Source organism: Spinacia oleracea, chromosome 4, assembly GCF_020520425.1.
Source record: "Spinacia oleracea cultivar Varoflay chromosome 4, BTI_SOV_V1, whole genome shotgun sequence".
NCBI classification, from domain to species: Eukaryota; Viridiplantae; Streptophyta; class Magnoliopsida; order Caryophyllales; family Amaranthaceae; genus Spinacia; species Spinacia oleracea.
Window position 1 is genome coordinate 56,148,025 of NC_079490.1, and position 72,089 is coordinate 56,220,113.

General features: G+C 36.9%; 2 protein-coding genes and 1 long non-coding RNA gene across 6 annotated transcripts; 1 reads left to right on the plus strand and 2 right to left on the minus strand.

Annotated features, from left to right (window-relative positions):
- Window positions 1–1,486: 1,486 nt before the first annotated feature.
- LOC130471592 (uncharacterized) lies at window positions 1,487–2,348 on the minus strand. The gene is made up of 3 exons (XR_008932098.1): window positions 2,018–2,348; window positions 1,792–1,843; window positions 1,487–1,590 (listed from the first exon to the last, which is right to left on the minus strand). It is a non-coding gene; the product is annotated as an uncharacterized lncRNA (long non-coding RNA).
- Window positions 2,349–13,909: 11,561 nt separating this feature from the next.
- LOC110793263 (uncharacterized) lies at window positions 13,910–41,660 on the minus strand. Of its 4 annotated transcripts, none has more exons than XM_021998122.2 (23): window positions 41,303–41,660; window positions 40,396–40,696; window positions 40,048–40,248; window positions 38,256–38,510; window positions 28,176–28,300; window positions 28,048–28,092; window positions 27,486–27,567; window positions 27,333–27,401; window positions 27,062–27,232; window positions 26,888–26,953; window positions 24,632–24,700; window positions 24,321–24,464; window positions 24,164–24,237; window positions 22,510–22,582; window positions 22,337–22,410; window positions 19,102–19,193; window positions 18,921–18,994; window positions 18,295–18,414; window positions 17,906–17,942; window positions 17,771–17,817; window positions 15,370–15,431; window positions 15,227–15,278; window positions 13,910–14,316 (listed from the first exon to the last, which is right to left on the minus strand). In XM_021998122.2, the coding sequence occupies exons 3-23, from the start codon at window positions 40,210–40,212 to the stop codon at window positions 14,263–14,265; spliced, it is 1,950 nt and encodes a 649-aa protein (XP_021853814.1). In that variant the 5' UTR covers window positions 40,213–40,248; window positions 40,396–40,696; window positions 41,303–41,660; the 3' UTR covers window positions 13,910–14,262. The 4 variants fall into 4 exon arrangements, with proteins under 4 accessions (XP_021853814.1, XP_056682857.1, XP_021853812.1 ...); XM_056826879.1 differs by having other exon boundaries at window positions 40,048–40,243; window positions 41,303–41,606; XM_021998120.2 differs by having other exon boundaries at window positions 22,337–22,582.
- A 14,407-nt stretch (window positions 41,661–56,067) lies between these two features.
- LOC110781735 (peptidyl-prolyl cis-trans isomerase FKBP62-like) lies at window positions 56,068–57,980 on the plus strand. The gene is made up of 3 exons (XM_056826941.1): window positions 56,068–56,572; window positions 57,329–57,455; window positions 57,595–57,980. The coding sequence occupies exons 1-3, from the start codon at window positions 56,330–56,332 to the stop codon at window positions 57,768–57,770; spliced, it is 546 nt and encodes a 181-aa protein (XP_056682919.1). The 5' UTR covers window positions 56,068–56,329; the 3' UTR covers window positions 57,771–57,980.
- The last annotated feature ends 14,109 nt before the right edge of the window (window positions 57,981–72,089 follow it).

Here is a 72,089-nt window from a genome sequence, read left to right on the forward strand (position 1 = left end):
TTTTGATCGATCCCTTCGGCAGCGATCTGAACCATTCTCCTGCAACTCCTGTTAGCGTGGTTGGGAAGTATTTGCACCAACAGGCCTCGGAGTAGGGACTTAGAACCATATGTTGTTCATAGGAGATGACGTGGTCCCTCGGATCCGTGATCCCGCTGTATGTCAAGTGTGCTGGCAGCCTCACTTTGGGGATTGTTTCCATGACAATGTCATCCGAGAATGGGGAAGATGCTAGAGTCATGATCCTCTTTCCTAGCCTCGCCCTGATACCTTCGCTCCTCGAGTTTCCTCCAAGGGGTTGCTCGGGGGCGTGTAGGGGGCTAGGAGTTCGGTCACTTCTCCTTCTCCTTCTCGACTGGCCACTGCCTTCGGGTTGTCTAATGGACCCACAGGGGCTACCCAGCCTATCATGAACCGAAGGTCGCAGTCTGCTATGGACCGAGCTTCGGATCCGAGTGCAATCACTTGCCCCGCTTTGAAGAACTTGCGGTGTTGGAGACGGTGTTTCAAACCATTCTGGCTGCTGTGCAGCTCTCTGTTGCGTGTCCCACGTGCTCTCTCTCCATCTTGTCATCAGGTGCGTTCCCGACATTGCGGGGAGATCTTGCTCGGGCCTCGCAGTGTCTTCGCCGGTCGAGGGCATGTTCAGCAAGATCTGCCGCCTGGCTCTCCTCGCTTCTCGTCGCGCTGCTGCCTGGGCTTGTTCTTTCTCGTTGAAGAGGAAGTTCTGCATGATGGTCATGGCCGCAGCGAGCTCTTCTCGAGAAGGGAGTGGTCTACTAGTTGTGGCGGTGGCCCTTGTTGGTTGCGACCTCGCCCCTGACTCTCTCGGCGCCTCCGCGTCAGATTCTGAATCTGTATGCACAAGGACGTCGTCATGATTGTCGTCGAGATTTTCCATTTTTTGGGATAAAAAAACGGAGAGTTTTTTCAAAGCTTTCAAGTGTTCTTCCCCACAGACGGCGCCAAATTGTTCCGGTGTTGAAGTGGATGGAACAATGGGCTTCGAATGAAGGCCCTTTGTGTGTTGAAGATCTTGCTAGCTTGAATGTGTCGTGTCCGAATTCACCTGCACAATAGACAAGTTACTAACCTCGGGGGTGTTTCCGAGGAAAGCCCCTCCGATGCCTAAGTAAGAACGATGCTCGGATTCTAGAGAGAAGGTCTCTAGAAGAGTAGTCTTAAGGCGATAAATTGGACGTACCTTGGTATTTGAGCCCTGACGGCCTATTTATAGTGTTTGTGTAATAAATGACCACATAGGTCATTTATTGTTTGGTGGGCCTTGGCCCTTGCTGGCTAGTCAGCCTTTGGAGTGTTTGTGGGTTTGATGTTGCTGTATTGAGCCATTGGGCTTTGGACTTAGTGGCCCAATTGATATTCAATTGGGAGCCCAAACAATATATATATATATATATATATATATATATATATATATATATATATATATATATATATATATATATAATATCATACAATATGGACAGGTAAATTTCACAATTCCAGCCAGTTGCCATCGACTTATTGTCACCCCATTGAAATCTCCCAGTAATTGATAAATGTATTTGTTGATCAGCTACTTACCATTACCTGTCAAGTTCACATCAGATTCGAAATTAAAATGTATGTTGACATAAGAGTGATATGATAAAAAGGGAGAAACAGCGCAAACAGGGGGAAAAAAATCATCCTTCTATACAAACAAACATAAATTTCGTAAAATTTAGACTGAATTTGAAAAAGAAGCAAAAACCAACTACATAGGAGAGGAATCTAGATGAATTTCCTTACCCAGAAGCTCGAGAAATATATCTTGTTACCGGTGCGATGGCTAAGGCTAGATCTGGAGGTTTAGTTTGATAAAATTAAAAACCAGTCAACAAAAGTACAATTAAATTCACAAAATCCTAGACGCGACAGAGAAGTATAACAGGCTTTGTTTAGGACAACCAAAATCCCACCCGAAATAGAGAAAGCATAGAATAATTGAATAAAAGTTAGGTTTTAAATTACAAACCTAGAAGTGATAAGGGGAGAGCAGAGCGCGGCAGCGGTGGGGAAAGGAGGAAGAGCATAGCGCAGCGGCGGCGCGGCAGAGGTGGGCGGCACGACAGAGAAGGGTGAGTGTGTGTGCTGTGATTTTCTTCAACGCCGCCCTCTAGCAGAGAAACAAATGTGAGGCAAGGAGCGAAGGAGGAGCGGGAAAATGAAAAAAAAAATCGCCCTTGTATTTTTAGATAACTTTGTGCTGCTGGTTTCTAAAATGAGCCCGCACTTGAGTTTAGAGCCCGCAATTGAACTCAAGTGCTGCCAATTTTCTAAAATGAGCCCGCATTTGTGAAAATGTATTTTTTTTTTAGTGCTCTCAAGTGCTGCCAATTTACTAAATGAGCCGCACTTGATGGGAAGCACATGATGATTTTTCCTCTAGTGATACTATCAATTTTTTAAGAATTTGCGTCGTATGATGAATACAAATATGCACAACAAAAGTTAACTATTGATTTAATTTATTTAACAAGGTCGTCTCAAACATTTTATAGGCCATTCGTTTAGTACGAAACCTATACTTAATCTTAAATATCAAAAATAACTTTTTCCACATTCTCATTATCGTAAAATTTTTATACGGAGCACGAATAATAATTTATTGGCTCATATTATTGAAGTCTTAAGAGCATGTTGATTGAAATTTTGACTAATATATCGTAATCAACTATGTCCTAAGTCATAAAATCTAGATGATTAAGTTTCCTTATTATTAATATGTTTGCAATAACAAAATATTTTGTATATATAAATGTAAATGATTGTAATATCACTTTAAACTTTCGTGCAAATTAAAATTTTTATATGTAAATGGTGCATCACACTTGATGAAGGGGCGAGTTTGGATTTTAGATTGGTCTGACGATAAAGTTAAACATAGATGATTTACTAATGCTGACTAACAAAAAGTGATTTTTGGTGGATGGGTATAAGGATAACATGCACCCACCTTGGTGATGGGGCGAGTTTGAATTGATCGGAGTTGAGAACATTCACCCAATCCTAATTATGTATGTCACTTTTAAATATTTTTCAATATTATAGCTAATACAATCAATTTTGGTACTTCGTAATAAACGTATGTCAATATATTTAAAATTTAGTTGAAAGGAAAAATAGATTATTTATTGAATATAGGGAAGTTAGATTGTTAGTTGGGCAAGTTTTTTGGGAGATCTACATGTGCATCCGCCCCAAGTGGGCGGCCATAGAGGAGATATTCGGTGATGGGGGTTAAAAAATGTATTTGTCGTGGGTGAAGGGGCGATGGTGGATTTTAGATTGGACCCGTCGGGGTCGCTAATCCTTCATCTGATTGATTGTGAATATATAAAAAAATTCTATTAACTTACCTATTATAATGCTTTGTTTATTTAGTCAATAACTCTAATCAGACAAAAGAATTTTCAGAGGCTCTACAAGAGTTTGAAATTTTAAAATTCAAAACTCTCTTACCAGCAAAAAAAAGTCGAGTCTAGGGAAATGGAGGTGATGAAGCGGGGATGAATTTTATTTTGTACATCTCGAGACAAGGGGTTGTGAGGGGTGGGTATCGTTCCTACCGTACGTGGATGAAGGGGATGAAGATGAGAATAGTAGGCGGGTGTGGGTGTGCAGGCCCTGCCCTGCCCTGCCTCAAATTCATCTCTAGATCAATAAAGTAAATTGTCTAGATAAGTGATAAGTGATCGGGCAATGAGGTTGACGGGGCGAATGTGCGCGTATTAAGTGGGTATTACTATCAAAGTGAAGGGCGGATGAAATAACTTTATGCTTGACACAAGTGGTGAATGAGAATGAAACATAATTTTATCTATGTACCTTATTTGTTTTAATTGTTTTAATATGTAAGATACCGAATGAGCAATAACAAATTCATTTGTCATTAATTATTTTTTATTTGGAGAAGATCTATAATTAAACTCTATTTTGATGATCGATAATTTTCAAGATTTCATACAAATTTACATTTAGATTATAAATCGTGCATCGCACGGGTACTATACTAGTAATACATCTAATTTACCCTATGACCCACCATCCTATTAAAAAAATAATTTCATAAACTCACCCCACCTCCCACCCCCCCCCCCCCCCCAAAATGACATGGTCCCCACTTGATTAATTATTAAAATATATATCCAACCCCACTTGCTTTTATTATTTTATTTTATTCAATTCTTCTTCTTAATACCCGTGCCCGGCCAAGTGTATCTCTTAAATAAATACGGAAGGAGTATTAAAATAGAATGTATATAGAAACGGATTGGAATATATATATATATATATATATATATATATATATATATAGAAACGGATTGGAATTTCAAATAAAACTTTTACTTAATGTTGTATTACCAACTTGTCTATTTTGTATATATTATATATAGTTATATAATGTTATTGTTATATAGATTCTATATTATAATTTTTTTATACCAATTTTAAATTTTAGAAAAAAAAATATTTAATATTAAACGGGGAGAGATGACCAAGTGGACGAAAGCGTCAGATTGCTAATCCGTTGTACGAGTTATTCGTACGTACCGAGGGTTCGAATCCCTCTCTTTCTGTTTCCATTGATAACTGAATCTTACTATTTTATTTCAATTTAATAAATCTTTTTTATTTTAAAAATGGAACTAAATAGAATTACAAATCTAGAATATCATTCGAATAAGTATGAATTAGAAAATTCATTTCGTATATATAATTCGAAAAAAATAGATGAAAAATAAAGAACCCTTTTTTATTCTTCGTGTCTAGGATTACATCATGGATCATTAGATAGGAATATGAAAATGAAGAGAGAAACTAAGAATATTAGTACTGTGTAAACAAAGAGTTTGAGAGTAAGCATTACACAATCTCCAAGATCAATTTTTTAAAAGAGAATAGATGCTCTATTTTTATACCACATATCCTATAAGTTTGAATTAAATTTGACGTCTAAACCCGAAATATTTTTTAACAAATCGAAAAGATTTTTTTAAGAAAAATAAATAAAAAATGAAGTTATATATTATTATCTTATCCATTATTTTTTTACTTATCAATAATTTTTTAATACCCACTTGTTGATATTATGGAGGATCAAAATAAGGTTTTTCGTTTACGAAAAATACTTATAATTGGAAAACGAGGTGTGTCTATTCAAATCTTTTAATGTATCAATAAAAGGTTCTTACGGCAAGACTTATCTGATTTTATCAATTATTTAGAATATTCAAATCATTTTTCTACAAGGACAAGATGAAAGATCTCATCGAAAACTTACAGCAGCTTGCCAAGCAAAAGCTAATAGAAAAAAGAATAAAGGTATGACTGGCATAAAATCTACTATTGGACTCAAAAAAGCGTAGGCTTCAGGTAATTTGCCGAATAAAAAACTACTCGAATAAAGGGCAGAATTAAGACAGATCAAACTAAAGATATTAAGCATAACAAACATTTTTCTATTGCATTTTGATTGAGTTATTGATATAAAGAAAAAATGAAGGAAAACTCCTTCTTTTTTTTAACTTACTCACTCAATCAAAAAACTTTCTACTCCCCATTGAGAATAGAAGAAATTCTACTTTCTTACAATATCTTAATGGAATTCTATGTAATGGTCAATAAATTCATTTTAATTCTATAACTACTCGTGTCAAAATATTAACAACAAAATCAAATTTATTTTTTAGCTATTTAGACTGGAATTGACGAACAATCAATAACAATATTAGTGTTTATTAGTGTACAATAGAAATCTAAGTGGGGTGTGGCTAAGAGGTAAGGCGTCGGGTTTTCATCCCGCTATTCGGAGGTTCGAATCCTTTCGTCCCAGAGCATATGTAATTTAGTAATTTAAGATTTCAATTTTCTGTTTCTGGAGATTTCGCCAAGATGAGTTTCTAGATTACATTAATTTGAATTCCAAAAAAGGTGCCTTTAATCATAGAAGAAGATACATTCCTTATATATGCATATATAATATAGAAGTAAAATAGTTATTTTTTTACTCTTCATTTATTAAATTAAAAGTTGAGCTCAAAAATAAACAGGGATTTGTATTTCTTAGGGATGCCGCCTTTATTGCAAAAAACTGAACATTACTAAAAATATCTTATAATAACTTAAGCTATATTCGATATCCATGTATTGACTGTCCTGACTGAACTAATGACTATTCATAATTACATAATTGAATCAACCGCATACCGGTTCCAAATTTGAGGAATGTTATGGTGAAACTTCGTTTGAAACGGTGTGATAGAAAGCAACGTGCGACTTGAAGGACATGATCCGTTGTGGATTCTTATATCCATCATTCTCTAATAAAGGATGCTCTTGACTCGACATCCTTTGTTCTGTTCCACTCGAACCCTCATTGTATTTTTTGTTGGAGTGTAATAGAAATAGTACATGATGGAGCTCGAGGAATTAAAGTATTGAGCTATTTCTCAAGGGAAAAGAGAAGGGTCTAGGGTTAGTGTCAATCAATAAGTTGGAACAACTTCGTAAGTATATCTTTGACAGAGAAATCGAAAGGATCAAAATCAAATAAGTTTCAAACCCCAAAGGAAAATCCTTTGTTGGAATTGATAAACACTTTTCGATAAAACAATAATTATATATATCGTTGGGAATCCAACGTCGGTATGATTCTATTCTTTGATAGAACGAAAAAACAATAAGGCATGTTGCTGCTATTTTTGAAAGTATAAAAAATCAACGAAGTAATGTCTAAGTCCAATGATCCAAAAAAAAAGATAAAGATTTCCGGAACAAGAAAATACCCTTTTAATGGTTAATTGTCGTAACAATTGGATTTGGGTCAGAATCCCGAATTCAAATCGATTCTAAACGAGACAAAAGGGTATTTGAGACTGCTCAATCAAAAATGCAAAAGGATTTTCTTTTGAGCTAGTTGAAAGCTATTCAACTTGAATTATGAGTATACAAATGATTAAATTTTAGGAAATAAAGAAATGAAAAGGACTTCATTCTTAGTCTAATTCATTTGATGATTTGTGGACTTAATTGATTAGGCATTAGAGTTTATATATAGGCCTAACTTTGAATCATTTTTCTCGAGCCGTACGAGGAGAAAACCTCCTAAACGTTTCCAGGGGGTTATTGTTGATCTAATCTATCCCAATGAGCCGTCTATAGAATCGTTGCAATTGATGTTCGGTCCCGAAGAGAGGGAAGAGATTTGCAGAAAGTGGGTTTTTATGATCCGGTAAAATGTCAAACTTATTTAAATGTTTCTGCTATTCTAGATTTTCTTGAAAAGGGTGCTCAACCTACATAAACTGTCTATGATATTTTAAAGAGGGCAGAGGTTTTTAAAGAATTTCCACTTAATCAAACGAAGTTCAATTAAAGAAATGAAAAACAAAAATAATGAGGTTGTAGTTTGGTAGAACTTTTTTCTTCCTTTTCTATTTCTTTATGATTTTTATGTAGTGCCAATCCAACACAAACTTTTCTTATATATTTTACTTTTTGAACTTCGGTTTCAAAATATATTGTATATATCGTATTTCTATATTATAATAGAATTATTCGAATAATTCTATGTAAATAAAATCTCTATCATATATTTAATAATTTAAATATTAAATAAAGAAAATAAAAAATGTTTGTATTTTTCTTTAATATTCATATTGGCAAGAGTATATTGAATAAATATAATTCAATTTTGAAGTCAAAATAAAATAAATTAAATGGTTTATTTCGGTTTTCTGCCCAATAGCTATATTAAATCTAAATTGTATTTATATGATTTATAATGAGATCATTAAAAAAGAATATTGCAAAAAATACCTCGAAATTATTTAAATGAAGTTCCCCGTAATTTATTCTCCGGGAGTATTAAAGTCAAAATTAGTCTGATAAAGTACGATAAATAAATAAAAATCAACAAATCCATTCAAAAAAAATTCCCAAGTTTTATATTATCTTACGACGTGACAATCAAATTTCGATCCTTCTAGATTATCAGATTTTTTAGAGCAAAACCCCTATTCGTGTTTGATTTCAGATTTGAATTCAATTATATTATCGATTAAATAAAGAATAAGTCTATTATTTATTTTAAGTTCTAAAATTAGCAATTCTAGTAGTCGACTCGGTTCTTTCAAACTGTTTCTCATTATTAAGAAAAGGTAACAAAGATAAAATACGAGCTTGTTCTATAGCACTAGTAATTAATCGTTGTTGTTTCAAGATCAATCTATTCACTCGCCTAGATAAAAAAAAAATCCTTGTTCACTAATAAACCGACTAATTAAACTCATGTTTCTATAATCAATTCGATGCCGCGATTGGATCGGGGGCAAACGCCTACGAAAAGAGCGCTTGGATTTAATAAAGGGTCGCTTGGATTTATCCATAGTTGTTTAGTTTATTCCTTATACCAAAAATCCTATTTCTTAATTCTTAATTCTAAATTCTAATTTTTTTTTTAGGTCCATCCAAAATAGGATTTTCTTTGTTTATTTCTATTATATATATATATATATATATATATATATATATATATATATATATATATATATATATATATATATATATATATATATATAATAATTATGAAATATATAATTAATATAGATATAGAAATACATTTTCTATAAAAAAAAATAGTAAATAATATAATTGTATTGTTTTGTCTCCTTTCTTGAAAGGATTATAAACAGACGCCCGGTTCGATCTATTTCTTTATCTCTCCATGAATTGTATGCTTGTAACAATAGGGACATAATTTTTGCAATTCCAACCGACTAGGCGTATTGTGGTGATTATTTTGAGTAATATATCTAGAAACGCCCCTTGGTCCCTTATTAACACTCTTTCAAACACAACCAGTACATTCCAAAATAACTTTTACTCGGACATCTTTACCCTTAGCCATGAACCCCCTATAGATATTTGATTCAAGTAACTTTTCTATTTATTTCCTTTCTTCAAGAAAAATAGAAAAGTTGCTAACTAGAAATACAATTCGAAAGATTTTGTTGAAAACAAATCAAAAGAGTTATATATATATATATATATATATATATATATATATATATATATATATATATATATATATATATATATATATATATATATATATATATATATATATATATATACATATTAAGTAAAAAAATACCACGCAATCAAATTAAAAAGGTTTCGAACTATACCCGATTTTTTTATTCTAAAATAAAAAGATCGTTGATTCTAGCTCTAACCTTCGTTAACCCCTTCCCGTATCAATAACTAGAACGAAAAAAGGGGAAATTCAACGCATCTAGGAAAAAACAATTGATTTCTATTAATAGACCAGCTAAAGACCCAAATTATAAAGTGCTTAGTACCGGTGCCACAGAAAGATATGTTTTTAAATCTCACATTGAAATCCTCCTATTGGATTTCTTTAATTTTTTTTTTTTTTTAAAAAGTAATACGTATTTAATCTATAATCCGATGTATATATGATAGTTAAAGACTACTTGTCTTTGTACATATAATATTTAAGCTAAGTCAAATAAAAATTTACAATAATTAATACTTTATAGTAGATAAGAATTTTTTTTAAGAAAAAGAATAGCATGCTCCTTTCTACTGAACTAAACATTCCCAAAATTATTTTTTTAGTTTACAACGGATTTTCGTATACATAAATATCCAAACCCTTTCTTTTATACCTTATATGAGAAGAGATCGAAAAGAAGAGGAAATGGTCGGGCAAATAAAACTTTGTATTTCTATGGGAAATAAGAAATGTGTGGAAAACAAGACAAGGATTCTTTACAATTACATTATTGTAACGAATTGAATTGAAAGGGATGTAGCGCAGCTTGGTAGCGCGTTTGTTTTGAGTACAAAATGTCACTGGTTCAAATCCTGCCATCCCTACCTAATTACTTTTACTCTGAGAAGTAAGGAGGAATTTATTGAAATTTTGATAAAATTTGGACATACGTACTTTTTTGGGCGGAAAAATACCCTCCTCGTGACGTGGCAAGGTGGACCATTCAAAGGGTCATATGGCGGCCATCAAAACATCATTGAAAGAAAAGCGGAAATCAAGGGAAGGTTAAAATCATTAAATGCAAAGCTGAAATCAAGGGAAGGTTACAATCATTGAAGGATATGGGGGTTACATGCTTTAACTCATTGGTTTGATGACGGTTTTTATGATTCAAATCAATGAGTCGTGTATAAATAGGAGTGGTAGGCTCATTTTATGTATTCCATTCACACTTCATAATAATATTCTACTCTTGCTCTCTCAAACCTATTATTGTAATCTAAACATGATCATACACTACCTTATTGCTTAATAATATATATAATACCCCTCTCCCCTTCCCGTAAGAGTTTTCCATCTTTGTTCTCATCATCTTTAGGTGGCGGTAATACTTTAATATTTTTTTTATTTAATCAAGAAAATAGTTATATAAAAGCAAGGAATTATTAGGGTGTTATAATTGGGGAATCATTCCACAATTAACTCCACAAGGGACACCACAGTTAAATGAAGTTTCTGAACGGAGGAATTGAACTCTATTGGATATGGTTCTCTCAATGATGAGTCTTACTTATCTCCCCAATTACTTTTGGGGATTTTCACTTGAAACTGATGCATTCCCACTAACAAGGCTACGTCCAAACCAGCAGATAGGACAAAATATGAGATATGGACATAAAAAGTTCCAAAATTTCCATTTTTGGGGATATGGGGTCGTGAGGTTTATGTAAAACCTTTACTATCAGATAAAATTTTACTCAAATCCGATAATTGTCTTTTTATAGGTTATCCTAAAGAGACAACGACGTACTAGTTTTTACAATTGTAGCGAAAAAACAAAGTGTTTGTTGCTCGTGATTGTGTCTTTTTGGAAAATGAATTTGTTTCCAAAAAGACAAGTAGGAGTAATGTATACTAAAGAAGTTCGAGATGAAATGCTCGGGAATTGGTGAATTCCATTCACGAACCTCCTACCGTCCCACATGGAGCTGATCCATGCGAAATTACTGAGTCTATTGACAAAGAAACTTATCTTGTTGCTCCCCAACGTAGATCTAATAGAACTGTCCATCAAAAAGATATGTTGATTTTTATTTGACGAAAAGTTTTAAAATAATGATTTTAGAACATGAGGAACCTGCTAGCTACCTACAAAAATGCTTTGATGAGTCAAGACTCCGAGAAATGGCTCAAAGCCATGAGATCCAAAATGGATTCAATGTTTGAAAATCAAGTATAGGACTTGGTTGTTTTGCCTGATGGGGTTAAATCCCTCGATTACAAATTGAATTTCAATTTGAAAATTCACAAAGATGGAAACATTGATGTTTTTAACACAAGGTTAGTGGCAAAAGGTTTCATGAAAATTGGTGGTATAGATATAGACTATGAGGAAACTTTCTCACCAGATGCAAATGCTAAAATCAATTTGAATACTCCTTTCAGTTGCTGCCTATCATGACTATGAGATTTGGCAGATAGACGTCAAAATCGTTTTCTTCAATGGGTTCTTGAAAGAGGATTTGTACATGACACAACCACGAGATTTTGAAGATCCAAAAAGTCAATGGAAGGATTGCAAGGTTATGAAGTCCATTTATGGGTTGGAGCAAGCATCTCAGGGTTGGAACCTTTATGAGGCACTCAAGAAGTTTGGTTTTCTCAGAAATGATGAAGAACCTTGTGTATACAAGAAATTAAGTAGGTGTGGAATTACCTTCCTACTCTTTTATATTGATGACATACTACTCGTAGGAAACAATATACACATGCTTGAATTAGTCAAGGAATGACTTAAAAATTCTTTCTCAATGAAAGACTTTTGAGAGGCAGAGTATATCTTGGGAATTAAGATCTATAGAGATAGATCGAAAGGGCTAATGGGGCTTAGTTAGGAAACTTATATTGATAAGGTCCTTGTTAGGTTCAATCTAGAAAAACATAAATAAGGTTTCATTCTCATGCAATATGGTATAAATCTTAGCAGGATTTAGTGTCCTTCGAGTCCTGATGAGATTAAGCGTATGAGTAATGTTCCCTATGCTTAAATTGTAGGTTTCATTATGTACGCCATGATTTGTACTCGATCAGATGTTGCATATGCCTTGAGAATGTGCAACAAATACCATTCAAATCCAGAAGATGCGCATTGGATGGCAGCGCAAAATATCTTAAAGTACTTGGGAAGGACTAAGGATAACTTCCTTGTTTATGGCGGAGAAAATGAGTTAGTTAAAATTGGTTACGCCGATGCGAGCTTCCTGACTGACAAAGATGACTTCTGATCTCAATCTAGTTCAATTTTTGTCTAGATGGAGGAGCGGTGAGCCGGAAGAGTTCCAAGTAGAGCACCATCACAGATTCTACAAGAAAGAATGAGTATATTGCATCTGCCGAAGCAGCAAAATAGTTGTTTGGATTAAAAAGTTCATTGGTGAACTTGGTGTGATTCTTAGCATTGACAATGGCATTGAGTTGTATTGCGACAAAAATGGTGCTATTGCTCAATCCAAGGAACCCAGATCACACCAGAAATCCAAATATGTGCTCAAGAGATTCAGAGATCGTGGAGAGAGAGGATGTGAAAGTGAGCAAGGTTCGCACCAATGTGAATAATGCAGATCAATTGACTAAACCGCTTCCACATTCCAAGCATGAAGGTCATACAAGGTCTATGGACGTAGACCTTAAGCATATGGGAGAATTGCTTTAGCTTGTATATATTTGCAATTACAAAGACATTATTTATGTTTGCAATGTTTATCAATAAAAATTCATTTCTTATTTAATTATTGGTTTAGTATTAAATAAATTGTCCAAATAAGTTGTATTTTTCAAATAGGATTATCAAAAATGTTTTGATAAATGAAACTCTATATGGTGAATTAAAATCACAACTTCTTGAAAGTTCCTAGGCTAAATCACTAAATTAGACATAGGTAATCTAATAAAATACTAGCATATGATTGATGGATAATGCACTTCCATAGGCTATGGAGATGTCTAGTATATACATATATATATGATAGAACAAATTTTGAGTGAAGCTATGATTAAACTAAGATGTTGTGATTACGTTGTCAAATTCGACATTAAGAGACTTGTCTTCGGACAAGTGGGAGATTGAAGGAGTTATGTCCTAAGACATTTCTTGCAATTACTAAATATTTTTAGGGAATATTATGGTTAAATTAGTAGTTCATAATTATTGCTAGAAAATGATTATGATAGTCGATACAATTTGATTCGCCTACAACTAATTTAGCTTAATTTCTAGGAGGTCACACATATAAGCAATAAGTGGAATAAATAAATAATTTAGTCCGAATGACCCTATGACAACCAGTCAATTAAGATAAATAAGGTTAGGTTTGTTTTCTTGTAAACTTATCATAATATAAAGTAATTACAATATCAAGAATTGAGATGAACGTCGATTTCAATGTATGACACGGGAAATTAAAATATAGAAAAACCCTAGCCAAAAACTTTAAACTGCCCCCCTCCCAAGGAAAGTATTCTATATGCCGTGGGATCCAATTGGTACTTGTGGACTTAATAAAGGAACTAGTAGGACACTAAGATCTCAAAAGCTAAGAGGCATTCACACCACAAAGGTTTTATTATTATGCATGCAACCCCATGATAGATGTTGGAATATCAAAATTCCACTTTATACACCTATATATTCCTACACCGATGCTTGTCCTTGACGAGGAAAATTTGGAGTGCTGATTAGTTTGCTATAATAATCTGTTTTGAATTGCACCTTAACATTTTACATTTGTGTGTTTCAGATTCACGGTAAAATTTTGAAGGACAAATTTGTAACTCTTCTATCGCTGCTCTGCATAAAGCAAGATACTCTACATAACAGTACACCCAATACTGAATTACAAAATGAGCTGGAAAGATAAAAATTAAATTCAAAGAAAAATTTTGATCACAAAATTTGTAATGTACCACACATATAATACAACAAAAATACGATTCAAATCTCCAGAGGCCTGCAGTGTGCAACAGTGGAAGCTATGCAGATCTCCCAACATAACCATCCCCATCCCCATCCTTATCCTTAAAGGAGAAAACCTATAGTCGGTCATTGCTAGAGCCGCTAACCTAAGAGGCAATTGCAGTTGTTGATGCCAACACCTCCACCAGCACCATCAACATGGAGAGACACTTTGGGTGATTAGCAATCAATCTTTTGTCTTTTCAGGTCTCCCAACAAAAGCATTCAATTGCTTTTCTAGCTGCAAAATCATTATATACTCAGACTATAACCATGTGTTTTACATGAGATCATCTCCAATTTAACCCATTCAACCACAAATAGAAGACATTCTTTGTGCACCAAAACATACACATGTAGACATTGCAAAAAAGTAATAGAAACAAAAAAAAACAGAAACGGAGATAAACCACTTTGGCTCCGTTTGGTAGGGCGTAAAACGTTTTCATTGTAAAATAATTTTCCATGGAAAATATTTTTCAAGGGAAAACACAATTACAAACTAGTTTCCTTTGTTTGGTACCTTAAAGGAAAATGGGAGAAGATGGTGAAGATAGGAGAGAGAGGTAAGGAGGCAAGAAGGTAAAGTGGTTTCCCTCCTTTTCAAATGGAAAAGGGTTTTCACCTTAGAGGGAGTCATGGAAAATTGTTTTCCATTCCTTACTCAACCAAACAACGTAAAATGATTGAAAAGGGGAAAATCGTTTTCCATGAAAACGTTTTACGCCCTACCAAACGGAGCCTTTATGTAAGTAGTAGATTCTGCATTGTACCAGTTGAAAGCATCCATAAAGGGGAAAGACAAACAGAAAGGAAAGACAATGGCATTCATCCAAGTCCATTTGAGTTCAGAAGATTACGAACTAGAAGCCATAAGCATCAGGGTACTTTTAGCTTAATTAATTCCTGTAAAATAAGCTGGGCTTGGAATGCGTAATAGTCAGATAATCACTTGTTGCATCTTAATTTAACAAGGATCAAAGGTGCACTAAGCAAAGCGGGGGAAATTTTGTAAAGAGGGACGGATTTTGATTATATACTGAAGTCAAAGTTTCGGAAAAACAAATCCAGATATCAGCATGCTCAAAAACATTTAGACTGTGTTCAGCATGTCTATTTGAAACATGATTATTTTTAAGAACCCGACTCACCTGGGCATTTTTTAGCTTTTGTCTTTGCAACTCGTCTACCAGGCTCCCAATTCTGCCATGTAACCAGTTGTAATTAGAACAAAAGACTAGATATGTGACCAGACTTGAAAATACAACAAACCATCATGGATCTCACAACATACCTCTGTTGTAGTTGCATAACCTGAGTCAAAAGTTCACCCTCCTTAACAGAGATTGGCAATGTCTAGTGAAGCACAGCAAAGGCTTTTATTCAGAATCAGAAAATGATATAATAATTCTTTTTCAATTTTCCATTTTCAAGAAACAAAGATAGAAAATTCCTCTTGGATGCCCCAAGTTTCTAGTGTGGTCAAGTAAAATCATAAACAAACACTTTCGAACCATCAGAACCCATCAAAAGAGTGAGACATAACTTAGCTGTCGACAACAGGGAAATAATCCCCAAGTTTCTATTTTTTTGAAGTATATTGTTCTTTCAGAGTCGAGTAATATTTTGGTTAGTTTAGATTTTAATTTTACTTCAAATCCTGATCATGTGTAAAGGAATAACCATTCTCAAAACAAACGAAAATCATTCCTGTACTTCAAAATACAATTTAGTGATTCAGAAATATTTATTTCGCATTAAGATTAAAAAAAAAAAAATTATCTCTCATCCCGTCTCAATCCCCACCACAACCATTGTTGCCTTCCCACAACCATCATTGACCACCCCAGTAACCAGCCAACTTTTTATTTTCCCCAAATTTCAAATGTGCGTGTTTGTCTACCTGTACACCTGACCAACTATCAGACGATGTCTCTGAAACTTAAAATTTAAAATTACATCGGATCTTCTATATCCCATCCCAATAATCGTGTCCTCCCATAATTTAAGCAAATATAGGCCTTGATATTTTTTGGATTTAGTAATACAATCAAATCTTTAGGCTCAAGACAGGGGTACCACACTACCAGCTCATTTACTTGCTACACTTTGTCCAAATTTCATCATCCATCTGATTTTCAACATGCAAAACATATAGCGTGAAAAGGCTTTAACTTTGGTAAGAAAACGGAGTGAACTTGGTATTTGATTTAGATGTTGACAGAAAAGGCTTTGTGATCCAACTCGACTGAAATTCACATCTTCTACTTGCTTTGTTCTTCAATATAATCCCCAAAATGCTCAAACGAATTATGTCATATTCTTTACATTGTGGCTTCAAAATACAGTTGCGTGGTGTCATCGTCTCATTGACTACATTTATTCCACTATTACAATATTATTGTGCATATAGTCATGTTATTGACTAATATGCTAGACAAAACAAATGTTTAACACTTGTTTATCCGGAAAGTATTTAATGGGTATATGTTAAGTTTATCTGACCAAGTAGATAATGAAATTTTAACAATTGTATTTCCCTTGCCAGTACATCAATTTCAAATCAATAGCAAGTACATTCTCTCGAGCAAAGTGGAGGCAAAATCCTAAAGCCCTTTGGTCTTCACTACATCATTATATAGTATGGAACTAAACAACTGCAGCATAAACTAAGGGTAATTGTTTACAGTCCTTAGTTTATGGTAGACGAATCTGATCCTGGAGAAACTAGTGCTAGAAGCCAGTGGACATTACAATTTACACTAGAGGGTTGGAAAGTAATTATTCTTAGACCATATCAAACTCAACACCAACTCCCTTCCTTTTTTCCCCTTGTAATAGATAAACCAAAAATAAACATAGGGCAGGTTGACAGTTACTCCCTCCGTCCCATATTTATAGTCCTGTTTTCCTAACGGGGGTTCCCAAAATTATAGTCCTATTTCTATTTTTGGCCATTAAATTCTCCACTTTTCCTATGTATTATATTAATTAAAAATACATTGAAAACACAACAAAACTTCAACAGGTGCAAACCTCTTCTCATGTACTATATTCCACTTCTCCATGTACTATATTCCTCTTTTCCATGTACTTTTATTCCACTTTCTTATACAAATCAATTATCAATGTACTATATTCCACTTTTCAATGTATATTCTACTTTTCTTAAAACCCGTGTTTTTAGTCAAATGAGACATTAAATATGGGACGGAGGGTGTAATACTTTATTTTACTTTACTAATATGATTTTGTTTTGCTATCCTTTAATTCAAATTATAACCCTTATTTCTTGCATTTAGTATCAGGGCAGCCATTCGCAAATTCAACATAGCAAGGGTTGTTTCATCAGGATTCAGAATCTGAATGGCATCAGGAATGTGCAAACTGCACAAAGACATCCCTAGTGCAGTGTGCACAGTTGCCAAATCCCAACATGCTCAGGGTACAAAAGAGAACATTGTACAATAGATCCTCCCAATGGACTTCTATTTTTTAGTCAAATAACTAAATTCCATCTAGAAGCCACAGCCTCATTATAGTGATGTACAGAATATTCATGAAGACATTGCGTTTCGTGAATAAAGAAACATTCTTTCCCCCTTCTTTAAACAATCAAGTTAACTCAAGACCACTTTAATGGATTCAAATACATGGCACAGCGAGTTCTACAAAGTGGTAGTTACAAGTGGTACCTGTGAAATGCCATTACTCATTGCATCAGCTGACTCACATAGATTGTCTGCGTAGAACGAAAAGGAAGTAAGATCCACCTCAAAACAGTACTAACGGAAATGAAATTCACATTGAACATCAATAAACGGAATTACCTAGCTCCACGTGCTTAATCAATTTGGTTATTTCATCCTGCATGGAAAAAAACATATACCCTTATATTGGCTACCTTTCCAAAATCAAGATATACATTCATTCATTATCATTACCCCATTGCCTCAAAGAGGCTCCCGCAAGAAGCGGGGTAAGGGGGGTCGGGTGTACGCAACCTTACCCCTGCAATTGCAGAGAGGTTGCTTCCAATTAACCCAAAAGCGATAACGGGACGACAACGGGAAGACCATCTTCTACTTCATGGAAAGGAAGCGAAGAGGTTTTAAGAGCCATTTTGATTTAGTCCATTACATCCCACAGCTAAAAGAACAAATGAATCTTTGGCTCCATCGGAAATGGGCATACAAAATCAAAATCAAGATATACATACCCTTTGTAAATTATTCTGCTGCAAAATGTACTGCAAGGTTGGAAGGATTGCACTAGCAGAAAGGTAAGGAGGTGTGAGCCCAGCTGTGCTTCCAGGAACAGAGCTTAGGCAAGTTGAGCCCTAAAGAGAGTAAAATGGCAATGGTTGTAAGCCCAATGCCGACAAGATAAGAGTACTAAGCTCAATCCTTTAGAATTATGCAGATAAACAGAAGAAATAAAAATCCCGAAATTTAAGTAGTATCAACAAAAGGGAGTAAATCAGAAAAACCAAGTTATCAATCTGTATTGTGACGGCCCAAAGTTCTTGCTCCAAAGATGCACATGTCTTATCAACACAAGGAGATAACTTTCACATGCTTACGGTTGTTTACTCAAGTTTATACGAGGGAAAAAGAGGATAATGGTGCAATCAATTCTCTTCTTGCCTAAGCGTATGAGAAATAAAATCAGCTGAAAGCACACTAAAAAGTCCATGTGTTTCAATAATAGGGGAAAAAGAGGATAGAGGAAACTCAATTTGTTTGCAGAATGAAAATAAACAAATTTCTGTTCAACTTCATTCCAGACTGTCCTGACCTCAGGAACTTTGACACGAGTTTATACAAGGGAAAACAGAATAGTGACCTTAGGGGTGGCATCTGACATGACTTGAAAACGACCTTTACGCTGAACCACAGAACCTTCGGATGAATCCTCCACTGCATTAACAAAAATATAACAAGATAATAAAACGGACTTGTTTCATCAAGATAAGCAAAATTAAAAATTCCTGGAGAGACGTAGGAAGTGTGGACCAATCAGAAACCTAATGTATTGTTATTTGTATCTCTCCTTTGACGATATGAGATTGGACCGCTGTAATTTCTATCAGAAGGATGCCTAGGTTGCATGTTGTCCCTGAAATACAAAACCATGTCCCTCAAATTAATTAATAATCAATATGACAGCTACCGGAAAAAATATTTTAGAGCAGCAACTAGCAGTACAAGTATCCAAGAAAAGAAAACCATGGTTACAAAACAAGGTCCTATTGGGATTATGAATATCTAAGGCAAGTTATAATATGTAAAACAGTTGAAGTTACAAATTCCTGTCTATACCCATATAGAAAAAATTGGCTGGTATTCATTCCTTTAACAAGTTTTATAATGCAAAAAACAGCTTGGTTGTTCCCATAGATAGAAGAATCTATGATTATATGATCTCCTCAACAAATTTCCAACGGATAATTACATCTTTCAAGAATTAGTTTTGATAAGTTGAGATTCGAAAAGAAATTTTTGATAGAGATTCGAAGGCAAGAGTTTGACATTACATGGCTTTCTGAACAGCCATATTTATTATCTTGCTTAGATTCTTGTTGTTTGTAGGGTGTCGAACATTTATACAAACCAACTTTTTATTCAATTTGTGGGAATTCGACGATCAAACCCTCTTTAGCTCATTTGTGAGCATGATGAATCACTTCGTGTTGACTTCTTGTCAAGAAAGATTTGGTCCTCATATATTGACGAGTATGAAGAATCTACAAGAGTTACTCGAAATGGAAAATTTTCCTTAGCACAATTTTAAGACCACAGTTCCTCCCTCCATATGAACCTATCGAATCTTGTTGGACACTAACTTGATTCTTCATATACCCTCGTGTTTTCAATAATTAACAATACCCCTGAGGTTTACATTTTTTTCATGACTTGCCCTTAATGTCTAACATTGTCAAGTTGCCGTTCGTTTACTCTTTCTCCATTCCTAATTTCTCGTCGTTCCCTACCTCCCAGGCATCACCACCAACTTTACCATCCCTTCTCTTCCCACAACCCAGCCACCACAACACCGGCCACCCCCGCCATCCTCCATTATTAACCACCAACCAGAACCAGAAAACCAACCTTTCCTCTCTCTTTCTTCATATTTTCATTCTCCTTCGTCACCTCTGGCATCCCCTGAGTCGCCCCCTGCTTCTCCTACGCCAGCAGGGTCAGCCCCTACTTCTCCTATACTAGTGTCGGCCATGCCAGGGGCCCGATGCTACTCTTATTTTGTTATCTCCCGATTTCCCCTCCCTCCTCTCGAACTCCTTTTTTCAGGCGGTAGTTCGTTTGTGGTATATTAGTGGAAGAGGTAGTTAGAATAGAAGAGTATGTTACGTATATGTGTTTCGAATGTCTGGGGAATCAATTGAATTGCGGAAATATCCCATGTTTAATTTCTGAATGAGGTGCATAATCGTGAATAAAATTGAAATGGGGATTGGATCAAATGATGGTGGGCAAAGTTGTGGAGGAGAGGAGAGACAAAAGGAGGGGAAACCATGGTGGTAACTGGTGAGCATCAAGAGGGGCTTGCCATGGCAACCATGGAAGAAAGAGAAAGAAGAAGAAGAAGATTAGAAACCCCTAAATTCTAATGGCGACTTAACGGCAAGGTCACGTCGTGAAAAAAATGTAAACCTTATGGTATATGATGAATTATTGAAAACACGGTGGTATATGGTAAATTAAGTTAAACATCAGGGGTACTTGGTGAAAAATCCGTTTTCAAAATCAACATTATTATGGGTATGACCAACTTTTAGTTCATAATTCTCTACCTACATCACATGACTTTCTAATTCATAAAACCAAAAACCGAAAACCGACTGTGATAACGAACAAGCCTTTATGATTTTGCATTACTATGAAAGTTTGTATGAGGACAATATGGAAGAACAATTCTTGGGCATTTTATTTATTGTTGATTAGCTTAGACATGTATGGTTTTACAAAGCGTTAGGGGTGTAGGCTTAGCTTAGGAAGGTAAAGACTCGTTTATGGTTAGTGTTTATTAAGCTTAGTAAGCTTAGTATTCTTAAGCTTTGTATGTAGGAAAACTCATGTTTTAGCTAATCCGAATTATATAGATTTCACATGCCACATTATAATTTGAGAAGTTGATGATTAATGAAATATCAGATTGTTAAAGAAAATTCTATTTTATAAATTACAAGTTTTCCGGGAACCTTTTATAAACCACTCGGGTCCTCTTACCTTTACCCTCCTCGCAGGCTAAGGCAGCAGGGACTTTTAATAGTTACTCTTACTCAATTAGAAAATTAAACAGAAATTAGTTAATTCTTAATGTTTCAGGCGCGGTGTGAACAGTGTATGCTCATAGTTTTCTTTAACAAAAGAAACCTCAAAAAAGAAGGATTTCCAATGGCGCGTATAAGCCTTTTAGCATAATAGTGTCTAAAATAATAAATATATATAGGAAAAATTGACATTACCAGTCCCAACAATGGGCGGTCTTTTCTAAAGGTCCTAACTTTTTATTAACTTGGAGCGGTCCCAAATTTTAGGATACCTTCTCAAACGGTCCCCGCACATAACCAATATACAAATATAAATTGCACCATGATTGACTTTACGCTTTCCAAAACAAACTTTGACTCTTAATATCTCGAATTGTATAAGTAAAAATTATAAAAGGTTGATACTTACATGACTACAATTTTTTTTAAGTATGAATCCCAAAAAATAACCAAAGGTCTAGTGTAAAAAAACAAGATGATTTTATATTTACGGAACGGAGGAATTATTATTATTATTATTATTATTATTATTATTATTATTATTATTATTATTATTATTATTATTATTATTATTATTATTATTATTATTATTATTATTATTATTATTATTATTATTATTATTATTATTATTATTATTATTATTATTATTATTATTATTATGGCGATCTGGGTTGCGTTTCACATGCTATCCGGGTTGGTCCGCGGGTCAAATTCACATTCCGCGTAACACTGGATTAGATTACTAACATAACTTGGTAAATCTTATTCTCTTCCTTTTTCTCTTAAATATTTCTATAACGTTTTTAATTTGTTATGAATGCTTGTATATGATCTAGGGGGAAATACACTCACGAAGCAAAATTACACAAACGAGGAAATTAAACCCATTTATAAATAACATGGCAATGAAAAGCATGAAATATTTGAAGGTTTATGACAAAAATTCAAAAGCAGGGCAAGAGATAATTGCCTGTCCCCATCGCCAATTTGCTTCCATGAAGAGCTCGCGTTTTCATATAGGAGAGGACCGCTAAGAACCTTTTTCTGCCCAGTACTAACAAATTGCGGTAAGGAGCTACTTCGAACCAAGTTGTCACCATCAGTTCTTCCTAGTTGCTCATTTTCAGTTTTTTGAAAATGTACCTTAGCATCTGGAAGAGACGCATTTTTGTAACCAATACTCTTCATGTCATCTTCACCAATATCAAAATAGCCTCTGCGGGGAAAAAGAGTACTAATGTTAAGCAACTATGTAGCATGGAAATGGAAACAAAACCAGAAATAAAAGGGGGAAGCATAAATTATTCCAAAGAAAATAATAAATGAAACAAATACAGACAGGTTAGTCAAATTTTTTTTTTTTTCAATATTTTTATCCAAATAGCCGGGAGGATGAAAGAGACGTTAAAACGGAGAGGAAGGCTGCAAAATCTGGAGATGTACACGTTGGAAGGCAGGTGGGTCGCAGTGAGTGAGAGACAGAAAAAGAGTGACAAAGTAAGAGCATAAAAGCATAGAGTGATAGAACAGACAGTAAGATATGGGTCTAAGGTATGGACTTCTACAAGCAACTACTAGAATTCCAGGTTCACGTGTTCTTTATTTCTTTTACTTTTATGGTTGATTTAAGATGGGAATATGCTTCAGTACATCAAGTACGTTTTGAAACATTTCACAAGTAAGAGATTCTAACATTGTACAATCTAAGCTCAAAAGGTTCAACTAGAATTAGGCATTTTAATGGAAATCCACACCTTTTATGGAGCCTTTAGAAAACATTTGTGAAACTGAAATGAAAGCAGCGATTATTTCCGTGCAGCATCGTCAGCAAGGTGGCATAGGTATGGAAAATAAAAGAGAAGGTCAATATCTCCCCTCTACAAGGATATGAGTAATCCATATGACAGATCCAATGAATTTACCTATCTTTACCTGGACTCGGGAAGAAGTATGGGACACAGTTACGGATCCGAGTGTCCGGTATGTGGTGATTCGAAATACTTGGACACGGGGAATATGTCTGATATTTTGGACACGGCAGTTTTGTACATTATATTTAATGTATTTTTTTAATATTTTTTTCCCGAAGGATATCTGAAGTCTTTATTTATTTGACTGTCAAAAAATCAATAAGTTATTAATTAATTAAAAAATGTTAACTCCCCTCAAAAAAAAAAATTGACTCGTAAAAAAAAGAGAAAGGAAAAAGAAAAAAATGCTTCAGTCAAATGTCACGAGGGAATTGAAAGGTTGAAAAATAATCCTATTAAAAGACAAAACTCTATTGAAGGAAAAAATAAAAGAGGCTTTTAACCACTATCACAAGTTTTTCTCTCTCTTAAACCCACCTTTCTCTTTCTCGTTTACTGAAAACTTACACAATGTTTCCACTCTCTCTATTTTTGCGGCCATTGTCTGTTGCATTCTCCGTCCACAGGTCATCAGAAAAGAACAAGACCACCACCGTGTGAATCCCCCCACTACAGTGACCAAATATTCTACACCTTTCTCCCAATGATTGTTGTGTCGATTTTCAGATCTAGGGTTTATGCAACTTGAAACCTAAAGTAGACGCGTCGGATGGAAATTAGCCGGATCTGACCCGGATTTCATACCCGTGTTAGGTTTTGTCATCTCGTGTCGACACGGGTACGTGAACAAATCAGTTGAGTCCGGGTAACATAGGAATTTACTGAAACTGCACCATCACTCCTAGATGGAAGGGGTCAGAAATAGAACGCTTCTTGACAATGGCCATCAGTAAAGAAACATACAGGAAACTTAGTAGCAAACTTACTTAAGTGCCTGCAGGGGTTGAATAGGAAATGAAGCCAGTGAACCCTCCAAGCTATCAAGGTCATCAAACCCATCCTGAATAGGAAGTGTGCTCAATCATGTCAAAAACATCAAATTCAAATTTCAACTACTTAGGGTGAATGAAATAGATGTGTAACCTCGTGACTATTTGAAGTATTTGAATGATTCGTCCCCTCAGAAGATGGTTTATCTGTTGGGAAAGATTGATCATCAAGTATGTCCATTCGGTTCAACCCCAAATCAGGGTTTTCTGCAGTAGAACTACTGTCATCATCTTGAATCTGCAGCATAACTTCAGTATTCAAAAAAGAATTCACAAGACTGTATTTCACTGAAAGGCTACGTTAGTTGCATACAAATGCAAAACAGATGCACGTTTCACACCTGCTCTTGCATAAATGCATGACGAGGGGAGATGAGGTAAATGCAGGGAAGGGAAGAGGCTTACAAGGGCTGCCTGACTCTTCAAATCTTCCAAGTTGAAATTCCAGGCACTAATTCCTCGAATGTACTCTTGCTGCAAAAACACAGTAAGTTTAAAATGCAGCAACTACCACTTGGGACCCTAAATCTATGGAGGAACAATCTTGAGCATGTATTCTACATCTTAAAGACCTACAGAGTAACGACATGTTAGACTACATAGTAGCTGGTGAAGCAAGCAACTATGACCCTCTATATATAGTGAAATTGAATTGTACACAAACAATAGACACAATAAGATTATAATAAGACAACACAAATACGAAGTCAACAGACTTGCGGCTTCAACTATGAATGGGGAAAGAAATAAATAGGATAAAAGAAAAGATGTAACCAAAGATCATTAGGATCTACTTGACAACATGTAGCATCTCAACATATGAGGAGGAGAATGAGGGTATAACCGTATAACCTTTTTGGGGCTGGGATTATTTGTTAGACCTCAATAATTAAACTGCTAAAAATGCACGGCTTTTCACTTTCTCTCACCTTAATTTCTAAGCATTTAAAAATAATTTCAGCAAAAAAATTGCAGCCAACAGTATATACTATACAGTATGTATTGACATGATATAAACAAAAAAGGTTGTGTGAAGAATTAATTATAAAACAGCATTTCAACAGTTCTCTTTGTTTTCTTTGAGAAGTAATGTCATATTTCCATTTCCGTACTGCATGAGTGGTGAATAACAAAATGCTTAGTACATGTTCTTTACGTATCATCAAAAGAATAAGTTTTACGACAATCAGTTCGATCTTCAGATAAGTTCACATAAGAGCCAAAAATCAAGATGATGGCCAATTTAGGGCTACCAGTTTCAAGTCGCAACAAAAATAAGCTCAGAAAAGTTCACATAAGAGCCAATAAGTCAAGATAATGGTCATATTCAGATAAGTAATCATGAGGTGAAAAGAATGAAGCCTTACATGTAATTTTCCATGGTATCGACACATGTAGTAGCTTAATAACATATATCTAGGTTGATTGCATACTGGAATTAAAATCAATATTATGTAGCTTCTTTTTTGGAAAAATGAAAGATTGAAAATCTGTTAAATATCAGCCTTTATTTGACAGGATGGCCATTGTACAATTCCATGTTCAAAAAGATTACTGGCCACACACACACGCAAAAAAAAGAGCAAAACAGATAGAAGTACCAGAAGAACAAGGAATGGCCAATATCTTCAAAACATTATGCAGACAGGCAGATGACTAATTTCTCCTACTTCAGTAACATTATATCCACTAAAAGAAAGCTTCTTTTACTTTTACTTGGTAGGTAGTGTTACTACGTGTCTCTCAAATGCAACCCTAAAAGATAGGAGATAGTTTTAGCAATCAAGTAAAAGCGGATAAGTTCAAGGAAAGTTCACATAAAAAACACCATTAAGTAAACATCTTATTCTACTAACCCACCCTATGTTAAAAGTTATAAAAAAACCATCCTTATGTTATACGGAGTAATATATACCCACGGCAACGCTTTTTCCTTGATGACCTTAACCAAAACCCACCTCTCTTGATTATCATTAACCTCCCCACTACCTCACCTTTGACCTCCCCCCCCCCCCCCCCCCCACAATCACTCTTTCCTCCAATCACCCCTTTCCCAGGCCTAGGCTTCCCTTACCCTCCAACCACCCCTGCCCTACCCTAGCCTCCCACTCACCAGTACCCAATCCCACCCTTCGCCTTCGGCACCTTGCAGGTGATGGTTAAGTACAGATGACTTGACCATAGCAGTAAGTCAGCAATCCTGAACCTTCATACTTTAATACCAAGCTGGCCTTCTCTGATTCTTTAAAAGTCCCTCCTCCACTTATAATAAGAACCCCTTACATTTCATTTCCTCAATCCATTCAATGAAATCCCCTTGTATCAGCACATCAACGAACAGATTGAAAAGGATAAGGGATCATATAATAACACCATCCCCTGAAAATACTTGATTTATTTTAAGTTTGTATAGTAACTTTTTTACAAACATGGCATATCATAGTTCTTCCTTAGTTATTCATGTCCGTTCAAAACTACAATACTTTGGCAGTTCCGATTTAGAAGAATGGAATTAATGCGGACATGAAGCAAGTGGCAAGCACCAGTGAAGAATTGGATGACAATTACTTGTTTAGAGAAATCCTTAATCTGCGTTCATTAACTTTGAGAGAGAATTACTAAAGAATAGAGAGTACTGTGAAAAGCAAAAAACCTTGTTACCTGGGACAACTGCTCTTTGTCCCCATTCAAAGCATTGTTCTGGACAAGAAGATCTGCTTCTTTAACCTACATCAATAACAGAAATCATTACATATCTCAAAGAAACCACTTCCTTGAGTTAACAATTAGTAGGCTGGAAACTTCAAAGTTAAAGGCATCCAAAAAGAAGCAAACCTTGAGCACCCTAAAACGTTCACCAAGTGGAGGCAGACCATCAAGTATAGTACGGGCCAGAAATTCATATGATTTGGCATGTTTGAAAAAAGGATGCTTAAAAAGTTTCTCAGAAGTTGGTCGTTTCTTTGGATCTTTCACCAAACATGCAGCCACCATGTCTTTAAAAGACTGTAACATTGAAAGAAAAAGAAGGTGAAAAGTTATAATTTGTGCACAGTTTATCTCTCAGTAAAAGAAATAAAGAAAAAAAAAGGAAAAGAATCACCACCTTTGAGAATCGCTTATCTCTCTCATAATCAAGACCTGGTGGTGCATTTTGCAAAGTCATTAAAAGAACCTACAAAATTCCACATGAAAGAATGAAATAACGATCCTCACAAACGTCACTGTCTCGGATATTAGTTGGTAATCATAGAAACACCTTCATCGGAGGGTACTTGGAAAATGGGGCATGACCATGAGCAAGCTCAAGAGCTGTTATCCCAAAAGACCATATATCTGCTCTGTTTACACATATAAAAATAATTGAACTTCAAAAATCGAGGATGACTATGCAGTCAATAATAAGTTAATAACAGTGTTGCGCAAACCTACTGGTCTTACGTTGTATAAATCTTGTAAAGGCTTCAACCAAAAAAAAAATTAAAAAAACAGAAGAAATAGACGCTAATCCGATATCTAAACTATAAATACTGAAACCAAAGACAGCAATATCCTTTGTTACTCAAACTCAGATTCTAGGGTCAAACAGTCAAACGTTTTCAGGTGTCAAACTCAACCGTTTAATGAATTATTTTCATGTCTTTGGTCCTGAATAAATATCAAACCAAATGTCGGAGAGTTAAGTATTGATCATAGACACTTGAAATGAAGAGGCTGGAAAACCTAGGTTAGGGGCAAGACAGATTCACATCAGTTAATATCAGAGGGTAACAAAAGTTCAACTAAAGGGAATAACAATGTTGGGAAGGACATGCACATACTTAAAGTCATATCCATGTAGTTGTTGCATAACTTCGGGGGCCATCCTGCAAAAATATTTCAGTATCCGTCAAGGAATGTGATATATAAACCTTACGGATAATAAATGAATGACAACATTGACGAGTACCAGCAAGGAGTACCAACAAAGGTATTTCTAGAGCGTTGTCTATCACCAGTATCAAACATACAAGCTGAGACCCCAAAATCTGCCAACTTCACTGTGCCGTTGGTGTCCAGCAAAATATTTCCAGCCTGCAAATAGAGATTCAAAAATACATCATGATATCAGATATCATGAGCAAAACCAGTGAGAAGTCTATACAAAAATAGCAAATGAGAACTGATAAATAATTTATTTAACATTTCAGCAGTTGAGTTCATTTTCAAAGGCAGAATTCAAGGTATATCCTTCTCACATTTTGTTTCGGTCCAACAAGGCAATTAACGAAAAATGTGAAGATGAATGATTACCACATTCAAATTTTCAGACGCTATAGAAGAACCTTATTAAGGGGGCGTTTGGTTTGCTAAGGTGGAATGAATTGGTACGGAATCTCATATCTGGGTGGTATGGGTTATATTTCCCATACCAATCTGAAACTGTTTGGTATGCTTCTGGAATGGATTCTACAGTCCAATTATGTTGTTTGATTCATTCTTGGAATGGATTTGTATCCAGTTTTACTTTTATTAAATAAAGAATATACTAATAGATAGTACTCCGTGAAATCTCACCATCAAGACTGCAGCTCCATTAAAATAACATAAACATTCATAAAAAAAAAAGATTAAAAGATACAAAAATGAAATAAAGATTTACCATATTATTTAACTTGTACGATATGTAATTCAAGTAAAACATTCTAATACTGTAAATCTTTAATTCATGAATATGCAATTCAAGTAAAGTTTTGAACGGAAAGTTCAAGAAGAAACATAATAGGAAGGACGAAGGAAGGAGTAAGTTACACATCAAGCACGCCGGTGAAGGTGGAAAGTAGCCAGTGATTGGTTGCCCAAATCGGAGGTCTCCGGCGATGATTAAAAGGTCGAAGGTCGTTGATGATGATAAAGGGTCGAAGGCCCCCGTGATGATCGTCGGATTGAAGATTTGAAGGTCGCCGATGATGACTCCCAGATTGAAGGTCGCCGATGATGGCCACGGTTGAAGATGACGGGAGGCTGCAGTTTCCTCTCTCTTTATGAGTTAGGGTTAGTAACCTTGGTGGAATGGAATGTGAATCTTAGGGTAAGAGGTGGGAATGAGATTTTAGGGGTATGGAATGGAGATAGAACCCCATTGGTTTGAGACTCCATTCCAAAAAGGCCCAACCAAACAATAAAGTGGATGGAATGGACACTAACTCTATTCCAATCCTTTAAAAAATACCCAACCAAACGACCCTAAGTGTATTGCTTAATGAATACTCTTTAATCAATCCTGTTACTCATACAGCCTATTTGATATACGAGACTTGATGATCATAATGGTAATAAATTTATACGTAGCTGTGGAAAATACATTTCCTACAAATGTCCACGGTGATGCTTGTCCACCCCCAAGCCTCTCTTTTTCTTCATAATTTCCCATTACAATCCCCTCATCACTTTGAAGGTGGTATCGAGTGATGATGGAAATTTATGAACCATAAGAAGAGTTGGGAATGGAATTCTCTTACCATAGATTATGGCATGAGACAATAATTGCAAATACATAGAGATTTTCTACCTTTCCCACCATTTACTACCGCAACCAACAAGCCACGAAAGACGAAATCCAAATGATTACTCGTTCATGGTGGCAAGTCGACCTAGATTTTACTTGAAACAAGTTTAGTATTATGGTTCCTATAAGCTTATTTGTTATCCTCTTCTAGAATCGCAAAATAGATCTATACAAAATGACATTGGAAACACCTAATAGTTGTGATAATTGTTATACACTTCCTCCACTCTTATTTAGTTGATATGTTTCTCTCAGTCACGTTTGTACGTTTGTCAATGCACATAGTTGATCATTAATATCTTTAATTATGCAAAAGAGAAAATTATAAGAAGTTGATATTTTGAAAATATTTATCGAGACGCATCTAACAAGATCTCACATGACTATATCTTATCTTACGCATAAATCACAAAAGTCGGTCAAAGGAGGGTGTATGAATAGTGTTGAAGTCAAAACGTGAAAAATAAATAAGAACGGAGGAAGGAAGTAGTTGTAATATATCTTCAAAATGACTTAAATAACAATACTCTTAACGTTGAGCTCCCTAGACCTCCTTTCCTACAAGGGTGGAAGAAACCTCTTTCACACTTGCCTCCACCAAAAATACACGAAAATAAAGCTCCAATCTCACAATATAAGGCGACATATTAGGGAATTGCCCATGGGAATGAGCCAGAGGTGAAGCTTAACACATCACTTGCTCCGGTAAATAAGTCAAGCCACATAAGACTCCCAACCACCGAAATTTTCATCATTTATCTCCAAGCAAAGCACCGCATCGAAAAAAGCATCCAGTCACAAAATCTTAAGCCCCTTTCACCTTTTGAACTTCAAATACAAGGGATGTTATTGTGACTTTTCATTTCACTTGAAGTACCCGTCTCAAATCGTCGACACACCGGCATGAGTATGGATATTTTGAGTTTTCAGCACCACATTTTGGGCCAAAAACATGGAAGATTTCCACAAGATATACTATTCATAAACATAGCCACGTCTAGAGATGGCCGACCCATAGTGGGTCATGTGGGTCGGACCTACTATGACTCGTAACACAACCCGACCCAACCTGGATAATTTTTTTATGGATCATGGGTCGAATTTTTCAAACTCAACCCATTTTGACCAACCCCACTAACCCGACACGACCAACCACGGCACACCCGACCCACTTAACCCGACACACAAAACCCAGCCCACCCAACACACGAACACGACACGCCCAACCCGCCATCATTAGCCTGGATTTGTGACTCACAGATAGTTTTTTTTTAAAAAGAAAATTTAATTTTTAATAAAATTTGCTAATGGTAATGGGGCTAATAATGGCTCACGGTTGGCAACTTGGCACCAAAGCCCAAAGAGCACTAAAGTACTAAACTAACGGCTGTTTTTTTTTTTTAATAAATAATTTAATTCTAATAAAGATTTCAGGGTTACAAATGACCATATAAAAGGAAAATAGAAAGACTCTTCAGTCTTCACATCCGCCGCTCTCGTTCCACTTCCATTTTCACTCGGTACTTCGTATAATCCGCCTCTCTCCTTAGTCCTTCCTCTTCCATCTTAAGTTATTTTATAAGGGGTGATGATGATTGCTTTGAAGACAACCACCTTGCAATGCTTGTTGAGGTGGCTAGTTTACGCAATTTGACATCTCCGGAACAAAGGCCACCAATGTGGCAAGTGTTGAAGATGATACAAAAAATAAAGGCCAGTGTTGGCTCTGAAGATGAAATTGACTCCATGAAATTGACTCCACAACAGGATATTCATAGTTATTAGGCAGACATCCAAAGGGTATGTAATTTTTGATAGCTGCGATGATAACCGATAAGGTTATTAATGGCTTGAATGTTCAGGCTATCAAGACGTTTTGGTGAGAAAGGGAAGGGTAATCCTAGTACAAGAAGTGAATAACTTGTTTCTCTAAATAATTTATGATAATTAATTGCTTTTGTTATTTTTTTAATCCTAACCCGCGACCCGGCCCGCATCCTTCCTGTACTGTGTCGGTCCTGGGTCAGCTATCCCTGACCCACGACCAACAAAACTCGCCCCCAACCCGCCCGACCTGCCATGTTAGCCATCTCTAGCCACGTCCAACAAGGAGGTGAATCCCAACCGAACCAAATAATTTCATATTCCCCGTCACCCCACTAACAATAATAAAAGGTATAAGTGTGAGAAGATTACTCTTTGTGGGGTCTACGCTAGTATTAATTTATCCAAAATGGGGACCAGAACAAAAGCTTTCATCTGCTTCAAAACCTTACCCTAAAATTAAAAGAGGAGAGGATTTTGAATTCAGTATCTCATCTTGGCGCTTATAAAAGCAAGGACCATAATATAAAAGCAAGGACACTAAACCTGGGAGTGTGACAAGATACAAAATAAAGGATTCTCAACAAGTTGTTTAGCTCCTCAAACTCTCAATCAATCATGAGGATTACCTAGGAAATGATAAGTACAAGACAAGTAATCACCGTCCCGGACAGCAAAGAAAGAAAAAGGAATATAGATATTGACAATCAATAAAGAGAGGATAAAATGATACTAAAAGGGTGTTCCTATGCTGATGAATCCTACAATAAAAAACATTACGCTCTCCATACTTGACCAAAGGGGAAAAGGAGATGAAAGCTATGAACCAATCCTTCCAAAAAATAACTTAACACATTATCATCCATTTTATAAAAGATCATACCGGCTACAAATCTACAATGAAAAAATATACAGTACTGCAAGCAAGATGCTTTAGACAACTTAGTTACTAGAGGGCACCCTCCTTAAGACTTAGATATACAATTTCATCTCAAGAAGATGATTCCTTTTCTCCTCACCTAGAGACCAAATAATGAGAAAATACCTCAGAAGCCTCTTAAATCTTCGAGCTACACCCATTAGAAGCTTAAAAAGGAAATAAAATACAAAGGTAAATCTGAAAGTCATATAACCCCTAAAGAAAATTAATCCCTTTCCCATTCGTCTATCAACCTAGAAACATTCTCTATAGGAGGGTCCTTAAAACACTCATCTGAAGACTACCCCCTTAGAGTAAGAGTGTAAGACCAAGATAAGCAAGAACCAAATTATAGATACAGTATACCAGCGAAAAAAAGAAAAGGTATCCAAGACAATGGGATGGAAACATGGATATTTCATATTTTCCCAAACGATACTAAACTATGTATTGTGATAGGTTTGGTTATAATATGTTGTTATTAAAGCATTTTTTTTTATTTTACTAATTAAATATGTAGAGTTATTGAAACATGCTACTTTAAGTAATTAATCATTAGCAAATATATAACCCACATAGGTTTGGTATAATGTGTTGAAAAATTACTTAAACGTTTTTAAAAAAAGCAGGTTACACTAAAACCCATAAATATAAAGTTTATAAAAAAAAATTATGCCACACCAATATGCTCCATTCATCCGTTACGAACCGCATCCATGACAATGTGTTAAGGTGATCGCGACCACTTTTGTGGTTTCTTTCCATAATTTTGTTTCTTGGAACAGCATGAGGCCACTGGGTAAACATCGACCAATGAAACAAGAAAGGGCATGCTTGGATTAAGGGTAATGTATTAACGGGGTAATAAAAGTCAAACTAAGGTAATTGAAGGTAATGATGATGAGGGGATGAAGTGGTAGCAAAGGGAACAAGCTAGTGTTGGCAAGAAGAAAATAAAAGGGAAGGGGGAACAAATACCCTCATCATGGGGGGAATAGTTACCCACCATCCCACTAGGGTGATTATTACCCTCATTTGGGGGGTAATTACTTCCCCCTTCCTCCCTTCTCCTCACAACACCACCACTACCACAACTTCTCATCACAATACCACCGGATCACCCTCCTTGCAACCACCTCAATTCACCTTCATTGTCCTTTTATTATGGTGGTTTGACTTTTATTACCCCCATAATCCATTACACCCAATCCAAGCGTGCCCAAAAGATAGATAAACAAGGAGTATTAAAACAACCTCTTTGAGAAATAAACACCAATAAAAAATCTAGCATATTCTCCATGGACTAACCCCTAAAACTTTATAGAAGCTCTTCTTCAAGAAATATAAATGGTCTTTGTTTAATTCTTCTACATTTTTTCATGTCATAATTTGATAGTAAATTCAGGCTACATGGAAGCGTAAATATCATCCTTCATTTTAGACGTTACAAAATTTTCAAAATAAACCAACTTGCTATCCGGCAGGATCTAACACCAACTTGCTATCTGGAATCAATTCGTCTTCAATGGCTCGCTTTGCATGTAAAGTTCTCTCTTCTTCCTATTCTACTAGTACGGGTAAGTTAAAGACGTGATAACTTTTCCTACTCTTTTTTAAGCGTTGGTTCTGCTTTTCCTGCCTCGATTTTCTCGATCTCACGATCGAAGGAAGCAAAGGCAGTCGTCGGTGCCCGCAAATCGTGTGTAGAATATAAGTATGAGAAACCAAGTCGTGTATAACTTAAAAATGAGAATAAGCACAACCCAAAGACATGGATGGAATCAATGTCTACTTAGAGTCCTCCAAGGAAATTATTTACAATGCAATAAATTGGTAACTCGACATGAAACCATCTACTAACCATCAAACTTGATGTGAAAGCATACGGACTCACTTGAGTTTAAAGAGGATTGGGACTTCGATTAGAAGCATATGATTTATTCAGCCATAACTTCTACCCAAAAAAAAACACTTATATTTCCTACTCCCTCCATTCCAAATTAATTTTCGCAATTTCCTTTTTCGTATGTCCCAAGTTAATTGTCATATTTCCTTTTATGATATGGAGTTATGGACCCACTAATATTTTATTTCCTCTCCATTCCCGCTACCAAAAGTTATCGCCCCATATCCTCATTTTCAATTAAAAAAATAATCTTCTACTATCTCCCACCATACCTACTTTTCTATAAACTATAATAGATAAGCTTACAATAACTTATCGCATAAAACTACATGAAAAGCCTATTGCGACAATTAAATTGGGACGAAGGGAGTAGTAAATAGTTCTTTAGAAATTATTTATATATAAACACTTTTGAGTTTAACCATAATACCTTTGTAGTAACTCTAAGTGATAGAACCACAATTTACCATTTGTTTAGCCCATTATATATATCGTATAACAAAAACCCTCCAAAGATTTTAAGTTATAGAAGTAATATGACATGAGAGTTTTTGGCATTGTTTTTTTTATTAATTTTCCACTAACTAATTTTTCTTTTTTTTTTCAAAATTTTCTTTTCTTATTTGTGGGTTTACAGTCTATTCTCTTCATCCTCCTCTCTACATAAATCATAGGAACAAACAACAATGGCAGCCATATTATATTATGCCAACTACCCACAACCTAGTTCGCTCCTACAATTGAAATATGAATTTGGTAACTACTTAATTTTTCATTGCCTTATTTTTCTTCAATCATTGCGCGTGAAATTAACCAAGAGTCTGGTTGCTAAAACTTATTGCAAAAACAGCTCAGCAAGGTGAAGCTATAATAGACCCCTCGTTTTTGCTCTCTTCTCCCCTCACACCCTCTGTTTTTCTCCCGCTAATCATAATGAACCAACATCAATGCCATCTCTCTCTAAAAAAAAAGAAAAAGAACATTTCGAAATTCATTCAGATCGACAATTTTAATTTTTTAAAGGAAGAATGTTCTTTTTTTTATTTTAGGACTGGTCAATTCTTTTCAAAGAGTGAATTAGTGATAGAGGATGTGGGGTTGAGTGGTTGGGGGAATAAGAGACTAATAAATTCCATGAAATAGGGTATCAATAGTGTCAATTGGTTACTGAGGCTAATAAGAGAAACACATAAAAGACAAAATGTTATTTAAATGAACAAACGAGTATGTACTAAAAACTACAGGTATTATGGTCTGATTGGAAAGTTCCATCAAAAGATAATTTTGGCTCGCCGTGAAACAGTTCCCATAAGCTCTAATTCCTTCCACACCCTCTGGAGATTTTTGGGCTTCTAGGAAAAAATTTAATATTTCTTTGAAACCCCGGCCAAATTTATGTTTCTCAAGTTGAAAAACACTTCCAAGAGATTGGCCAAACACTAACTAAATTTGGAGATCATTCAATTTGTAAGTCCTTTAGGATGGCCTTTTGAGCAACTAAGTTGTGATAAACCCTAAGGAACTCTTGGCTAAAGGTTAAGTCGCGAAGGCATTTGGGTATTTATTAGAAGCATAATAAGGGAGATAAGGCATGAAAATGGTCATTGTAAAGTATGAAGTTGAAACGAAAAGAAGCACTAGACTCTCAATGGACGGATCTACTTCGGAAAAATAATGTAACCCTTTGAGATGAAAGTAGATTTAGCGAGCTTTCCAACTAACACATCATGTATGCAAAATGGATAAGAAATGAAACAGATACAGCCAATATAAATTATGTTGTATCATGTCTAAATCCCATAAGTGGCCGTGAACCCCTTAGCACAATCTTACACGAGTGGATACCACGCCAAGGAAATTTCCATGCTTTGGCTTCAACATGAAGGTTGAGGAGAAGGAGTCACTACTCTCGCTTACAATACGTCTTTCTTACTTCCTCATCATTATATATAAATATATTGTATCTTTATTCTAGCCTTATCATTTGGCTACTAATCTTCCGCGGGTAGCCAAGCTCTAATCACTCACCATCCATTTTTTTCTAGTTCCCTGAAAACAACATTCGACTTGCTCTTTGATCAAAGCACCTTTTACGAATTTGGTGGATGATATACACTTTTGGAAAGACTGATAGTTTGGAAGAAGCTTCGAAGAACTTTATGTTGGATTGGGAAGGAAGACAGATTCAAAATATTCAGATTAGGTTGTTGAGGGTAATTCCGTAATAGGTAGAAGTTATAATAGAGTAGATAAGAAACGGGATGAAGTCACGTATGTTGGATGAAAGTAAGAAGAAAGCTCCTGAGGTTGTAAAAGGGCCAATGTATGAAGTAAAGCAATTATGGAAGCATGTCTTAATCCAAAGCAAGGCAATTGCAATCAAAAAGGAGAAGAGATCCAAAGAATTAGGCCTCATTTTGAGTCCTATTTTACTTTTAGCGGACAAGTGCTAGACTGCTTGGGTTTATTAGCTTTAGACCCATTTCCATGTCCCCAACTAACAACCACTCCCATCACTACGCAATCCAATCCAACCCAACCCAACTTACATTTCCAACTCATTTTTTGGTTTTGGTACAGCACAAATCAAAATACCATTCCCTCCAACCGTACACTCACCATCACAATAGCACCAACTGAATTTCAATTCCATTCCAAGCCAGTGGCAAATCATACCAACACTTACCAATCAAGTGCTACTCCTTTCTTCCTCTATTAAGCACCCAGAGAGTATACTAACTATGCAGTTTGATCTGTTGATCGGGAATGCTGTGCAAATACTATCCATTGATGAGCATAGGAGGAAAGGCCATTTTAGGAAGGACTATTACATTTGATAGTAGCTTGAAGAAGAATATAGTTAGTTTGTTAGAGTAGAAGCTCTATAAATGGTGAAATCAGTGAGGGTGAAGGTATGTTAGAATATTGTGGATAGTTTTCTTTAGCTTCTAAAGTATCAATTGGGCCAGAATCAAGCCTCTTGAGAGCTTGAATATCCTTTCATCTGTAATTTCCATCTAATTAATCAAATTATTTTTTCTTCCTTAACTTCTGTCGTTAATGGTGTCTAGGCTATGTTAATTCATAGTACATGATGAACTTAAATTTAACTGTGCATAGACAAGTAATGTCTAGCATGAGAACTATATTTTGTAGTTTCCGAAAAAAATCAGACTTCTAAATAAACTAAAAATTCAAAACTCGAAATGAAACAAGGACTTAACTCTTCAATTGTGGAAATCTTTGTGTTTCTTACACTCTTTAAGTTCATATTTATCTACTTTTCTCATTAAAATCAACACAACACCCTCAAATATCATAAATTTCATCTTATTCGTGAAGAAAACTTGTAGAACAAAATCTGAAATTCATTAATTTCAACCACCACGAATCTAAACTTTCCTCTACTCCCTAATCCATCAGTAAATACCAAAACAGGGGTGATTTTTTTGTAAAAGTGACAAATCACTGTATGCTTGTAAATTTGTAAGAATATAATCTATCTATAGAGAGTCAATAATGAAATATTGCATTTTATATCGACCTTTCGAATGAAGGCTGGCAAATACGTAATTAAAAATGCTGCCTATCAAATATTTATGCATATCTTAGCACTAGCACATAAGCATTAGATTGCTGCTATTTCATCATCGCTCATCAACTCACAAAGCATGAAGCAACATAAATACTTCAGATGACTGGTTTATAAATCCAATCTTCCTTGACAGTGTTGGACATCCCTCAAATCTCCAATGTGAAAAGGCATCAGAAGATGCCAAATGAAGAAAAGAAAAATAAATATAGCATCACAAAATGAAACTGATAATATTACCTTCACATCTCTATGAATATGGCCATGAGCATGAAGATAAAGAAGTGCTTTAAGAGTTTCACAAAGTAATGTAGCAATAACAGGTTCCTCGAAGCCTTCAGGATAGGTGGACTTCATTATGTGAAGGCAAGATCCTCCAGCCATATATGGCATCACAACCCAAAGGCTGTGGCCTGCAGTGAATGAGCAATGAGCACGTAACACATTTGAATGATCAATCAAACTCATTGTATGCACCTCACGACGAATTCCATCCTGCAAAAGTAGGAGCACATGCAATCAGTAACCAAAATATGCCTTTTTCATCGGGCCATAAAATGAAATTTTCATCATGTTTACTATAGATATTACAATTTAGTATCCATTTGCCTCTAAATTCTCCTCTTCGGCATTTTTCTCTTTCAAAACTACGGAAATCTAGATAAGTCTTAGAAGTTTCAAGAGTTTTCCTCATCAAACTAACCAAGCAATGGGAAAACCGGAATTTTTTTCTTCACAACAGTTCCGCTCTTTTAAATATCCCCAAAGTGAAAAATATCGTTTTTTTTTTACATGAGCAATCTCTGGTATAATATAAGTATGGCTGCAAATATAGTCTTCCAAAAATGGATGAGATGCCTCCAAAAGCGGAAGCTGGGTTTGGCTACGTCACTTGACTTTGCTTGCTTTGCTCAGCTAGCAGTGAGTCTTGCTCACATGCTTCACTTTACTGTGAGTTGGCTGCCTATCTTAAAAGAGAATTGAGTTTGCCTTTTGAAAATTGAAGATTGGCTACAAATTTTCGGTGTGTAGGGGTTTGGAAGGGCAAGGAAAAAGTTGCTTTGGAGAAATGCATTGGAATCATGTGGAGCATTTGGTCGCAGAGAAATGATTATATTTTTAATGGTGTGGATGTTCCATGTCAACGACACCTTGTCACTTTGCTAGTAATCTAGTATATTTAATGGATAAAGCGGCTGGGGCTCTTTCACTGCAGGAAAAGCAAAGGCATCGGATATTTGAAATTTAATTAACACGGTTCCTTGTGAGGGCACCTTGCCTGCCTGCTGCTTTCCTATTCTGCTGGTTTAATAAAATATTTTTCTTATCAAAATAAATAACAATAGAATTAAACAATAGCCAAGCAGATTATTTAAACAATAGAATAAATAACAATAGAATTGGCCTTCCATATATTTCATTTTCAGCTAGACTCTAGCACTTAATACAATAGCCAAGCAGATTATTAAAAAAAGGTTGCTTAAAGTCAAAGTCATCAAGGACCAAAATGTAGACCTTTGGGAAGAAAAAGTAAATAAGTTAAGAAAAAAAGGAAGACTTCCAAACCTGAGACAGTCAAGTCATTCATTATCATTATCATTATCATTACCCCATTGTCTCAAAGAGGCTCCGGCAAGAAACGGGGTAAGGGGGGGTCGGGTGTACGCAACCTTTTCTGCAATTGCAGAGAGAGGTTGTTTCCAATTGACCCAAAAGCGATAACGGGATGACAGGAGACAGTCAAGTCATTCTAAAAAAGTAAATATGTTTTATGTAATTTTTCAGGATACCACAGGATACAAGCCTATTCATCAGGTGATCCACCAAACTAGGCCCTACTGTAACTCTAACACTTAGCTCATGTTTTTGTGCAGTGTGGAGTGTGGACTGCAAAATATTTGCAACTTATAAATGTAAAATAGAGCACGCTTACGGAGTACAATAGGAATCACGTTTTCTAGTGAGAGTACTTCCAAAAGAAGTACACTACAAGAACGAAAAAAAGTGCAGGAAAATAAAGGTAAGCACATACCAAGTCATTATTGCATCTCTCCAGATCAAGAACCTTAATAGCAACTACCTCATTAAAAGGAATACAAAGAGCCCTGTATACAGTAGCACTTACGCCTTCCCCAACTTCCTCATACAACTTGTAGTCCTTTGCATCAACAGGATATTTTTTCTCCAGCACCTCCATTGTCCTTCTTATAGTGCCATTCTCGTTTCTTCTTCACTTCCAAATGCAGCAGATAGTATACAAAAGAACATGTATGCAAAAATCGAAGTAATATTAGACTTCCTCCAGATCGACAACATTTTCACAACTTAGCAGCCTGTCCAAGGCATTGCTCACCAAATAACGGTCTAACAAGTATCTTACCTGTGAAGGAGCACCCACTAGTAGATTCTACAGAGTTCACTACCTCTGGCAATACACGATTTAGTCTGGATTCAGTTAGTTGTTACCTAATATCAGATACAGTGCTAAGCTCAACTAAACCACATCTGAAACTAACTTCTCCGGGCATTAGTTGGGAATGGGTATCACAAATTTGGACCCATTCCCACTAGTCTCCAAAAAGGGAAACAAATAGATCTGCAAACTACCAAATAATAATGCAGAACTCCAATAGTAAGCGCTTTCTTGAACCAGCAGAGAGATAACAGCAACAAGAAAATATCTGCACATAGATAAAACAGCTCTATTACATAATTTTGTTCAAAGTTGATAAATATGAGGATAATTCCAAAAAAGCACAATCAAACATTCTATCAGTTTACAAAACAATTATAAATCATATAATAGAATAAATGATAGATACTTATGAAGTATGAGTTACATTATTACTCGTTGCAGATTATATAATGGGCTCCAACGCATCACACATGTGCATTAACAAGTACAACAATCAGATACACTTTCTGAAATGCAAAAGCAGGCCCATCCTGAGCCAGAGCACGAGGGGTGCCCGATGCCCGCACTGGACCAAGGGAGAAAAGGATAATACGAAGTATGATTTATCAAGTACAATTCTGAGCTCGGTATAGACTAACCAGACATAAAACAACACCAAAATAAAGCCAATAAAAAATTCAAGAAAATAAATTTAACAGCAAGATTTCATCATTTGGAAGTTGAAACATCATATCAGGCAAAATCCGTCATTTTCCACATAAGACTAAACACTTCTTGGATCTATAAAACACAAATAAAATCCACAGAAAATTAAAAAATAAATCATTACAAAGTATAAAATTGAAGAAATAGATGAGGAAAGAAGCTATACACTGTCGTCCAACACCGAAAATAGCAGCGGCAGAGAAGGAGAGGTTGAAAGTCTCCCAAATTAAAAATCGACAATGGCAGAGGCACCTCCGAGTAGAGGTGATGATACAACTAATATACAGGAGGAGACAATCAGAACGCCGGAGGGCGGAGGAGGAGGAGGCAATCAGAACGCCGGAGGGCGGAGGAAGAAGGAGACGAAAAGGAGATGTGAGTTGGACTGTTGGAGACTTGGAATTTGAGGAGAGAGAAATTCATTTAGCTCTTTTTTATTAGCACAAATTTATTTCTTTGTACCGAAATAAGTTTTCCATGCGGATACAGTCGGGTAGTAAAAAATGATCTGATCTGAGAAGCCGATCTTAATTGATCTGTACACGGAATCTGGTAAAATAGGAAATACAAAGTAGGGGTAAGCAGAAATACTGGGTACCCGATTCCGGACCCGGAACCGCAAAGGATCCAGCGGGTCTGGAGCAAGAGCCAGTACCAGCGGGACTAGTTCTGGTTCCAAATTTTAGGAACCGGTCATAACCGGCTTCGATTCCAGATCTAAATTTGTAGGACCCAGTACCCAGTGGGTACCCGTTGGTACAGATTTCAGGACCAAGTAACCAGTGGGACCGGTTCCGACACCAGATACCCGGTACCAAACGGACACAAATGTTCAAAAGATATGATAATTAATTGTTATTTTGAGGTTAGAAGTTTAGAAAAAAATAAAATTGAAAAATTTTCAAGCTGATAGTTTATTAGAAAAAAGCTGAATATAAATTAATTTTTAACTTAATTGTTAATTAAAGCAAACATTAAAAAAGTGAAGACTAACCGGGTACCCGGTACCGAAACCAGTTCCACTGGTTCTGGTACTGGTTCCAAAACTTTTGGACCCGATTTGAGCGGTTCCGGGACCGGTTCCAAAAACTGGGACACGGTTATGGTCGGTTACGGTACCGGTTCCTTAGTTTTTGACCGGCTACCCAGTTCCGCTCACCCCTAATACGAAGTATGTAACTTGATTTGTATTCGACCCGACAAAAATGATAACTGATTTTCATCCGATATTGTATGACCCGGAATCAAACCTGACACCTCACCGATAGATGACAGATAATAAAACTAACCCGACCAACCCAATTTGAACCTGTTCAGACACTCAACCCAATGTCAACCAGTAACCGATTATTACCCGACGCAACTTGTTATTGACCCGACTGTGAGGGGGTCGAAAAACACGAAGGGGCGCCTCTGAAAAGAGTATACGGCCCGCACGACTTTTCTCCTCTGGATGTGGCAAGCATATTAAGTAAATAGGAACTAAATGTGGGAGTTAGCCTCTTTTTACTAGTTTATAGGAGTCGTCATTCAGTTTTAAAAAACTGATAAAACCCGGTTATCGTGATATGCTTGGAGTGCAAACATATTTGACTCACAATGGCAATAGGTTCCCTTGTGATCCCTGATGTGGAGATTGCTCTACATACATCCAACGGAGTATAGATTGAGAGTTCGGGGGACATTTACTAATACGGGGAGTGCCCAGCATTAGCCCACGCGGCGCGATCCTTATTAGTTCAATTGTGACGATGATGGGACATGCATTATGCTACATTACTACTCTTGATTAATTTTAATGCACAAATATTACTAAACAAATGTCAAAACCCTGATTTAGATTGATTTAAGGCGCTTAACAATAAACCGGTTTGTCCAAGTACTGAGTTAGGCGTGAGCAATATAACAGATTAAAGTTAGCAGATTTATATGGTGAGGAAAGCAATAAAATATAGATTCAGATTACAGCAAAGCGTAGGCTTTACTACGGTTCTCATGAACACTTACCACTCGCCTTAGCAGAGCCTCCTTTTAGCTTTTAGAACAACCTTTAAACTGACTTTTAGATTTTTGTCCTTCCTTTAATTCCGGAAGAGTTTCCTCTTAGATTCCTTGGTTTTGGCTGATGAATTGGCTAGAACCTCGATAGTAATTGGGATGGTTTTGAATTGTATGCTGACCGATGCTTGGAACAACCCCTGGCATATCATGATAGGACCATGCGAAGACTGTTAGGTTATGATACATATGACCATTCATAAATCATGCGGAAAAACCATAAAGCCAGGAAAACATATTATTTACACATAATCATTTAGCATAGTTTAGATGCATACTCTTTGTTGCGTGCCTTCCCTAGCTGCGCCCGAACCGAACAAGAACAAGTCTTTAGGACTCCAAGTGTCGTCCCTCCGTAGATAGTCCACAGCACGTCCGGATCCGCCTTAAGATTGACCAACTAGAATCGCCCTTAAGGTACTCTGAATTTTCGGCACTTTATAGGCAATTGTATGACTGAATTTTGCTCTCAAAACTCACTTTGAATACTTGAATGCTCTTTTTAAATATGTGACCCTAGGCACCTATTTATAGAGTTATGGAAAAGGATTTGGAATCCTATTAGGATACTAATTTATTTAATTATAATCCTACTAGGACTCTAATTAAATAAACTAAATCTTTTAGGATTAGATTTAATCATATGACAAATCCCGGTAGCTTTAGGATTCGAGTAGCACACAAACACACACGCACGCACAGCAGCCCACGAGGGGCGCCATGCGCGCGCGCGCAGCCCGCGAGCTCGCAGCCCACTGCCGCAAGCCCACACGCTGCCGTAGCCTTGGCGCGCGCTGGGCCTGCCTTGCGGTGGGCCTGGCGCAGCCTTGGCTGGTGCGTTTGTGGCGCGCTGGCTTGCTGGGCGATGGCCCGGCTTCGTGCTGGGCCTTCGTCTGGCAGGCCTCGTCCGATGCTAATTCGTACGATACGCTTCCGATTAATTTCCCGATTTCGGAATTCATTTCCGATACGAACAATATTCAACATTTCCGATTCCGGAATCAATTTCCGTTTCGAACAAATATTTAATATTTCCGTTTCCGGAATTATTTTCCGATTCCGATAATATTTCCGATTCTGACAATATTTCCGTTTCCGGCAATATTTCCGATTCCGGCAATATTTCCATTTCCGATAATATTTTCCGATACGTACCATGTTTCCGTTTCCGGCAACATCTACGACTTGGATAATATTTATATTTCCGATACGATCCATATTTCCGTTTCCGGCAATATCATCGTTTCCGGAGTATTCATTTCTTGCCTGTGACGATCTCAGCTCCCACTGAAACCAAGATCCGTCGATTCCGAATATCCATAGATGGAGTATTTAATGCCATTAAATACTTGATCCGTTTACGTACTATTTGTGTGACCCTACGGGTTCAGTCAAGAGTAAGCTGTGGATTAATATCATTAATTCCACTTGAACTGAAGCGGCCTCTAGCTAGGCATTCAGCTCACTTGATCTCACTGAATTATTAACTTGTTAATTAATACTGAACCGCATTTATTAGACTTAACATTGAATGCATACTTGGACCAAGGGCATTATTTCCTTCAGTCTCCCACTTGTCCTTAGGGACAAGTGTGCATTTCCTAATTCCTTTGTCGCTCGATGCTTGCTCTTGAACATAAGGTAAGAGTTGTCATCCTTATTATGTCCAGAGGTGTTCCTCGGTTTCAGAGTTCAACTGATCAAATAAACAGATAATCATAGCCTATGATTCATCCGAGCACGGCCATGCATTTCACAGTTTCTAGCTCTCCGAGTGGCCTTGTACAACTTTTAAGCATCTCATCCCGATTTATGGGAGGACAATCCCAATCTTGCGATCTTGAGATTAGACTTCGTTTGATAGGTGATTACCTGAGCGTTGCCTTTATAGCCTCCTTTTACGGTGCGACGGTTGGTCAACGTCAAAGCAACCAGTTCTCAAACAAGTAATCTCAAATCACTCAGGTATTGAGGATTTAGTGTCTAATAATTTTAATGAAATTTACTTATGACAGATTTTCATCTCTTACAGTAAAGTTTCATAGGTCTTGTCCGATACTAGTCTTCCCAAAGTAAGTATCTATGCAAATGATTATGACATTGCCATGTCCACATAGTTCAAGAAACAGAACTACTAGTCATCTTGCATTCTAGTCGTCTAACGTTTTCTATGCGTCCAATTTTATAGAAAACTCCGACTAGGGACCATTTTCAACCTTTGACATTCAAGTTCACTTGATAGACATTTCTTAGTCACAGGACTGGTCCTGACAGTCTATCTTGAATATATCGTCAAATTGAAGGGACTCATCATTTAATAAACCACAAATTAAATGGAAAAATGAATTCTTTTCATTTAATGTGAATGATTAACCAATAATGTTTTACAAAGATTTAAACTCTAAAACTTTAAAACATTAAACAGGGTCATCAAAGCCATTCTCCAATATGCTTGATTCCCATAGCTGCAGTGTGCGAGTTGTGCTTCGCCTGCGGCAGAGGTTTAGTCAATGGATCTGATATGTTGTCATCAGTTCCAATCTTGTTTATCTCGACTTCTTTTCTTTCAACGAACTCTCGTAGAAGGTGAAATCTACGAAGTACATGCTTGACTCTCTGGTGGTGTCTAGGCTCCTTTGCCTGTGCAATAGCTCCGTTATTATCACAATACAGGGCTATTGGTCCTTTATTGGAGGGGACTACACCAAGTTCACCTATGAACTTCCTTAGCCATATAGCTTCCTTTGCTGCTTCATGTGCAGCAATGTACTCCGCTTCAGTTGTAGAATCCGCAACGGTGCTTTGCTTAGCACTTTTCCAGCTTACTGCTCCTCCGTTGAGGCAGAAGACAAACCCAGACTGTGATCTGAAATCATCTTTGTCGGTTTGGAAACTTGCGTCCGTATAGCCTTTAACAATTAATTCATCATCTCCACCATAGACCAGGAAGTCATCTTTGTGCCTTTTCAGGTACTTCAGAATATTCTTGGCAGCAGTCCAATGCGCCTCTCCTGGGTCTGACTGGTATCTGCTCGTAGCACTGAGTGCGTACGCAACATCCGGGCGTGTACATATCATAGCATACATTATTGAACCAATCAATGATGCATATGGAATCCCATTCATTCGTCTACGCTCATCAAGTGTTTTTGGGCACTGATTCTTGCTTAGAGTCATTCCATGAGACATGGGTAGGTAGCCTCGCTTGGAGTCCGCCATCTTGAACCTATCAAGCACCTTATTGATATAAGTGCTTTGACTAAGTCCAATCATCCTTTTAGATCTATCTCTGTAAATCTTGATGCCCAATATGTACTGTGCTTCTCCTAGATCTTTCATCGAAAAACATTTCCCAAGCCAAATCTTGACAGAGTTCAACATAGGAATGTCATTTCCGATAAGTAATATGTCGTCGACATATAATACTAGGAAAGCAATTTTGCTCCCACTGACCTTCTTGTATACACAAGATTCGTCTGCGTTCTTGATGAAACCAAAGTCACTGACTGCTTCATCAAAACGTATATTCCAGCTCCTGGATGCCTGCTTCAATCCGTAGATTGACTTCTTTAGCTTGCATACCTTTTTAGCATTCTTTGGATCCTCAAAACCTTCAGGCTATGTCATAAACACAGTTTCTGTTAAAACGCCGTTTAAGAAAGCAGTTTTGACATCCATCTGCCATATTTCGTAATCGTAATATGCAGCGATTGCTAACATTATCCGAATAGACTTTAGCATTGCAACTGGTGAAAAGGTTTCATCGTAATCCACACCGTGGACTTGCCTGTAACCTTTTGCAACCAATCTAGCTTTGAAAACTTCAAGTTTCCCATCTTTGTCCTTTTTTCAGTTTGAAAACCCATTTGCTTCCAATGGCTTGGTAGCCATCTGGCAAATCGACCAAATCCCATACTTGGTTTTCAGACATGGAGTCTAATTCAGATTGCATGGCTTCTTGCCATTGCTTGGAGCTAGGGCTCGTCATAGCTTGTTTGTAAGTCGCAGGTTCATCACTTTCAAGTAATAGAACGTCATAGCTCTCGTTCGTCAAAATACCTAAGTACCTTTCCGGTTGAGATCTATATCTTTGCGATCTACGCGGGGTAACATTTCTAGTTTGACCATGATTCTCACCAGATTCTTCTAAAGATCTTTGAGTTTCATCCTGAATGTCATCTTGAGCATTCTCTAGAGTTTGTTGTTCGACTCGAATTTCTTCGAGGTCTACTTTTCTCCCACTTGTCATTTTGGAAATGTGATCTTTCTCCAAAAAGACACCATCTCGAGCAACAAACACCTTGTTCTCAGATGTATTGTAGAAGTAATACCCCTTTGTTTCCTTTGGATAGCCCACAAGGATACATTTGTCAGATTTTGGATGAAGTTTGTCTGAAATCAATCGTTTGACGTATACTTCACATCCCCAAATCTTCAGAAAAGACACATTTGGAGGCTTTCCAAACCATAATTCATATGGAGTCTTTTCGACAGCTTTAGACGGAGCTCTACTTATAGTGAGTGCAGCTGTATTTAGTGCATGTCCCCAAAATTCTAATGGAAGTTTGGCCTGACCCATCATTGACCTGACCATGTCTAGCAAGGTTCTGTTCCTCCGTTCCGACACACCGTTCCATTGTGGTGTTCCAGGAGGAGTCAATTCTGATAGAATTCCACATTCTTTCAGATGGTCATCAAATTCATAGCTCAGATATTCACCGCCTCTATCAGACCGCAGTGCCTTAATCTTCTTGCCTAATTGATTCTCTACTTCACTCTGAAATTCCTTGAATTTGTCAAAGGATCCAGACTTATGCTTCATTAGGTAGACATAACCATATCTACTGAAGTCATCAGTGAAAGTGATAAAGTAGCTGAAACCACCTCTAGCATTTGTACTCATTGGTCCACATACATCTGTATGGATTAAACCCAATAGTTCATTTGCTCTTTCTCCAACTTTAGAGAAAGGTTGCTTTGTCATTTTGCCAAGTAAACATGATTCGTATTTACCATAATCCTCTAAGTCAAATGGTTCTAGAATTCCTTCCTTTTGAAGTCTTTCTAAGCGTTTCAAGTTTATATGGCCTAATCGACAATGCCACAGATAGGTGAGATCTGAATCATCCTTTTTGGCCCTTTTGGTATTTATGTTATATACTTGTTTGTCGTGATCTAATAAATAAAGTCCATTGACTAATCTAGCAGATCCATAAAACATCTCTTTAAAATAAAATGAACAACTATTGTCTTTTATTAAAAAGGAAAATCCCTTAGCATCTAAGGAAGAAACTGAAATGATGTTTTTAGTAAGACTTGGAACATGGAAACATTCTTCCAGTTCCAAAACTAGCCCGGAGGGCAACGACAAATAGTAAGTTCCTACAGCTAATGCAGCAATCCGTGCTCCATTTCCCACTCGTAGGTCGACTTCACCCTTGCTTAACTTTCTACTTCTTCTTAGTCCCTGTGGATTGGAACATAAGTGTGAGCCACAACCTGTATCTAATACCCAAGAAGTTGAATTAGCAAGTATACAGTCTATAACGAAAATACCTGAAGATGGAACGACTGTTCCGTTCTTCTGATCTTCCTTTAGCTTCAAGCAATCTCTCTTCCAATGCCCCTTCTTCTTGCAGTAGAAGCATTCGGATTCAGAAGTGGGTTGACTGACCTTCCTTTTTACAGATTTGGCGCCAGTTTGCTTAGTTGGGCTGGCCTTGTTGCCACCTTTCTTAGCATTCCTCTTCTTTCCAGATTTCTTGAACTTGCCCCCACGCACCATAAGCACATCCTGCTTATCACTTTTGAGCGTCTTTTCAGCGGTCTTCAGCATACCGTGAAGCTCAGTGAGCGTTTTGTCCAGACTATTCATACTGTAGTTCAGTTTGAACTGATCATACCCGCTATGAAGAGAATGGAGGATGGTGTCTATAGCCATTTCCTGAGAAAATTGCTGATCCAGCCGACTCATATTCTCAATGAGTCCAATCATTTTGAGAACATGTGGACTTACGGGCTCGCCTTTCTTAAGCTTGGTCTCAAGAATTTGCCTATGAGTCTCGAATCTTTCGACTCGAGCCAGATCTTGGAACATGTTCTTCAACTCACTGATGATTGTGAAAGCATCTGAGTTGATGAACGTTTTCTGCAGATCCGCACTCATGGTGGCGAGCATTAGACATTTCACATCCTTGTTGGCATCAATCCAACGATTGAGGGCTGCCTGAGTGACCCCGTCGCCTGCGGCTTCGGGCATTTCCTCTTCTAGGACATACTCCTTTTCTTCCTGCATAAGAACTATTTGCAAGTTCCTTTGCCAGTCAAGGAAGTTCTTCCCGTTCAACTTCTCCTTTTCGAGAATTGATCGAATGTTGAATGAATTGTTGTTTGCCATATTTAAAACTACAATTGAAAAGAATAAACAAATAAATAACCATTCACAGTTTCTCTTAATAAACTTAAATTCTAGCATACATGCATAATTCAATGTTTATTAAGCATTTTATTCAAGTTATGTGTTCCGGCAGGTGTGAATAAAATGATTCCAAGATCCTAAAATCATTGAAGAACTAAGCACAGTTTGTTGACTTAATCCTAAAACATCTTAGGTAAGCAAAAGCCTTTTGCTAATAGTCTAGAAACTATTCTTGGTTGATAGGTACGTCTAAGAACTTATTAGGTAAACCTATCGATTTTGCCACGACATAAAAGGACTCCTTACTTATATCGTTGAGTTTCACCAAAACTAACATGTACTCACAATTATTTGTGTACCTTGCCCCCTTTAGGACCAATAAGTAACACCTCGCTGAGCGAAAACTATTACTAGATTGATGTAAAGGATATCCAAGCAAGTGTATATTTTGGCATGGCACCTTTTAACTCAATTTTTAAGTTTGGAAGTTAAGGCTCTTACTATGTTGGTTAGATTTTAAGTGAACTAAAATCCTTAATCATGCAACATAATCAAGCTTTTGATCTCATGCATTTTAAGACATATTTAAAAGCAATAAATAACTTAAAACATGCATAAGATAAATGTGATCTAGTATGGCCCGACTTCATCTTGAAGCTTTAACTTCAAAGTCCGTCTTGAAAATCTCCGTGGGAGGCACCATTTTCTTCAAATAGGATAAGCTATAATTAAAACTAATTACAACTATTTGATGGTACGCAGACCATATTTGAATTGAAAAACAACTTTGGTACTTTAGACCAATTACATTCAAATTAATGGTACGCAGACCATATTTTCTATCCTATTTGGGCCATACTAGTCACTTCATAACCTGCAAAACAGTACATATACAATATATACCATTCACCCATTCATTATCATGAATGGCCCACATAGCTGGTTAGTAAAACACATTATGCATCACGTAAACATTTGCAGCAATTAATCAAGGGCACCAATAATCTACCAATTATCCAGTCCTTATTAATTCTAATCAAGCTGTTTTAACCTTAAGGATTTGTAGACCTAATCAAGAGTTTATGACTAAAAGGGCTCCCACTTAAACCAATAAATTCATATGCTTTACTAATTTTAAACATAAAAATGTATTTCTAGTCTAACCGGAAACATACAAATTTAATTAAAATTTAAAGCTCATATAAATTTATAATTGAATCCAAAAAGTTTAATTTAATTTCAGTCGTATTTAAATTAATTCATGATTTTAATTTTAGTAAAATAATTAGAATAAATAAAATTTATTATAATTACAATATTCAAAATTAAAATCCAAGAAAATAATTTAAATTATTAATTTTAAAATTAATTAAAATTACGTAAACTGAAAATTTCAAATTAAAATTTCAAAACGATCTAATCGCAACGCAACAACCCCACGCAACGTACGCCCATGGGCCACACGCACACAACCATCGCTGGCCATGTGCGCGCAGCCCATGCGCTGCGTCGCATCGGTGCTGCTGCTTTCCTTCGCAAGGCATCACGCGAGCTGGTGCTCGCTGCGCGCGCCAGCACTCGATGCACGCGAGCCATCGCTCGCTGCGCTCGCTCGCCAGCGCTCGCTTCATGCGAGCCAGCGCTCGCTGCGCGCGCATGCCAGCGCTCGCTTTATGCGGGCCATTGCTCGCTGCGTGCGCTTGCCAGCGCTCGATCCTGCGAGCCATCGCTCGCTGCGCGAGGCATCGACGCTGGGCGTAGCACTCGTGGCACGCGAGCTTGCGATCGCTGCGCGCGAGGCTCCGCACGCTTGCGCGAGGCAGTGCGCGCTGTGGCGCAGCTCGCTTGCTATCCACACGCGACTGCTGTGCCTTTCTTTCGCCCTCGCCCATTCGTCCATTGCTCACAGCCCACGACACAAGGCAGGGCTGCTGCCTTGTGCTCGTGCACCATGGCCTTGCTCATTGCATTCGTGCCGCATGGGCGACGAGCTCCCTTGCTCGTCGTCACATGCCCGCACTATACAACACCCCTTAAGGGTAACACGTAGCGTCCATTGCTTTGTGCGTGCAAGTTATATGAGCGAATCACATAAAATTTAAAAAATTTATATTTAAAATTAATGACAAATTAATAAATAATATTAATTTCATAATTTTAGGGCGAAAAATCGAAAATTTATTATTCAATTGATTTCCGATTAACATGGATTCAAGTCTAGGTCATAAAAATTTAAAATTTAACATAAATTTACAATTTTTATGGTGGTTTTTAATCATAGGTATCTAATTAAATTATAATTAATTATGAAAATCAAATTAATTCTAAATTATTCTAATTTTCAACAAATTAATCCTAATTACAAATTAGATTGCATAATTAACAAGGCTAGGCATTCAAACTTGTTAAACATATACAGTAGGTCAATAAAAAATTCAAGATTTATCAACAAGAATCGCAAATATTTAATTTAACATCTTAAATTTACGAAATTTTGCATTCGAAAAACTAAAACCTCCGAAAAGTCATAGTTAGGCTTCGAATTTAAGAATTCTGGGTTCGGCAGAAAAATACTACTTTTGTCAAAATTTTAGAATGCCTTTTACATGCGGAATTGACACAAAAATCACTCGATTTGGATGAGTAACGAAGAAACTGCCGAAAAACTGCGTACGTATAATTAAATAAACGCAATTTGCAATTAATTAACAATTACGAAAATTAATCACCCCTTTTAATTCTTGCAAATTTGTAATATTTAACCATGTTCATGCAATTTAGATTATGAAAATAATAAGAGGCTCTTGATACCACTGTTAGGTTATGATACATATGACAATTCATAAATCATGCGGAAAACCATAAAGCCAGGAAAACATATTATTTACACATAATCATTTAGCATAGTTTAGATGCATACTCTTTGTTGCGTGCCTTCCCTAGTTGCGCCCGAACCGAACAAGAACAAGTCTTTAGGACTCCAAGTGTCGTCCCTCCGTAGATAGTCCACAGCACGTCCGGATCCGCCTTAAGATTGACCAACTAGAATCGCCCTTAAGGTACTCTGAATTTTCGGCACTTTATAGGCAATTGTATGACTGAATTTTGCTCTCAAAACTCACTTTGAATACTTGAATGCTCTTTTTAAATATGTGACCCTAGGCACCTATTTATAGAGTTATGGAAAAGGATTTGGAATCCTATTAGGATACTAATTTATTTAATTATAATCCTACTAGGACTCTAATTAAATAAACTAAATCTTTTAGGATTAGATTTAATCATATGACAAATCCCGGTAGCTTTAGGATTCGAGTAGCACACAAACACACACGCACGCACAGCAGCCCACGAGGGGCGCCATGCGCGCGCGCGCAGCCCGCGAACTCGCAGCCCACTGCCGCAAGCCCACACGCTGCCGTAGCCTTGGCGCGCGCTGGGCCTGCCTTGCGGTGGGCCTGGCGCAGCCTTGGCTGGTGCGTTTGTGGCGCGCTGGCTTGCTGGGCGATGGCCTGGCTTCGTGCTGGGCCTTCGTCTGGCAGGCCTCGTCCGATGCTAATTCGTACGATACGCTTCCGATTAATTTCCCGATTCCGGAATTCATTTCCGATACGAACAATATTCAACATTTCCGATTCCGGAATCAATTTCCGTTTCGAAGAAATATTTAATATTTCCGTTTCCGGAATTATTTTCCGATTCCGATAATATTTCCGATTCTGACAATATTTCCGTTTCCGGCAATATTTCCGATTCCGGCAATATTTCCATTTCCGATAATATTTTCCGATACGTACCATGTTTCCGTTTCCGGCAACATCTACGACTTGGATAATATTTATATTTCCGATACGATCCATATTTCCGTTTCCGGCAATATCATCGTTTCCGGAGTATTCATTTCTTGCCTGTGACGATCTCAGCTCCCACTGAAACCAAGATCCGTCGATTCCGAATATCCATAGATGGAGTATTTAATGCCATTAAATACTTGATCCGTTTACGTACTATTTGTGTGACCCTACGGGTTCAGTCAAGAGTAAGCTGTGGAGTAATATCATTAATTCCACTTGAACTGAAGCGGCCTCTAGCTAGGCATTCAGCTCACTTGATCTCACTGAATTATTAACTTGTTAATTAATACTGAACCGCATTTATTAGACTTAACATTGAATGCATACTTGGACCAAGGGCATTATTTCCTTCAAAGACGTCTATGTACTCTGAAAGTAGCTTGATCAGATCGTCTCGTTCTTCTTGAGATAGAGTTAAAGCAATTTGAACTAGTTTTGGATCACTGCTGTTATAAAGGTTAACTTTTTCCGTTTCCTCAATTATGGGTGTCTTTTTTTCATGAATTTCAAAAGGTTTTAAGATTTCAAGGTCAGTTTATTGAGAAGCAAAGTTGTTTGGATTAGGAATGTGTTTTGAATTTGGACTTGAAGGTAGGATGAAATTGAAGTATTATTGAAATTAGCAATCATTACATCAACAACTTTGACTTGAAGTACGTTCGGATTCTAAGGGCACTTGATTGATGCAAGACTCTAACCTTAGACTCTTTGACTCTTCACTAGGACTCGAAAATTGAAAGACAGACTCTGGACTTGAAAGACCTAAACATAAATGTTTTTATTGGGGTATTCCCAGATGTCTTCTTCATCATTATTGTAGTAGAAGAGGTTGTTGCCATAGATCTTTGAAGTTTGGTCTGGTGCCAGGAACTGTATGGAAATGCAGCAAAGCGGCTCTTACTTGCACTGTTGAGACTTAGGAGGAACAGTCTGACTAATCTTCCCTCTGGCAGCCCAGGTGGCATACTGTTAGCAGAGGAAGTCCACCTATGGTAGTATTCATGGATTGGTTCATCTTCCCCTTGGCAAAGGGCCAATGTTTGTTTTATAGAGGTTCTTTTGTAATTAGAAACTTTGGGTGTGAAGCAGGAAGGGCCGCCTAGTAGTTCCTCGAGCCAAGATTCCCCGAATAACACATCATAACCGGCCGGTATTCCAATGACCATGAACTCAGCTTGGTTGCGGTAGGACTCAACAATGTAAACCAAATCTAAGATCCCCAAGACTTTGTATGTAACACCATGAAGCTTGATTGTTGGTTCCGTGGTTTGCATTATATCGTATTCAGTGAAGACTATGGCTTTGAGAGTTGACAGGGGACAAATGTTCGCTTGGATATCCGATGTTAGCCGTGGCTTGGGATCACCCAGTCTTGAAGGTGCGGCATCATATGGTGGAAGCTTGGGACCACCCATTCAAAAGATGGATTATGCATTGTAGAAATCAGGTTACACAGGAAGTCATCTTCCTCATCCCCGCAATCCTGGGAGATGGCTAGGACCGACGGTGATTGCTTGGTCCCCGGAGGCAATGGTAGTGTCTTGTTGTCCACCATGTTCTAGATCAGGTGCTTAAGCTTGAAATAGCTTTCAATGTCATGCCCATTTACCTGGTGGAACTTGCAATAGGCATTCAGGTCCCAACTTTTGGAACTTTTGTCAGCTGGAGGATCCTCACTTGGACCGATAGGAGTAATCAATTGTTTCTCTGAGCGTTTGAATAGGACATGCCCAAGTTAGTGAAAACCCTCTGGGACATGCTCAGGAAGTTGCGTTGATTGCTGTTGTTTTTGTTGAAATTGCTTGCCTTTTGGCCTTGAGGAACGTCTAAAGCGTTGACCTCGTGGACTTTGGATGTTGTTTCGTCCTTCTTACCCTTCCACTTTTCAGCTTGTGGAGTTGGTACCGTGGGTGCTTTCGTGAGATCATCTTCGATGTCGACCCCTATGTCATAGGTCCTCTTGAAGGTTTCCAAGCCTAGGTATTTCATATGACTGTTGTATTTTGGTAAAAGACCGTCAATGAAGATTTTAACCAACTCCCTTTAGGACGGTCGGGTTACCATTTGAGAGGCCATTTCTCACCATCGGTTGAGGTAATTGGTAAAATCCTCCTAGTTCCCTTGCCTAAGCACCTCTATCTCGCGAAGAGTTCTTTGCAGTTGTATGTTTGGATGGTATTGTTCCATTAAGGCATGGGCCACTGCTTCCCAAGTGCTAGTTTCATGATCTTTGAGGGAATAGGTGTTAGGTTATGATACATATAACTGAATATAAATCATGCGGAAAAACCATAAAGCCAGGAATCCAAATTAATTTCCACATAACAATTAGCATAATTTAGGACACATACACTTTCACTACTACAAAACGGCCTCTTTGAAGACGCCGAGCCTCGACGCCAAGGGGGTGGCGTTGGGGGCCAAAAATATTTCCGTGTTTCCACGACGGCTTTTGGCGTCGCGAATTTTGCCGACAGCTTATTGTCGACGCCATTTGGTGTCGAAATATCTGGCTACGCATTTTGGCGTCGACAAAACATGTGCCTTTGCACGTGTTTACAATATCAGACATTCAGCACTTTTAATTAATTTTTTTTGCTATGAGTGCTAAAACTAAAAACTGTTCACGACTTCACGTACTCTATCTCTCGCTAACCCTAATTAGCTGAAACACCAAAAGAACCGCATCGTACCTCTCCTCTCTGCAAATTCGAAACCGTTCTGCTCTCTGCAAATCTGTCATTGATATTCATCAAGGTTTGTCTTTAATTTTATACTTGAGCCTTTTTCATCTTCAACCTTCGCAATTTAAACTTCTTTTTCCCCGGAAATCTCTCAAATATGGTGGTAATCGAACAATCAAATGACGAACCTGCTGCAGCACCAGAGATCAACCACAAAAAACTCGATTCAGAACCTGAAACGAGTTCCGTCAACAACAAAGAAGAAACAGATGGTTTCGAAACGGCTAGCAAAGGCGATCATTCTGATAGAGGTACTGACTTTGGCGACGACGAACAACAACAACAACAAGAAATCTGCGCCATTGACGGTTGTTAGGGATGATTCTTATGAAGATGCTCTTGATGATGATCAATTGAAACAGGTGCTCTTTCTCTCTCTCTCTCCTGTCTCTTATGATTATTGAATTGTATGATTTAAGCGAAATTGTAACCTAATATTGATTTCATTATTTGTAATTATTTGGCAATTGAAGTTGAATTTGAACATTTTTTTTCTAGTGAGTTTGATTTTTCTTCCATTGATTGAGCTTCTCACTTAATTTAGGGTTTTTTTCCTACTACTGTGCGTTTGATTTTTCTGTTGTATAGAGAAATGCGTACTTCTTAATTCGTATTTGTTACTTAGACATACAATTTGAGGACGATATTTAGTTGTTTATGAAACATAGTCGTTTCAACTTCTTTCGTTTTGTTTGGTGTTTTGATACTGTCGGGTTATGTCATTGGAAGGATTGCTGAAAATGAAACCATTTCAGATTTCAGATTTCCAATTTCTGATCCGGTCTTTTCGAGAAGGGTTGATATAGATAGCTGATAGGTTCTGCTGGAGAGCCAGATGTCTCTAATATCTTCCATACAGAGAGGGGGGGGGGGATGGGTAGCTTTCTTTCTTATTATGGGTTAACGCTGTCCGGGATTTAGATACATGGACTTAGAATTTGGTGATCCATCTCTCTTGAACACATAACTCCCCTCCCCACTCCAATATGTTGTATCTATGTGTTTCTACATGTTTGCTTCCTTTAAGAACTCTAGGCTTCTTTCGGAGAAGGCAGTTTCCTCTTGTGATTATGGCTTTTAGCTGTTTAATTAGATTCTTTTGCATATTGCTCTTTCAGGGAAAGTATGATGAGACAGTCAAGGAATGTTCAAAAGCTATAGAACTAAATCCAGCATATGTCAAAGCTCTTCTCAGGAGAGGAGAGGCTTATGAAAAGCTTGAACGATATGAAGAGGCCATCTCTGGTGAGTTGCGAATTTGTTATGAGACTTTTTTTTTTACTAAAGTGATGATATTTTTGTAATGTTTAAAAATAGATTTTGCATACTGTGATATACTTGTGCATCTATACCGTTATGGTGGTTAAATTTGGATACCTTGCAGATATGAAAAAAATATTGGAAGTGGAAGCTTCAAATGAGCAGGCTAGGAGGAATATTGTTCGAATGGAGCCATTAGCCCGAGAAAAGGCGGAAAAGATGAAGGAAGAAATGACTAGTAACCTTTTTCTTCTTCACACTTCCGCTGATCCTCTCCTGTATCTTCACTCTCCTTTGTGATTACTTTCTCACTGTGTAGTCTTGCGCGTTGGTATTATGCTTCTTCCCTTTTTAAATGGCTTGCTTTATGGATGTTGATTTATACTGTACATGATTTTGTCTATACCGAGGTTTGTGTGCAAAACAAGTCAGATGCTAAATTTGTTCTGAAATTTCCCCCTTATTTAAAGTTAAAGCCAAATTTTGACTTTCATTATGGGCAGCAGCTGAATGTGAAGTTTGCAATGCTGTAGGAAATTAAATTGATAATAATGTTCATGGAAAATAAACATGTGTTGGTCAACCAAGACTAAGCTTGGCATGGCAGTTGTAGTTGTTAGTTAAGGAATAAGGATGCTTATCATGAAAAGCTTCAAATTTGATGATGATGAAGCATAGAGTTGTGTTAAGTGCACATGGAATATGAGTTAATAGGATTTTCTTAAAATGTGGAAGTGATACATCCTCTGTATTTAGAATTTAGATGCTAACAGGGTTGGGGTAGAAGAAAGTATTTTGTGAGAATTTGATCAGCAAAATTCTAGATAAATGGTCATTCACTATTGGTCATTGACTATTAGTGTAATCTTACTGCTGACTAATGGTGTAATGTTACTGTCTGGTTTCCTCAACAACAATATTCAATATATCTTAATCTGTTCATAGAATCACAGTTGTAAAAGGAAATGCGCTACTACCAAAAGCTGTTGTCTAGTATCTACTTTATTCCCTCTCCTAATCTCGTTGATTTGAGACTTGTTTAAATGCAGAAACTGGATTCTTAACACTGTACAAGGCAGCCTAATTATCTAGTAAGATTATGTCAAAAAAAAATTATCTAGAAAGATTATGTAATAATAATTTGTCCGCAGTGTTGTTTGTTTGAGAGGCAACATTCTTCAAATTGCTAAGTCACCTTGAGTCCTTATTAATTACCGTTCCAGGACTATAAATGTTTTGTTCAACTATTTGATTATTTATACAAGTGCCAATGTGAATGATATTCAATAACGAAGTATAATGCAGCAGAACTTGTACCTAGATGTGTTACGGCTTTTAAGATTAGAGCACGTTGTTATACTCCGTATTATACTCTTTGATGCGAACTAAAAGTTAGTGCGGAGTATGTTTTCTTCCCTCCTTTTATTGTCTTGTGTTATCTGCTCTGCTGTGCTGCTTGTTTATGTCTGCCTTTCTTTTTTGGTTTTGCGCTTTCAAGCAAGTCGATCTAATGCAACCATCTATAAAATATACAACCAATAAAACACAACAAAACTACAAAGAAGATTAAAGAAAAAACACCAGGACCAAAGAGGGCATACTCTAGATTCCAAGTTCATAAGAATAGCTGTAACGCCCCGACCTCTAGTTCAAGTATTAAAGCATACTTAGCAGCGAAATTAACCTAATACGGTCGGGACATTACCTGCCGTAACTCCCTTTTGGGAATTACAAGGCAACTATCTTAACATAAGCAATTAAACTCCAAATTACTATAACAATCCTTTATATTCCCAAAGTAAAAGTACGTAACTTATTAAAAGTCTTTAATTAAACTATTACATCATTACGCATAAACTAGGTGAAATTCCTCGCCACTACTCGTTTCCATCGTTCCTCGCAGTACCTAAAATGGAAAACAAAACGGTGAGCCGAAGACTCAGTAACGACTACCCTAGCAACGTAAATTCATTTCAATTCATTTTATTTAATAACACATGGAGAATAGAATAAGTAAAACATTTAATAAAACATCATATTTAATTCATTCATAAACTTTTAATGAAAACGTCATTCATAAACTTTGCAATTTAACATGCTAGTTGTCGGCAAGTACGAACCGTGAAGGAATTCTCCACTGGGCCTGGGCCCATAAGAGCCTGGGCTCATCATCGTAACATGGGGCCTGGGCCCTAAGCCTGGGCTCACAAACCATGGGAGCCTGGGCTCGTAATCCATGGGTGGACAGGTGTCCGTGGTGCATGCATGACTGTTAGATAGGAAGATGATAGTTTATATACTGCCAGACAAACCAGGTCTTTCACTTTCATTTATCATGTTTTATGTATGTTTTACCAAGCCTTGGCTTGTATTTCAGTTGAAATAACATAACTCTTTTTAGATCATAAAACATCATTTAGATCCTGGGATCCATAAAAACCAATTCTTTCATAACATTGCATAAACATCATTTTATGAGAAAACTCAATCAAATCATGTTATAAGAAACAATTCAATCAAATCATATTTCATCCCACAATCCATAAAACACATCAAAACATTTAATTCATAAATTCAATCATAACGTCATATTTTCATAAATCATATTTATAAGGGGATTGCGGGTACTAGCAATAGCCGTTACCTCACTTCCACGATTTTGCTAAGCCTTTTCGTTGGTTCGTTCTTCCTGAGCTCCGAGTCCGATTTCTTTCAAAGTATTAAATTATTGAATTAGCACTACAACGGTAAATAATCTAAAATCAATATTTTATAAATAATAAATGTTACAAGTAATGAATTTATAATTAACGAATTCTTAATAAAAAGAATAATTCTGAAATTTAATAAAAATATTATTATTAAACGAAATTTTAATCGAAATATATATTTAATTTTTCTTAAAACCGGTTTTCATGAAAATATTATCTAAACTCCATTTTTATAAATAAAACCAGTAACTTATTTTAGGAAAATCGATAATTAAACCTGAAAGTAATAAACAATTTATTAGTAAATAATAATAAAAATTTATTAAAACATAGAGATTAATAAGTTACAAAATCTGAAATAGCTAACTAGTTTCTTACCAAAAGCCCAAATTAGAGTGGCCCAATTAATGTGTGGTTTTTAAAGGAGAATAAAAACCAAAAACTGGTTTTGATTTCTGGAAGCAAGAGCACGAAACAGGGGAAGGGGGAAAGAACACGAAGAGGAGAGAAGAGGAGGGAGGAAAGGGAGGTGGCGGCTGGCTGGGCGGCGCATAGGGGTTGCGCCAGAGGCGACGGTGGTTGTGGTTTGCCGCGGCAGCGCACGGGGAAGGGGGATAGGGGTTGCGAATCGATGAAACAGGGGAGATCGAGGGGGGTGTTTTTCGATTGGTGCTGGGCGGAGGGAGGGAAGCTCGCCGGGGTTTTCGAGGCGGAGGTTGGTTGATAGAGTGATGGGGTGGCTGGAGGTGGTGGTGCGAGACGGTGGTGGTGCAGGCAGGGCCGAGAAAGGGAGAGAGTCAGGGGAGAGAGGCAGGGGAGCGACGAGGAGAAGGAGAGGGAGGACAACGGGGGTACGATGGTGGTGCTGAGTGGGTGAGGTGTTGTCGAACGGTGTGGGACGGTGGTGGTGGCAGGTGGTAAACAGTGGCGGCAGCCACGGATGGTGGTGGTGATTCGAGCAAAGCAAGAAACAGGAATTGAATTTGAAATTGGTTTGATTTTTGGTTTCTTTTGGCAATTGGGGTTCTGGTTGTTGGGTTTGTAAAGGGAGAAGAGAAAGAGTTCAATTTGAACTTTCCAATGAATGTAGATCAGATTGAGGGAAAAGGAGAAGGAAGGAAGAAAATGGTTTCTTCCTCTGGTTCACGTGAAGAGCAGGAAAAGGAGAAAACAAATGGAATTTTATTCTTGAGGGAATTTTGGTAATTTCCTTTAGTTAGGCAAATATTCAGAAAATTGGTTTCTATTTTTAAGAAATTAATTGAAATAAAAATGTTTAATTAAAAACTAAGTTTTGAAATAATTCTTTATAAAAATATTGTTAACGAAAAATAAATTTAGTTTTTCGAAGAAAATAAGAACGTTCCGAAATTATTAGGAATCCGAAAATAATTAAGATTTAAAAACGTCGTTAAGCTCGTAAATATAAAATTAAATTATATAATATGAAAAATAAATCGTGTAACAATATTAAAATTCCAAACGAAATAAAGCTTCGTTAAATTAAAATAAAGTTTGAAATTAGGATTTAAAACGATTTTAGCTAAATAAAAATAATTAAGCATAATTAATCGAGTTTTAAAAATTCGGGGTATTACATTCTTACCCCCTTAGAAAAAGTTTCGTCCCCGAAACTTGGAAATTAGATTTACAAAATGATTGCTGAAAATCGAAAACGCTCGAATTAAAATATGATGTTTTATTTAAAACCAAGATCTCACAATTTCAATTCTGAAAATGTCTAGCCTTCATTCCGCCATCATCTATTAGGACTCCGCTTCAACTCGAGACCTAGAATCGAAGAGTAGGGAATACAAAAGGGGAAAAATTATATATTGATCCTTAATCGTCAGTAAGGTCAATTACATTCCGCCATTGTCTTTCGTATCTCCACTTTACTTCATAAAATAGGATCGAGGAGCAAAGAACATAAAAGGGGCAAACTTGTTAACATAGACTAGGTTCCCGTTTTACTTTGTGAAATCCTATTTGAAAATAATTTTCCACCAAGTGTGGTAATTATAATTTGAAGACATATGTAATGAAAATAAATATATATCTAGCAATTGCAATAATTTGTAAAAGTGAATTATTATAACAATCTCGTACTCTGAGCTCAGGAGAACTTTCATCGGAGATGTCTTGCATGTATAACGTTTAGTTATTATCAACACAATCATGTCAGCGTAAACATAATCCATAAAGCATATCATAAAGAAATAATTCTTAATTGAAACGTGCACATTTAACATAAGCATAATATTCATATACTAGTGATGGTAACACAACTTAGTTTGAGACTCGATTAGCGCATATCGCTTCCAAAATTTTTCATCATTAATTAACCTTATTCATAAAACATCGTGATTCGTAAATCATATCATTTTTAGGCGAATAATATTTCGTTTCCATTTGCTATTGGCTCCTTTGCTGCAGGAATCTTGCCGTTGACTTTCTTTATTCGATACATTTTGATTTCGATCCCCGATCTTTTCTTCTACGTTGAATAACTTCGTCGACTACGTTCGTTGCAAGGGTTCCATTCCAATCACGTGGCTAGAAATATATCGTTAGACATACGACTTCGTTACTTATCCTTAATATTTTAAATCAATGAATCTCGTATTTTAGATAACGCTAAGCCATCAAGTGTGCCTTTATTAGAAACAATCTATAGCTCATAGAAAACTCAGTTCAGACTACCTGGTCCTATAGACATGTCATTTTGTCGATTCTCTATTCTCAACTCCATTGCATTCCTCATCATTCATAATTCTTTTCGAATTTCACAACATTCATTGATACCATTAACCTGATAGACAGACTAATTCTCGGTAAATTACCTTGGTAAGATCCTCAAAGCTTTACGCAAACTCAGGTTCATGTTTCCACCATAAATCATAGATAACATCTTTGCAACACCCTACATTCTCTAGTTCAACTTCCTTTATGGAGATTATCAAGCATCCTTTTAGACAAATACACAAAAATAGTCCCTATCAAAGATGCGGAAAGGTAAACCAGGAATACCATCAACCTGACTGACAAACTAATCTCTGATAACTTCTGTTGGTATAATCCTTAGGACTTCATGTGTAAATTCAATTTCATCTTTTCACCATAAATCATATTCTTGCATAACTTTTAAAAGTTCTAGCTTAGCTTCCTTAACATATCTGGATACACACTTAGGTACCTACAATAACAAAACAATCATTGTGAAGGGTGCGGGAAAGTAACTCATAAATCAATCATAACTTGAACGCTTTAAACCTTGAATAACCTCAATTTAATTGGTGATTCGCCACTTATAAAAATACAAACTCATGCTCTTTTGGTACTTTATCATTTAACCTTATTAACAGACTTCTTCTTGATAGCCTATAAAAATCCTCAGGATCTTATTCATGTGTCAACTCAAATGGATCCTTTATCATAACTCATGTTGGGTTCATAACTTTTCTGTATAACTTCCTAGCTTCCTTAATAGAGGCATAAGGCATAACAATCATCTTCTATATAATAGACTTTAGTACTTATAAACATGAATATATTCACCATGAATAGCACGGGGAGGTAACCCTAAAATCAATATCATTCATAACTTGAACACTTTAAATCTAAAATAACCTCAACTTAATTAGTGATCCATCACTCATGAAATACATCCTTATACTCATCTTAGTACTCTAACATTTATACCATCCTTTATGATTTCATAATCATGAAAATTCCTCAAAACAATTCATATCCACAAAATCTTTGTGTTCGCATCGTACTTAACTTAACTTCTTTCAAGGAAACAATAAAGCTTAAACTTTGCCTAGTCTATCTAGGGTAGAAAACTCATATCATGACATGTGACAATAAACATAAAATTAAGGGAAGTTCGGCTCTAAAGCGAGAGAGCTAAATCAAAATACTGTTAGCGTCGTCTTTGTCTTTTATCATGTAATCTATTACGTACGTTGACGGGCGTGATGGATTTAGCATTGTTGTTGTTTCGTTCATGATTAGTCGATGTTGATGTTCCGGTATTCGTTGGAGGTGGTTTAGGACAATCTTTAACTAAATGATCTTTATCTCGACATCGATAACAAGCATTCATTTTAGCACGATATCCTCTTCCATTCATTAGAGCATTTCGAAAGTATCAAGTAGTTGATCCATACGATTGATCCAGTCTTCAAATTCCATCGAATCGGCTTGCGATCATAGGTTGGTGGATTCGAGGGTGAAATTTCCTTCAATAGTGCCGCGCTTTCGTTTGATTTAGTGTCTTTCGTTTTCCGAGAATTCTTGACCGATTCAGCTAACATCGTACTTACGGTTCCTAATCGTTCCACCATTCCCTTGAGGTCTTCTGTCGATTGGTCGTCACAAGAATCATCATGGAGAACACCATTGTGGACGACTTCATCGTGAATGTTGCGGTTGTTGTGAGCTTCGTTCGTGGCATCGTTAGTAACCTCGATAATCGATATTTCGCATAACATATTCAATCATAAAAACATACTTCCTCCATTTTTTTTTATTATTGCACCATTTTCCTTTTTCGGAAGTTGCATATTAATTGCACCATTTCCTTTTTTAGTAAGTTTACCTACATGCAATGACATTTTTATCCTTGTATGGGTGGTGGGGACCAAACCCCACTTGTTCTTTACCTACAACTTGTACTTAATCACATGGGTATTTTTGTCAATCTCTCACCTTTTAACACCTTTCTTAATTCTCGTGCCCAATGTAGATGGTGCAATAATAAAAAAATGGAGGAAGTAAATAACATGAGAAATGAATCCCTTTTATCCCGTGCGTTCCTACGCTCACACTCATTTCATTTTAACTTAACATGATTTTAACATATTCTTTTTCACTTATTCCTTAAAACTCTTTTCTTAAAGCCTATTGAATTCTATTACGTGCAAAACCCGTAAGGTTTAGCACTTATGGTCGCAGAACCTCCGCTCTGATACCATACTGTAACGCCCCGACCTCTAGTTCAAGTATTAAAGCATACTTAGCAGCGGAATTAACCTAATACGGTCGGGACATTACCTGCCGTAACTCCCTTTTGGGAATTACAAGGCAACTATCTTAACATAAGCAATTAAACTCCAAATTACTATAACAATCCTTTATATTCCCAAAGTAAATGTACGTAACTTATTAAAAGTCTTTAATTAAACTATTACATCATTACGCATAAACTAGGTGAAATTCCTCGCCACTACTCGTTTCCATCGTTCCCCGCAGTACCTAAAATGGAAAACAAAGAAGACTCAGTAACGACTACCCTAGCAACGTAAATTCATTTCAATTCATTTTATTTAATAACACATGGAGAATAGAATAAGTAAAATATTTAATAAAACATCATATTTAATTCATTCATAAACTTTTAATGAAAACGTCATTCATAAACTTTGCAATTTAACATGCCAGTTGTCGGCAAGTACGAACCGTGAAATAATTCTCCACTGGGCCTGGGCCCATAAGAGCCTGGGCTCATCATCGTAACATGGGGCCTGGGCCCTAAGCCTGGGCTCGTAATCCATGGGTGGACAGGTGTCCGTGGTGCATGCATGACTGTTAGATAGGAAGATGGTAGTTTATATACTGCCAGACAAACCAGGTCTTTCACTTTCATTTATCATGTTTTATATATGTTTTACCAAGCCTTGGCTTGTATTTCAGTTGAAATAACATAACTCTTTTTAGATCATAAAACATCATTTAGATCCTGGGATCCATAAAAATCAATTCTTTCATAACATTGCATAAACATCATTTTATGAGAAAACTCAATCAAATCATATTATAAGAAACAATTCAATCAAATCATATTTCATCCCACAATCCATAAAACACATCAAAACATTTAATTCATAAATTCAATCATAACGTCATATTTTCATAAATCATATTTATAAGGGGATTGCGGGTACTAGCAATAGCCGTTACCTCACTTCCACGATTTTGCTAAGCCTTTTTGTTGGTTCGTTCTTCCTGAGCTTCGAGTCCGATTTCTTTCAAAGTATTAAATTATTGAATTAGCACTACAACGGTAAATAATCTAAAATCAATATTTTATAAATAATAAATGTTACAAGTAATGAATTTATAATTAACGAATTCTTAATAAAAAGAATAATTCTGAAATTTAATAAAAATATTATTATTAAACGAAATTTTAATCGAAATATATATTTAATTTTTCTTAAAACCGGTTTTCATGAAAATATTATCTAAACTCCATTTTTATAAATAAAACCAGTAACTTATTTTAGGAAAATCGATAATTAAACCTGAAAATAATAAACAATTTATTAGTAAATAATAATAAAAATTTATTAAAACATAGAGATTAATAAGTTACAAAATCTGAAATAGCTAACTAGTTTCTTACCAAAAGCCCAAATTAAAGTGGCCCAATTAATGTGTGGTTTTTAAAGGAGAATAAAATCCAAAAAATGGTTTTGATTTCTGGAAGCAGGGGAAGGGAGAAAGAACACGAAGAGGAGAGAAGAGGAGGGAGGAAAGGGAGGTGGCGGCTGGCTGGGCGGCGCATAGGGGTTGCGCCAGAGGCGACGGTGTAGACACCTACTTTTGTTCCCGTTCCCGCAAGGGAAAGGTTTGATGATGAAAGCATAAAAACTCCACTTGACAACGTATCTCCTATAAAATAAACGAATCTCGATTCCCCATTTCATTTCACCCGAAACCTGCTATTTATGGAAACCTGCTAAAAATAGTAACTGCCGTAAAAGGTAGCTTCTAAAAGTGGCAAATCATAAAAGATAGAAACCTGTCAGAATTAGGTGTTGCACTCCAACATAAATCCTAAATGAGATAGAAAACTGCGAGAATCCTATTCCTAATAGGATTCGGAAATAAGAGTTACGTATTAATCAAAATCCTAACGAGCCTAGAGTTCGTAACGGGCCCAGACGCATTCCGTCATGAAATTGATACGCGCTAAAAGACTCGAATTAATCTCAAACTCTCCGGATTCTAGGAATCCGAATCTGACAAAGAAACGGCCCAAACAGCAATTTCAACGCCCAGCCCTGGGCGCTGAAATTGCCAGGATCCTATTTTCAACGCCCAGAGCTGGGCGCCGAAATCTTTGACGCCCAGAGCTGGGCGCCGAAATCTTTGACGCCCAGAGCTGGGCGCTGAAAGTACCTGGGTACGTGTTTTTTCCTAACTCTTCGCGGATTAGAACTCTGCAATTCTATCTTTCCACGAACTCTTCCCTATAAATAGGTCCCTGGTTTCGACGTGAAACAACACACAACAACACATAACATATTCTGAGTATTGACTCTAAACCCCTTAGCTTAAGCCTCTCGCTGCGAAACTGTTCACGCGTTCTGTCACAATCGATCCATAAATCGAACAGAACGTATCCTGTCCCATAATTGAGATTCGTTAAATAAAAAGGAGAAATAGCAAAGTCAAAGTGGTTAGTTTTCTGAGAACCGTGACGCACCTCTCAAGGGTGCGTCGTAATGTGTCCCTTTTCGATGATTTAACTGCTTTCCTCGCCCTTTTTATGAACTGTTAAACTAACCTAATATGATTGTTCTATCACGCCTAACAAATATAATATTTTTGGGAAATCGGATTATCATGCTAGGTCCCTTAATGCTATTTAAATCAGATAATCACGATCGAATTAGTATTATATGTTGCATATTGCTAAAATCAACACATATTAGTTTAATAGTTAACGCATGTCCCTTCAATTATTTATGCTGAGCTAGTAAGGATATCCTGCCTCTGGAGTTATCGACGAGCGAATTACTCCTCTCGGTAGTTACAGTCCCCCGAACCCTCAATCTCTACCTTGCGGGTGTATATTGAGAGATCCCCACACCAGGGATCACAAGGGAACCTACGACCGTCGTGGTCAAACATAATTGCACTCCCTTTATGTCACGATAACCGGGTTTTGTCAGTTTTTCTCATTGTCGTTAAAAACTGAATGGCGACTCCTATATTACTAGTCAATTGGGTGTATACTCACAGGAAATCCAATTACACTTGATTGAATAAAAAGAATCGTCACACCCCCGAGGGACAAGGTCACGCATTAGCCTCGCGCTTTTTCGACCCCCTCACAGTGGCGACTCCACTGGGGATAGTGAAGGAAATACTCGTGCTTGTAGGTAATTAAAATAGCCGAAGGGTGAAACGATCCTACCCCGCGTTTATTTCCCCATCAAGTTGGGACGACCTGAAAATCAGCATATTAATGTGAACGGGCAGAACCTCATAACGAATCTCGGCTCCCTCGGGAGTTGGGACTAAGGATACCTTTTTTCGCCAATAGGGGGGTGCATACGCCGCGCATGTTTCCCACTCGGTACTTGTGCAGGTAGTACACCTATCCCGAACCCAATCGCTCGCCCATTAGGTCCCTCTCGCCTGCATGCCCCCTTGGCTTGCACTTGCGGGTTGGCCTCTTGAGCGAAATTCGTCTGTTGAAGACACTACCTCGACCGGGGCATGTGTTGGATCTACAATAGAAGCGGTACCAAGCCAGGCGCAAATACTACCCATAGAAGCCTATCATAAACTACGTGACATATTTAATTTTCAAATCCATGTTTGTAATGTAGTTATGTGTAGCAAACTATGTTATGATTGTGTGTACGAATAATGCTAGACAAATAATGCTAGAAAACCAACGACCTTAAAAACTGCCCAAACATTCATAAACCAATTGGCCAAAGAGTTACACCAAAATACGTGTTCCGCAAACCCGAATGTTCGCCACAAAAATAAGCGACGCTCGGGATGGCCTGTAACGAATCCCACAAACGCTGTTACGCGTAAAGGACGTTATTAGGCAAGCACGCAAGTCGAAGTCGCATAAGCAGAAGACAGAAAACGACTACCAGTCAGGGACGCATTTTCAGCGCCCCTGGCTGGGCGCCAATATTTCTCACGCCCACTGCTGGGCGCTGAAGTTGCTGCCTGGCCTTTTGGTCAGGCACAGCAGCCTCGGTGCCCACGCATGAAGAAGATACGTAGCAAAAAAAAAAAAAAAACAACTTTTCGTAAAAACAATTGCTACGAGGGCGTATGAAAAATCACTCGATTCTAAAAGCGACTCTTAAAAAATTAATAACTCTTTGTGTCGGTGTTAGGCCTCCTACGACGACAATGCTCGACACCCAAAACCGAGCATGCTAATTAAACGACCTTGAATGTCACATGGGCAAAGTATTCAAAAAAAATAATGTTCGAATAGAGTCCTTAAAGAAAAATAATGTTCGAATAAAAAATAAATCCGTGTCTAGACTAGGCTATGCCAAAGTACAATCTAAATCCTAAGTCTTAGTTGTCTTATCCATAGAATCGGTCCCAATGCTTGGTGTCGTTCTGCAAGTTAAAAGGTTAAACCATATTGAGTCTCCCCTCCTAACATTTAAATCAATAAGCACCCATATGTAATTGTCATCCCTTGCTAAGAATCCACGGCCTCAATACTCTCTCTCACCAATAAAAAGAATATATTATAGTATTTGCAAAATGGAAACAGTCACATTCTGAAAATCATTCCCACATAGTCGCACAACCCCCAAAGTGAACCTAAGGTGTCAACACCATTGGCAAAGAAAAAATTAATGGCCTCAAGGCTTATAATCACATTGGGTCACGACTATCATAGTCCTCTCGAGTCACTCGCTCCTTGAAATACTCCTAAGTACGGACTAAAAGATTTTCCATGAATGCAACATGACGAACCATGAAAATACCCAAATCGGCATACCATAAGGCTACCATTGGGGTAAAGCAATACACACTAAGAGGGAAGCCGCACTAATGATTCTAGTCTTGCAAAAATAAAAATTCGATCTCCCCAATTAACTACCTCGCCAACATTAAGTAAAATGGCGCATGACAAATGGACACCCAAGGGTTAAAATCTAAAAGTGTCAACCAACGAAAGTTATGGTCCAATTAGCCTAAGTCTGAGAGTTGCTTGGTCAAGTATTATAGGCTTACGCCACGTTATTATTTTGAGTCTAGGCCACCTCCTTGTATTCCTACACGGGTTATAATCAGAAAATTAATGAAAGTTTGAGTCTAAATCACAACTTCCAATTAAATCCCGGAAACTGTAAAAAATTATTTTCGATGTAATTCTTTCGTTAAATTTCAATAAGGTAAAAACAACATTTTGAATCTACGCTATTTGCACATTTTAAGAAACGACTAAATACGCTTGCAAAGTAAGATAATTTAAAGGTCCACCCTAGGCCAACTAAAATTAAAGGTCCACCCTAGGCCTATTAAAATTAAAGGTCCACTATAGGCCTACCAAACGAGGCTCACTCAGTCTCGCCTCGTGACTCAAAGACCATAAACACCTACCTTTTAGCCCAAATAAAAAAAAAATTGAAGGATTTATGTTGGGGAGAAATCCCATGCAAAAAGGAAAAAATAGAAAGAGAAAAGGGAGAGAGAAAAGAGCAAGCCACGAAATGCTTAAAAAAGAGAAAGAGAAAAGGGAGAGCGAAAAAGAGCCATGAAATACTTAGCCCGTACCTCCCAAAGTGCGAAACCTACCCAAGTAAACGAAGGAAAAGAATTGAGTCAACCAATCCAAATCATAAAATTCTACGATGTCTACCCATTCCAATCCTTATGTTCTTAGACGCATTCGCTCTGGGGTCCCTGTTCAGCTCATCTAACCCACCCATGTTCTCATTGCCATAACCCAAGAAACCATTACCTCGACTCTTGTTCTTGAACTTGTTGTCAACCGCAAACCACGCACGGCCATTGACACGTGCGTCATACCCATTATTTCCAAAGCCCAAAACCTGTTCTTACACCACCATTAGCATAATGACCATATAACTTGTGTGAATACATCCTGTTGATATACCCTTAAGCCGTCCCCATACTACTCATTGACCTTGGTTGATTTAAACTCATGACACTAGCTTGAGTCTGCAAATTGTGAGCCCTAGCAGGTGTAATCCTCATGCTCGACTAATACCTATACAACTTATCCTATCTCATTCAACCCGTCTTTCAAACCGTCTTGAGTCACGAATAAAAAAAAAACAAAAAAAAAATGGCGTCTTGTGTCTTGAGTCACGAATAAAAAAGGAAGACAAATGAAAAGTACAAAAAAGTAATAAATAATAAAGAAGGAACTTTGCAAAGCGCCTCTAAAGTTAGTCTAAAAGAAAAAGGAGCATTTAGCGCACCAAAAAAGATCCTCCCAGAAGTCATTTTCAGCGCCCATAGCTGGGCGCCGAAATCTTTAGCGCCCCAGCCTGGGCGCTGAATCTCTCTGCCTGCCAAATTTTGTCCAAAAGTGCTCGTCATTTTATCCGCACATACACGGAAAAATAACGAACACTTGGAGAGGTACAACACGTATTCAGATATACGTACCACCAAAGAAATACATGTACTCAATCAAAAAAAATATAAAAAATTTTTGGCTTACGACAAGGCAGCAGATTAAGATAATAATAAACTTCACTTATTCTACCGTTTCAAACAATATGTTTCCACCTCAGAACATACTTATCGAATTCGGCATTCTAAGAAACCATTTTCTAGGCTAAGAACTACGCAAGACCTGATTCCAAATTAAATCTATTTAAGGCAGATACGTAGGCAATCCATGATTCGGTCCAACCAATTTGCAAAAATATTAAAGCCTATAGAAAAACAAGAATAAAAAATAGAAGTCCCTTATTGAAATTTAATTACTTGCAACCCAAGTCGAAAGAAAAATTTAAGTCAAAGGAAGAATCCAAGTCACCAAGATGCCAAATTAATGAGCACACGTCGAAAAATAATAAGGGCACGTACCCTTGCTAGAAGGAGCACTCACACTCCTAGGCACTTAGCCAAGACTCAAAAGATCACT

Excerpts from the sequence above, each read along its gene's own strand:
- LOC110793263 (XM_021998120.2), bottom strand. The coding sequence starts at position 40,212 with ATGGAGGTGCTGGAGAAAAAATATCCTGTTGATGCAAAGGACTACAAG. Across the intron at positions 24,701-26,887 it reads ACAAAGAGCAGTTGTCCCAG|CAAGAGTACATTCGAGGAAT; the intron begins GTAACAAGGTTT and ends GTGTTTTTGCAG. Across the intron at positions 19,194-22,336 it reads CAAATTGGCGATGGGGACAG|GGACAACATGCAACCTAGGC; the intron begins GCAATTATCTCT and ends TTTGTATTTCAG.
- LOC110781735 (XM_056826941.1), top strand. The coding sequence starts at position 56,330 with ATGACGAACCTGCTGCAGCACCAGAGATCAACCACAAAAAACTCGATT. Across the intron at positions 56,573-57,328 it reads ATGATGATCAATTGAAACAG|GGAAAGTATGATGAGACAGT; the intron begins GTGCTCTTTCTC and ends TTGCTCTTTCAG. Across the intron at positions 57,456-57,594 it reads ATATGAAGAGGCCATCTCTG|ATATGAAAAAAATATTGGAA; the intron begins GTGAGTTGCGAA and ends GATACCTTGCAG.